The sequence below is a fragment of the Magnolia sinica genome, chromosome 3, assembly GCF_029962835.1.
Source record: "Magnolia sinica isolate HGM2019 chromosome 3, MsV1, whole genome shotgun sequence".
Classification (NCBI taxonomy): Eukaryota; Viridiplantae; Streptophyta; class Magnoliopsida; order Magnoliales; family Magnoliaceae; genus Magnolia; species Magnolia sinica.
Genome location: NC_080575.1, coordinates 4530034 through 4595126, shown reverse-complemented (window position 1 = coordinate 4595126; position 65093 = coordinate 4530034). Strand labels below are relative to the sequence as shown.

Below are 65093 nucleotides of genomic sequence, written 5' to 3'. Positions count from 1 at the left end.
TTCCGTGAGAGGTAATTGCTGGAAGTGAGTTTTAAGGGGGTTTGGGCAGCAACATTAATGCTAATAAGGGTGTTGTGGGATTCATTGGTGTTGAGAATGGAGGGTGAAGAGTTAGCCATGGCTGTTCGAGATCAAAGAAAGGAGAGAAGAAAGAAAATAAAATATATTGAAATTTGTTATCTCTAGTTTTGCTCTGATACCATGATAGAATAACTAAAACTAATTATGTTATTATTGAGTAATCAATCATATAAATATACCGAGGAAATAACCAAGAATGGTTGAAGATCCTACAAGCTAAGAAGTTGTTACAAACTAAATCTTATATCTATGGAAGACAGCTAAATACATTTAAATGATACAATCTGATATGAAAGAAGAAGTCAAGCAGTTAAGTACAACTAATTAGCTCTATTAGTCTGGTCCTCCCATCTAGTCGAACAAACACCTCTCTTAAAGAAGAAAACATTTCCTCATACTAACACTTTGTTCTGGTGGGCCTCACATTTCAGCAGTCCAGTCTTTTCGTCTAGCACGACAACCACTCCTCTTAAAGCAGACAACCCTAGCCATCCTAGGATTAACCTTCAAACAGTCATTTGAAAATTAGATATAGCCAACAGTTCATTTTCAATGTTAAGAGATCCATCCACTAATCAGATAGCTAGGATTTTGGTGGATATTTTCAGTCCACTCCCATGTGCTTTATGGCCCACTAACTAGACATTCTGGATCATTACAAGATAGCCCCAACAGTGTGGAATTGTTTGCCAAATGAAAATGCTGATAATTATGACAATTATGGCTGACAGTCAGGGAAAGGTATGGATAATTGAAATAAATCACTCCTTAAACAATCCATCATTGCCTATTGGCCAGACTTGTTAGTGTTGGAATATTTAGTTGAATTAAATAGACTATTAAAAATCGAGAACCAAAAAAGGAAAATAAATTTGAGAAAGAATAACTTATTGAATTGAGTCGAGGCGTGACTGAGTCACTCGGCTTGAAATCGAATTTGCTCCCCTTGGGCAGAGCATCCCAAGTGCAACAGTTTCAGAGCAATCGACCTCCGGATACAACGACTATGACCGGTCCCAGTGACTCACTGTACACGGGCTCGAACCACTTGCAGTTTAATCCGAAAGTGCTGAGTTGACTCAGCGATGAACTCAGTAGAAAATGCTTAAAACCGAATATCAGAGAGCGTTTTATAAGAGAAGAATTTTTCGTATCTTTGAAACTGGAATCGGTTGTCTTTATATAGACTCCGAAGTGGTGCATAAGCACCCTTTTCAAAAGGTTAGGTCCGTTGGGTTTAAACCCAACAGAGGCGACCAACCGGAAGGGACGCATCTCTCTGGTTTAAAACGAAAAGGCGCAAGTGCGAGTCCTGCGAGTACCCATACACACACCCACACGAGTACACACACACCGCACCCGCACCCGCACCCGCGCCCATGCCCATGCCCAACCCAGCCCGTCCCATCCCGTCGCATCGTGTCGCGCACGCGCACACGGACACGGACTCGGACTCGGACTCGGACTCGGCTCGGCTCGGCTCGGCGCGCGCGCGCGTGTGTGGTTAATGGCATAGATTAGAGCTATTGGCATAGCCCCCCCACAGGACCAAATTCACATGCCCCCTGAAAGGGGCTCAAGCCCTAGGCAAAAAGACTATCTTATAAACAAGATAGTTTACCTTTTCAAATCCGATGTGGGACAAAACCCACAACACAAAAGTACTTCAACTTTTCAAAATTGGAGGGAAATTACCGAAAATTTGAAAATTCAAATTTTAATACTATTTTAAAACAAAATACAACAATCCCCCACATGTTTTAAAATAAAACCCTTTCGGATTAAAGCGTAATAGTTGTGCAATGGTGCCGGTGTCACCATAGACTTGAACCGACATTAGAGTAAGCAAGACAGGTCTACAGGAATTAGGTGACACCATAGTCTTGAACCTGAATCCTTTTAATGTAGATCGCAAGTACATGCCACTCACACAACTCTTCCTCTGCAAGTGATTCTGCGGTTCGGTGCGTTTCGGCCATACACCATTACCTGAATTTCATGAGTGCTCTAGAGAATTCGCCTAGATTCTCATAGGAAGCGGCCTCCACCTCCACACCCATATAGGTGAATTCCATCAAGTGTATGCAGCAACTGTATACACCACCAAATATATGGCTATGGATTCATTAAGAGTTCTAACAACTCATCCTTCTACGTTGTTGCTCGCACTGTACACCATAGAAGGGGCTCATACAACTCAGTGCAATCGTCTACCTCGTGTCTTGTTGTTTACCCATTAAACCTATCTCATGAGATCTTCACTTGTATAGGTTGGGTTGCCAACACTGGCAACTCATATATTAGGCTTAGCCCCATTCCTTTCGATGTATCATTGACTAATCTTTTAGATAATTATTTGGTTAGAGAATTTGCCAGATTCTTTTCTGACCTCACAAAGTCAATAGATATGACTCCATCGCGTAACATGTGTTTCAGTATGTTGTGTCTAAGTCTAATATGCATGCTATTTACATTATATATTTTACTCTTTGCTTTTGCTATAGCTGCTTGACAGTCACAATGAATAGATACGTCCGATACAGGCTTTGGCCACAATGGTATATCAACTAAGAGATTTCTAAGCCACTCGGCTTCTGTTCTAGCCTTTTTTAAGGCAATAAACTCGGATTCCATAGTAGACCGAGCGATACATGCCTGCTTGGTAGACTTCCAAGAGACTGCTCCTCCACTTAAAGTGAAGACATATCCACTCGTAGATTTTGTCTCATCTGAATCACTAATTCAGTTAGCATCACTGTATCCTTCTAATACAGCAGAAAAATCATTATGATGTAAACCATAGGCTATACTGCCTTTTAGGTATCTCAAAATCCTAGACAAAGCATTCCAATGCTCTTTTACAGGGTTATGTGTATATCTACTTAGCCTTCCTACTGCAAAAGCTATGTCTGGTCTAGTGCAGTTTGTTAGATACATAAGGCTACTAATTATTCTGGAATACTCCAATTGAAACACATTATTTTATGTATTCTTCATGAGAGTCACGCTATAATCATAAGGAGTATTGACAGGTAAACAGTCAAAATGGTTAAACTTTCTCAATATCTTCTCAATATAATGAGATTGAGATAATATAATAACACCATTTTTTCTGGTTACTTCAATACCCAAGATTACACTAGCCTCTACTAAGTCTTTCATGTCAAACTTAGTTGACAAGAATTTCTTAGTTGTATTAACTAATTTAATATTAGTTCCAAAAATAAGCATGTCATCAACATAAAAGCATATAATAATATATTCATTTTCAGAAATTTTACTATATACACATCTATCTACATCATTTATATGATAACCATTTGATTTTAAAACACCATCAAATTTTTCATGCCATTGTTTAGGAGCCTGTTTTAAACCATATAATGATTTAATTAGTCTACATACTTTATTTTCTTTTCCTGATATCTTATAACCCTCAGGTTGTTCCATATATATTTCTTCTTCTAAGTCTCCATTTAGGAAAGCTGTCTTAACGTCCATCTGGTGTACCACCAGTTTATATATGGAGGTTATTGCCATTAAGACCCTGATAGTTGTAATTCTAGTTACAGGAGAGTATGTATCAAAGTAATCTATTCCTTCTTTTTGTTTAAAGCCTTTTGCTACCAACCTAGCCTTAAACTTATCAATAGTCCCATCTGGTTTTAGTTTCTTTCTAAACACCCATTTACAACCTATTGGTTTATTTCCAGGTGGTAGGTCTACAATTTCCCAAGTGTTATTAGATATAATAGATTCTAACTCATCATTTATTGCTTCCTTCTAAAAGGTTGCATCTGGAGAGTTAATTGCTTCTATATAGGTTGTAGGATCATCTTCTACTAAGAAAGTGAAAAAACCATCTCCTAGGTTAGTTTCTCTTCTAACCCTAGTACTTTTTCTTGGTTGTATCTCTTCTACTACTTTCTCGTAAGCATTTTTACTAGTAGACGCAATATCTGATTCATTGACTTCCTCTATTCCTATAGATTTAGATTTCATAGGGAATACATTCTCAAAGAACTCTACATCCCTAGCTTCTATAATTGTATTAGGATCTAGAATATTATTCTTAGTTTTTAAAACTAGAAATCTGTAGGCCGCACTGTTTTGTGCGTAACCTATAAATACACAGTCGGTCGTTTTAGGACCTAAGTTTCTTTTCTTAGTTTTAGGTAATCCTACTTTAGCAAGACACCCCCACACTTTAATATATTTGTAACTAGGAACATGATTCTTCCATAGTTCATATGGTGTTTGTTCAGAAGATTTAGAAGGAATCCTATTTAGAATATAACAAGCAGATAGAATTGCTTCTCCCCACATATTTGAGGGTAAGCCTGAACTATTTAACATAGCATTCATCATCTCTTTTAGAGTTCTATTCTTACGTTCTGCTATTCCATTCTGTTCTGGTGTATAAGGAGCTGTAGTTTCGTGAACTATTCCATTCTTTTCACATAATTCTCTAAATTGAGAAGATTCATATTCACCTCCTCTATCTGTTCTAAGTCTTTTAATTTTTATATTTAACTGATTTTCAACTTCAATTTTGTATTTAGAAAAAGCATCTAAAACTTCGTCTTTGTTTCTTAATAGATAGACTCTAGTGAACCTAGAGTAATCATCTACAAAAGTTATGTAATATCTTTTTCCACCTCTAGACATGTGATTTCTAAAATCACCTAAGTCACTGTGTATTAACTCTAATAGAACAGATGATCTTTCTATTTGTTTAAAGGGTTTTCTAATGAATTTTGATTCGACACATGTTTCATATTTGTCAAATTCTTCATTAGATATATTAGGTAATAAACCTAATCTTTTCATTTTCTTCAAAGATGCTATATTCACATGACCTAATCTACTATGCCATAGATAAAAAGGTTCAACGATATAAACAGAACTGAATGTCTTTTTATTATTATCATTGGATACATTTATAATGAATAAACCATCACTACAGTATCCCTTACCATCAAAAGTTTCATTATTAGTCATTACATGCTTATTTGAATCAAATACTGACTTAACACCAACCTTATTAAGAAGCGAACCAGAGACCAAGTTTCTTTTAATATCGGGCACATATGGGACATCATTCAACAATAGAGTTTTTCTAGAAGTGAGTTTCAAAAGTACTTTTCCTTTCCCTACAACTGGAGATGTTCTAGTCTTACCCATGAACACCTGTTCATTATCTCCTGATACTTGTTAGGAGGTAAACATGCTACGATCCTTGCATACGTGCCTAGTTACACCAGTGTCTAGTACTCACTCCAAATTGTTTACAAGAAAGACTTCTGACACCACAGGTACTACCATGTCAGACTCATTGCCTGTTTATGTAAGATTAGCCTGCGGCTTATCTTTGTTTTTCTTAAGTATGCAGGTTTTAACATGATGCCCAGGCTTTCCATAGTTGCAGCAATTTCCCTTTTTCTTGAATTGATTATTTGCATTCTTCTTTTTGAGGCTGTATTCATCTGTGTAATATCCAGGTTTGCCACAGTTATAACATTTGCCTTTTTTCTTATTGTTTCCCCAACTTGATTTCACAAGATTCGCCTTTGAATCTATCTCATTTTTATTTTCTTTTTGGTCCCCGATTCTATTGGCCTCCTCTATTTGTATGTGTACGATAGTGGTTTCCAAAGAAACACCGTTCTTTTTATGTTTCATTCTATTCTTATATTCTTTCTAGGAGGGCGGTAACTTTTCTATTAGTGCTCCTGAAAGAAACACTTCATCCAACTTAATTCCTTCTATCTATAGTTCATGAACTAGACTTTGAAAATCATGAATCTGATTTGTGACAGGTATATCGTCTGTCATTTCATAATGAAGGAAATTAGCAATTGCATGTTTCTTAGCGCCTGCATCTTCTAATATGTATTTCTTTTCCAAAGCAGTCCATATGTCTTTAGCAGACACGTAAGAAGCATACACGTCATATAGTTCGTTGGATAAAGAATTTAGAATATAATTTTTACAATTATTTTCATCTGTTACTTCAGTTTGATTTGCTGGATCTATAGTAAATGATTCAGATAATATGTATGAAACTTTCAGGGTGGTCAGAGCGAACATCAGTTTCTGTTTCCACCGTTTAAATGATTGTCCAGCGAACGGTTCGATTTTGGCTAACTCAGTAGAAGCATTTACTGTTACTGTAGCCATAGTCTATGTAATTCAACAATTTCGATTTCAAGATTGTTGGAATATTTGGTTGAATTAAATAGACTATTAAAAATCGAGAACCAAAAAAGGAAAATAAATTTTGAGAAAGAAGAACTTATTGAATTGAGTCGAGGCGTGACTGAGTCACTCGGCTTGAAATTGAATTTGCTCCCCTTGGACAGCGTCCCAAGTGTAACAGGAATCAACCTCAAGGATACAACGACTATGACCCGGTCCTAGCGATGCACTCACTGTACATGGGCTCGAACCACTTGTAGTTTAATCCGAAAGTGCTGAGTTGACTCAGCGATACATTCAGTAAAATTCTTAAAACCGTATTAGAGAGAGTTTTTTAAGAGAGATAATAATTTCGTATATTTTAAAACTGGAATCGGTAGTCTTTATATGACTCTAAAGTGGTGTATAAACACCATTTACAAAAGGTTAAGTCCGTTGAGTTTAAACCCAACAGGTGCGACCAACCGGAAGAGATGCATCTCTCTGGTTTAAAACGAAAAGACGCAAGTGCGAGTACACTCTTACAAATAAAGTCCCGCGAGTACCCATACACATACACCCACGCGAGTACACCCACACCACACCCGCACCAAGCCCGTCCCGTCCCGTCGCGCACGCGAACACGGACTCAGCTCGGGCTCGGCTCTGCGCGCGCGCGCGTGTGGTTAATGGGACCAAATTCATATTCCCCCTAAAAGGGGCTCAAGCCCTTGACAAAAAGACTATCTTATATACAAGATAGTTTACTTTGTCAAATCCGATATGGGACAAAACCCACAACACAAAAGTACCAAAACTTTTTAAATGTGGAGGGAAATCACCGAACATTTGAAAATTCAAATTTTTAATATTATTTTAAGACGAAATATAACATATAGTATGATCTATGGTGGGGCCAACATGATGAATGGCATGGATCTCATGCAATTGTGCTCTATTCACACATACAACCTATTCGCTTTTGTATAAAGATTAGCAAACCTCAGTTCTGTTTAGTAGAATATATTTATTGGATCTTTTTCTTTTTCGACATAATCAACTCAGTAGTTTTCTAATTGGATTTTGTTGTATTTTATTAGTTAGATGAAGTTCCATGGATTCGCACTGCTCCTGCAAGATTGTCGGCTCCAGTCGTTTCATTGCTGCTGCCTTTACCATCCAATACAGAACTGCTGGAGGCGATGAATTCTACACCATTAAATACAGAAACACCGGGAGCCGTGATTTCTACACCATCCAATACAGAACATCCGGGAGCCACAACGTCTAAACCATCTAATATGGAACCATGGGGACCCATGATTTCTACATCACCCAATACAGAACTGCTGGTGCCGACAACTTCTACACCATTGAAGGAAACTTACAATGAAAACCAAACAGATACAAAGTAAAGAAATCTATGTTGTGTTGTTTAATGCAATGAAATCTTTTGACCATGAATAGATTTCCTCACGCGTGTAAAAGGCATGTAATGTAAACGATGCACATCTGCCAACGAAGTACATTTGTTATTTTTTCTGAGATCCAATCCATTCATTAGAGCACTACCACCATTTAGATGCTATTATCCATGAATAAGCTTTTGCTACTCTCCAAGTGGGCCATATTTTATATAAAAAAATATATATATATATATATATATATATATATATATATATATATTTTATATAAAAAAATATATATGCGGTTGAAAAGCCGTGGCTTATCTGCCAACGTACCAGTTTTTTTTCACGAAAAGACATCCACATGGTAAAGCCCACTTGATGGAGGGTCTAGATATATTACAACCATATACCGCGCTGTGACAAGTAAGGGCGTGTGCATGAGCTGCATTGCACCCGCGTGTGGGCGTGCAAATCTCTATAAGATCTGGTTGTGCCCCAGCCATAGAGGTATACCTGTGCCGGGGATGTGTAGGACCCACAGAGATGTCCGTGACAAATCCACTCCATCCATCTATTTTTAAAGACCATAATAGGATATCATGATAATAATTATGAAGATCCAAAACTCAAGTGGGCCACCAAAAATAAAACAGTAAGAATGGAAATGTCCACCGTTGAAACCTTTCCGGAGTTGAAAATGATTTTTATATGTCATCCCAATCGTTCATATTGTTATTACCACTTAAGTTAAGTTTAGTGTAGGAACAAAAATGTTAGAAAATTGGTTGATCTTTTTAATGAAACTTAAATAATTGTTTTAAAAAAATATATCAATACACAAATTTTTTTTTGGAGAAATTTACGACTGTACGACCCATTTATGGCACACACTCCATATTAGCCACCCCCACTAGGGATCGATACCAAGACCTCAAATGTTGAAAAGAGGTATCTCCACTCAGTCTGCTAGTTGAGCTATGGATCCAGGTGTATCAATACTCAATCATGAATCAAAACATAAATAAATAAAAACAAGTACACACCTATTCTAATTTTATAACCAAATTAATATAAGTATATTTAAAGTCTATTCATGTAATTTATAAATATAAAAAGACATATAAAAACACAAACTATATATTTAAAAGCAAAACAAAAATTACTGTGCCAAGTAAGGTACATATTTGATTTAATGTTTAAACATAAAAATTACTAATTAAAATATTTTAATTTTTTAAAATTTTCACAATCAAGCCAATCTCTCCCAAATCTTAAAATGGGAATACATAATCTATAATTTTTCAAGTAAAACATGAAAAGCTATAAATTTATAAAAATTTGATACTAATTTAACATGATTTATAAAAATAAAAATAAAAAATAAAAAATGTTAACTGAATCAAACATATAGGATATATCCTATTACTTATAAGTTTCATATAGTGAGAGAAACACCCGCAGCACTTAAAATACTGATCCTACGCCCATACGTTTGATCTCCACTGTTTTATATATCCTATTACTTATAAGTTTTATATATGCCTGTTTTTTTATTACATTCATATCCTGCTGTGATCTTAAAAAACAGATAGACGAATTGGATTTCTCACGCCCATCTATGTGGGCCCCACACATGCAAATCCGCTCTCCTATCAAACTTGGAAGCGGATTGGCTGGTGTACCACACACCAGCAATATAGCTAGTGTAGATAGTGTCGGGCGAAGGCGAGCGCCGACGCTCCTCGAGCTCCTGAGTTCTACAAACGGTGACAAGTAGATCAAAGTTACATGGGCACGTATTGATGTATTTATTATATCCAAACCGTTAATCCATTTTTCGAGATCATTTTAAAGCATTAGAAAAAAAATTGAATCATATTCAAAACTCAAATGGACCACACCAAAAATAGCAGCAAGGATAATGATTTTCACTGTTAAAAATTTCGTTGGGCCCACCGTAATGTTTATTTTCCATCAAATCTGTTAATAAGGTAAAAAATACATGGATGAAGAGGAAAAACAAATTTCATATTGATCCGAAACTGATGTGATCTCAAAAAGGGTTTCAATGGTAGAGGTTAAATCCTCCACTGCTTTTTGCAGTGTGGTTGACTTGATCTTTAGATATATCTTATTTTTCTGTTGAATCCTTAATACGAGCTCACTAAGTGAATGGATGGTTGGATATAACAAATACCTCATGATGGGACCCACGGAACTTGCTTACGTTAATACACCAGATATGTAGCGGTGTGTGGTACATCAGCCAATCCGCTCTCCTATCAAACTTCGGCTTGGCTGCGGGTTTTGATAAGATATGGTGCCGTCGGATCAGAGTCTCGTACTGACGAGGATTTCCACTCTCAGGTTTCAACCGTTCATTTTCTCATTAGTAGTATATAGAAGCTGTAATTCTATAATCATGTTTCATTGACGATCCTGACCTTTGATGTTGAATTTGAATATGAACCATTGAAAAAAATACTTTTCAATGTTACATATTCATCTTCATAGAGAATCATCCATTCAACGAATGTTTTTTTTATGAAGGCTCGTGGATAATAGAATTCAGAAAATGAACGGTTCACATCATCATCTGTGTAATCCATGGTGGAAATCCTCCCGGTTATGATACTGCGAGAATGGGACAATGCATCATGTCAAATTCCGATTGACGCGGATTGCCTACTACCCTGCGGTCCCGACCTCGGCATTGGCAGGAACTCCGAGTGGCCACCGTGATATATAGGTTTTATCTACACCGTCTATTCACTTTTACATGTCATTTTAGAGTATGGTACAAAAAATGAGACGTATAAGAGTCTCAAGTGGAACACACCACAGGAAGCAGTGGTGATAATGAGGTCTACCGTTGAAACCTTTCTAGGGCCCACCGGGATGTTTATTTGCCATCCAACATGTTAGTAAGGTCACGTAAACCTGGATGAGAGGAAAAAACAAATATCATTTAGGTAAAAAACTTCTGTGGCCCTTAAGAAGCTTTCAACGGTGATCATTTAATACAAAATGTGTGGTCCACTTGAATATTAGATCTGATTCATTTTTAGGATTATTTCCTAAAATGATATGGAAAAATGGATGTATGGTTTGGATGAAACCCACCAGCCGGAGAGTAACCCATCCCATCAGCGTTCATTCAACCCAACAAGAGAGCCGGAATAATGGAGCATGGTAAACCCATCTTGCTACATTACACGTGGCAGATTGACATTTGAGACCATCTATCTAGTGGGACCTACGATGGATGGAAAATTATTCAAGAGACACATATGCCGACTGATCAAAACATCTGATGAAAGGCCTGAAAATCTACCGTACAGTAGAAAGACTGTTAATGGTCAAAATTAAACCATGGAAAGTGATTTCTATGAATGTCTGATTAGTGTGATTTTTGAAAAATGGAACATCGACGTTGAGTAACGCCAGATGTACAGTCCCGATTATCACATTACAATTCCACGTGTACGGTGTAGAGATGGATCTACCATATCCAATTACTTCCGGTTTTACCGTATAAGCCGGTTAGGATGATATTACCGCCATTTTTCAAGGTAACGGACTTTTAAAACATTTCCTCAAGTAGCGCAGATTAGCTGAGACAAGGTAACAGCTTAGTGGGTTCAGGCCCTGCCCGTGGGTCCACTTCTATTTATCTTTTGTATATCCACGCCGTCCATCCGTTTTCTCGTATCATTTTATGTCATGATTCCAAAAATGAGCAGATACAAATCTCTGGTGGACCACACCACAGGAACACAGTGGTGATTGAACGCCTATCCAACCTGTTGATAAGGTCACATAGACCCGGATGAAGGGTAAACACGATTAGAAGCTTGATCTAAAACTTTTGTGGCCCCAGGAAGTTCTTAATGGTGGAAATTCAAATCCTAAAGTGTGGTCCGTCTAAGATTTGGATCTACCTCATTTTTTTGAACCATATTAGAAAATGATCTCTAAAAATGAATGGACGGCGTGGATATATAACACATAGATTGAGGTGGGCCCCATCTTCATGGCCTCATCCACTTAGCTGTTACCTCACCTAATCCTCGTCCTCTCTCAGAAGGCAGAGCAACTGAAACCAGCTCTCTCTCTCTCTCTCTCTCTCTCTCTCTCTCTCTCTCTCCAAGAATCCATGGATTGGTTTCGGAAATCTGCTATCATGTGGCCACCAAATCCCCGGAGCCTACTATCACAGGATGGCGAATTGGGGGCCATGGGACACCTTCAGCCGTCTCAACCTGCACCAGTGGCTCCACAACAGAGCCTGCCAATGACGATCGATGGTTCCAGCATCACTAGCACATCTCACCAACCATCTGTACCATTGGCGACTGGCAGTCCAAGCGGCACTGCCTCATTTCAATCAATATCCAAGAAACCAGCCAGAAAACAATATGGATTGGTGCAACAATCACCAGTGGCTCCAAAACAGACCCTGCTGACGATGACTGACAGTTCCAGCAGCTCCGGCGCATCTCACCAACCATCTGCACCATCTACGACTGGCAGTCTGAGCTGCACCACCTCATCACAATATATATCCATGGAAGCGGTAGGAAAACAAAATGGATTGGCACAACCCGCACCAATGGCTCCACAACAGACCCTGCTGATGATGACGGACAGTTACGACAGCTCTAGCACATCTCACCAACCATCTGCACCATTAGCAATTGGGGGTCCGAGTGGCACCATCTCATTTCAATCAAAATCCATGAAATTGGCCAGAAAACAATATGGATTGGTGACAGAGAGCAGTGTCACAAGAATCATTCCGTCGCCCACCTCCATTTATCTTCCTAAAGTGCAGTCGAAAGAACCCAATTCAAGCAACGCCAGCCCATCATCCATGATTCTTGAACGGGCCATGAGGATTCTTAAGAACACGAGTATCAAGATTCCCCGGAGCTCTCAGAAAAGGGCAGCCCACCACCGTCTCCGGAAGATCATGCCGCCGCTTGAAGAAGAAGACCCAGGCATTGGAGATGGTGATTTTCTCCATCTCAGAAGTGGCGTTATTCCGACAAGGCCTGCCAGTCAGCGGATCACTACACTGAGCCATTCCGATAACAGAGGTGGGGGTATGGATGGTGATAATGCATCCAGAGGTGGAGATATTCGACCGGAGCCAAATTCTTTGTGCCAATCGCAGATCATGATGCCACACCCTTCTGACAATGGTGGGGACAGCAATGGAGATGACACATTCCTTCTCACCGCCGGAGATATTCCAACGCACCTCTCACATACCACGATGCCACAACCTTCCAGCAATGAAGGTGGGGGCAGCAATGGAGATGGTACAATCCTTCTCAGCACTGGAGATGTTCCAAAAGGGCCCACCACTCCCCGCTTCTCGCTGACCACGGTGCAACACCCTTCCAGAAATGGAGGGGGCAGCATTAATGGAGATGATGCATTCCATCTTAGCATTGGAGATGTTTTGACAGGGCCCACCACTCCTCGTATCTTTCAAACCACGATGCTCCTCCATTCCGACAACGAAGGTGGGAGCAGCAATGGAGAAGACACATTCCTTCTTATGGCTGGAGATGCTTCGATGGGGCCCAACATTCTGCACCTCTCTCAGACCATGATGCCGCACCTTTCTAACAGTGAAGGTGGAGGTGGGCAAGGTGACAATACATCCCTTTATGATGGTAGAGATACGCTGACAGAGCCCTCTATTCCACTGCCCATGCAGGCCATGAAACTGCAACATTCTGACCAAGAATGCACCAACAGCAGCAACAGCAGCGACATGTTCTATTGTGGCAGTACACATTTTCTGCAAAGTCCATCTGGGATGCTGAATACAAGTTGGTTGCCTTTGGTAATTACAAAACATCGCTGCAATTTCATTGAATTTTTTGATTATATTGGGATTTGATGTTTCTTTAGCTTGTTCTTCAAGCTCTATTTAGGAATTATTAAACAAAGATTGTGATATCTTGGACTTCCCAAAATTGAATCTGATTCTTGAATTGAATTCTTGAAATGATTGGGTTTTCTGATACCCTGTTTCTCAAGTCTGTTTTGTGCTTGTTCTTCAGTCTCTATTTAGGAATTATCAAATAAAGATAGTTATATCTTGGACTTCTCAAATTTGAATCTGATTCTTGAATTGAATTCTCGAAATGATTGAGTTTTTCTGATACCCCGTTCCTCGAGTCTGTTTTGATTTGAGATTTCGTGTTGATGATTGGATGGGATCTTCATTGAATTCGATTCTACAAACACTTGAGTTAATGTTTAGGAACTTTTTCTTTCTTCTGTTGAATTCAGGTTTGCTGATTTGTGAGTTCGGCAGATGCCTGGGAACCTTTTTTTTCTTTTGTTGAATTAAAGGTTTGATGATTTGCTGTTTCTTGAGCCTATTTTTGAATTGGACTGAGAGAAGGAATTCTCCAAAAATACCGTGATATTTGGAGTTTGCCTGTTAATGTAAACTGGAACTGATTTTCTTGAGTTGAATTTTACAAAGAACCAAATTCAACAAAGGATTGGAAATCTCTCTCTCTCTCTCTCTCTCTCTCTCTCTCTCTCTCTCTCTCTCTCTCTCTCTCTCTCTCTCTCTCTCTCTCTCTCTGAATTGAGTTTTTGAAGGATTGCTTCTGTTATTTCATTTTGATGTTATTTGCATCCAATAGCTCTTAAATCAAGATCTGTCTATGAATTGAGTCAATAATGGATAGGCATTTTTTCAGACTAGCACTTTGTTCTGGTGGGCCTCAGATTTCAATGGTCTAGTCCTTCGTCTAGTCGGACAACCACCCCTCTTAAAGAAGAAAGCATTTCCTCAGACTAACACTCTTTTCTGGTGGGCCTCACATTTCAATGGTCCTGTCCTTTCGTCTAGCATGACAACCACCCCTCTTAAAGCAGACAACCCTAGCCATCCTAGTATTAACCTTCAAACAGTAATATGAAAATTAGAAATATCCAACAGTTCATTTTCAATGTTAAGAGATCCACTGATCGGATGGCTAGGATTTGGTGGATAGTGTCAGTCCACTCCCATATTCTATATGGCCCACTAACTAGACATTCTGGATTATTACAAGATAGCCCCAACAGTGTGGAATTGTTTGCCAAATGAAAATGCTGATAATTATGACAGTTATGGCTGACCATTGCTACTCATGCACAAGAGCAAATAGGGTGCATGTTTGAAAGATTCAAGCCACTTATCAGGAGGGCCCAACTATGTCTATCACTCGACTTTCGGGAAAGGCATGGATAATTGAAATAAATCACTCCTTTAACAATTCATCATTGCCTATTGGCCAGACTGTTGGATATAGGATGATCTATGGTGGGGCCAACATGATGAATGGCATGGATCTCATGCAATTGTGCTCTATTCACACATACAACCTATTCGCTCTTGTATAAATATTAGCAAACCTCAGTTCTGTTTAGTAGAATATATTTATTGGACCTTTTTCTTTTTCTTTTCCCACATAATCAACTCAGTAGTTTTCTAATTGGATTTTGTTGTATTTTATTAGTTAGATGAAGTTCCATGGATTCGCACTGCTCCTGCAAGATCATCGGCTCCAGTCGTTTCATTGCTGATGCCTTTACCATCCAATATAGAACTGCCGGAGGCGATGAATTCTACACCATTGAATACAGAAACACCAGGAGCTGTGATTTCTACACCATCCAATACAGAACATCCAGGAGCCACAACATCTAAACCATCTAATACAGAACCATGGGGGCCCATGATTTCTACATCACCCAATACAGAACTGCTAGTGGCCACGACTTCTACACCATTGAAGGAAACTTACAATGAAAACCAAACAGATACGAAGTAAAGAAATCTATGTTGTGTTGTTTAATGGATTTTCTCCTCCTCTAATGCAATGAAATCTTTCGACCATGGATAGATATCCTCACTCTCAGCGCACCAAAACAGTCACATTGAACTGCAACACTCACCAATATTATATATCTCTCTATTCATGCACCCTTTTAGATGTGTGACCGAATATCACGCATACATGTATATATATGTAGGCATCCATATGTTGGGATGTACTGATTTTATCTGTGATCAGAACACCATATTTTCTAATTTCATACCTGTAGAAAAATTTTACATTTCCCATTCATGTGTAATGATGCTCTTCAGTGGATTTGCATCCATAATTCTCTCTTTCTCCATGTGAGTGTGTTCATATCATGTGTTTGTTTCATTTGTATAATTTTTATTCTAAAGGGAATTTGCAGGTCTCAAAGACATGCGGGCCATATGGAAGATAGCCGTAAAGCTTTTCGAGAGACGGTATTTAACAACTTCCATCGATGTTTTATTTATTTTTCCTTGTCCTCTGGAAGTAAGAGAAGGTAGATGGCCATCTTATTTTAGTTGGGCTTAGAGACTCCAATACTCATTTGCCAGTAAATACTTAAATCAAGGGGACATGTGCTTGGTTGACATGGTTTAAGTGTGCTGCAATCCAGACAGTCTAAACTGTGGGCCCATTGTCATGGATCATGCCTCAAAGTTACACTGATTGGAGGTTCTAAACCTCAACTGTCTTATTGAGCTGGCGATGATCAATCAGATAGTAAGATTCATCGAAACAGCGTTGTTCTTGTTGTGCTATGCTCCATCAAAAAAGGGGGCGCATGATTTGAACTGTCTGGACCATGTAGTTTTTTAATCTTACCTGTGCTTTAACTGCAGCTTGATTGGCTACAAGAAGAGTATGAGATTGTTTCTGAGTTGGTGCGTTTTTATTTATATCTTGATGAGTCAGTGAATCCTTTTTTATCAAATACATGTGTAATGCCATGTTCAAATGTTTCGGTGCAGCTTTTATACACGGAAGAACAATGGGCGATAGCAGACGCTGTAGCTAAGAAATATGAAAATCAGGTTAGTTCTTATGTTGTGATTTGTGATGTAAGTGGAGATGCACTGCCACCCAGATGAGTTATTTTGTAGAGGCCTGGATTAGTAGTCAAAAGATTGTGGTCCTTGAGGACTATGGCCCACCATTGATTGTGGAAACAACGGACATGAATCCATCACCTTCCAGGTTGTGGGTTGATTTACTGTTTCTTGAGACTATTTTTGAATTGGATTGACAGAAGGAATCGAATTCAACAAAGGATTGGTTCTTCTTATTCTTCTTCTTCTTGCAAATAGTCATTTGAAAAGTATATATAGCCAAGTGTTCAATAGGTCTACTGATCAGATGGCTGCACTAACTAAATGATCCGGATCACTAAAAGATAACCCCAACTGTTTGGAATTATTTGCTCAAATGAAAATTCTAATAACTGCTACATGTACATAAGAGCAAATAAGGTGCATGTGTGAAAGATCCAAGCTGCTAATCACGAGGGCCCCACCATGGCTGTCACTGGACTTTAGGGAAAGGGATGGATATTTGAAAATAAACAACTCCTTTAACAATCCATCACAGCCCTCAAATCCAAAACTTAGAATTATCCCACTGGCCAGACTGTTTAATATGGTAAGATCCATGATGGAGGTCATCATGATGAGTGGCATGGTTAGCAAACCTCAGTTCTATTTAGTTGAAAATATTTACTGGACCTTTTTCTCTTTCCATAAAATCAACTTAGTTTTTCAACTAAGCTTGCTATTTGGATTTTTTTTGTGTTTTATTAGTTAGATGAAGTTTCAGGGATTTGCACCAATCGTCGAAAACTGTCAGCTCCAGTCTTTTCATTGGTGCTGCCTTCACCATCCAATACAGAATCACTGGTGCTGATGACTTTTACACCTTCCAATACAGAAACACTGGGGGCCATGATTTCTACACCATCCAACATAGAACAGCCTGGGGCCATGACTTCTAAACCATCTAATACAGAACCATGGGGGGCAATGATTTCTACAACACCTAATAAAGAACTGCCGGGGGCCACAACTTATACACCATCAAAGGAACCTTACAGTGAAAACCAAGCAGATCCAAAGTAAATAAATCTATTTCTTGTTGTTTGATGGATTTTCCCCTTCCTTAAGGCCTGTTTGGATTGCAAATTATATCAGTAATGTAATGTGAAAGTGTCATCATTATGATTTTATATCATTTGTTTATATCCGTAATTCGGCGGTCAAATATAGATGTAATAGGAGACAGGTAAAGGACTTTGCAATCATTCTAATTTTATATTGCATTGCAGTTGAAATCTCCTATCCAAACATGCACATCGGTGTATTTTTCTCTATGATTTGACATTGAAGTAATGTAATTGTATCATCATTACAATCTTACCACTCCTATCCAAACATGGAAACTGTCAGTCAAATTACTTGTTTTCAGGAGACAGGTATTCTAATTTGTAATCCTTGCCCTTTTACAATACATTACTGATGTAATTCACAATCCAAACGGGCCCAAAATGCATTGAAATATTTTGACCGTGGATAAGATTTCTTCACTCTCAGAGCAGCAAAATGGTCACATTCGATTGTAACACTCCCAAATATTACATACATATGTATGCGTGCATATTTTTAGATGGGCAACTTAGTATTGTGTGTCCATTTATATATGTAAGCACCCATATATTGTGATGTACTGATTTTATTTGTGATCAGAACACCATATTTTCTAATTTCATATCAGTAGAAAAATGATGGTTAAGGTACAGTGCCCATCATGTGTCGTGATGCTCTTCGGTGGATTTGCCTCTCTCTCTCCCTCCCTCCCTCCCTCCCCCCACCCCCCCCCCCCCCCCATGTGATTGTGTCCACATGCATGTGTTTGTTTTATTTGTACAATTTTCATTGTAAAGGGAATTTTCAGGTCTCAAGGATATGCGGGCCAAATGGTAGATGGCCGTAAAGCTCTTCGAGAGATGGTATTTAACAACTTTCATCTATTTTTATCCTCATCCTGTGAAAATAATACAAGGTAGACGAACATCTTATTTAAATTGGGCTTAGAAACTCCAATACTCATTTGCCAGTGAATACTTAAATCAAAGGTACATGTGCATGGTTCATGTGGCTTAAATGTGCCACTATCCAGACAGTCTAAAGTATGGGCCCCATTGTCGTGGATCATTGCCTGAAAGTCACACTGATCGGAGGGGTCTAAACCTCAATCTTATCATGCCAGCAATGATCCATTGGATAGTTAGATTTGTCCAAATAGTATGGTTATTCTTGGGCTATGCTCCATCAACAAAGGGGGCACATGATTTGAACTGTCTGGCCAACTTAGTTATTTAATCTTACTTGTGCTTTAACTGCAGCTTGATTGGCTACAAGAAGAGTATGAGATTGTTTGTGAGTTGGTGCGTTTTTCTTTATATCTTGATGAGTTAATGAATCTTTTTTTAATATATACATGTGTAATGCCATGTTCGAATTTTCGTGCAGCTTTATTACACGAAAGAGCAATGGGCGATAGCAGATGCTGTAGCTCAGAAATATGAAAATCAGGTTAGTTCTCATGTTGTGATTTGTGATCTAATGCACTACCACGGGATGAGTAATTTTGTAGAGGCCTGGCTTACTAGTCGTAGAATTATGTTCCATGCGGACTATCACCTACCATAGGTTGCAGAAATAGGGGACATGGGATCCATCACCTTCCACGTTGTCGGTCCTTTATTTCCGTCAATGGGGCAATGTAATGTTAACTTAGTTTTTAAAATTTTTGTATGTAAGTTTATCTTTGAAAACTTGTTTTCTAAAGTCCCACATTCGAAGTGAGGTTGGAATGTGGTTTATATAAAATCATTCCTATCTAGCTTTCAGTGGTCTAGCTTAGGTGCAAAGTACTGGTGTTCGCATGTGTTGGTACTTTCATGTTGTGGTGGGGCTGAGCCAGGCTATTGGGCCACCATCATGATCCAATTCTTTTCTAGATGGACCTATCCGTTGGGCCTCAAGCCTAATGAGGAGAAAAAGGTCATTGGTCTCTAAGCACCTAGGTAAGCTGAAGGGTCTCTTGACCTAGAAGCATCTAATAGTCACTACATTGGAACTATGCATTTGATTAATTCCATAGTTAATCTCCTTCTATGAGAAAAGATGCAGATAAGTGCTTGAATCACTTTAACTTCCATTTCCTTCTTTAATATTCGGTTTGGGCATCTAGAGCTAAGTCATGTACCATGTCTTCATCGGGTAGTGCAAGCTCACTGGAAGACTAGATTGAGTCAAGCTTAATTGAATCCAAAGGGTAGTGTGGCCAAATTCCTTGCACGATTGGGAGACTTTGACTACCTTTAAGAAGCATACATTGGTATGTGCCTTAAAGCTATTCTCGACATCCTGTAAGTGCAAAGATGCTTTCCTATTTTATTTCCTACATGTAGTCCTTGCAGGATTACCACTTGCTACCATGCCTAAGGAAAGATACAATTCTCTGTCAAACTCTACACTTGCAGCCTCATTATGGCGACCCCAAATCATTCGCTGCCCGGTTGGATGGGAGACATTGAAAAGGATCCTAATCAGATGATCCCAATTGCCTGATTTTGGTCTTTCCTTTAAATGTGAACTATTGGTTGTCACTGTCCCTCTCATCAGATGGCTGTTATAATCTAGCTATCGAGATATTATGGCCTAACCAGCCATATCAATGGCATAGGTCGCCCATGAAGTAAAAAGGGCACTCTTTCTCTCAATTGAGTATGAAGTCAGTGAATTAGACATGATTTGGTAAACTTAAAAAAATCCACATATTGGAAATTAGAACATGCCAAGGAGATATGAGATCCACTAGCCAAACATTTTGTGATTTGTTTCAGTCTACTTTTGAATCCACTGGCCAAACTAAGGATGCGAAAGATGAAGAAATCATTGCTCTTCGGGAGGAAGTTGAGGTAAATTATTCTGATATGCAATCTAGTAATTCCTACCGTGAAATGTCATTTATTGTTCTCCTCATTTCCTTTTTTTTTTTTTTCCGACTCAGTATTGGAAAGACCAGCTGGTGATTGTATTGCAACAGCTCAAAGAAAAAGAGAACGAAGCACAATCTCTTCGATCAAACATGCGTAGATTTTTCCTAAGTGAGGAAGAAATGGTTTGTGCTTTGCATACTCAGCAGTGTTAGGAGATCTATAATATTCTTGATAATCCATTTGGAGATTTATTTGTATTGCTGGGTTTGTTTTTCAGGAAGAAGTTGTTGCTAAGAGGTGTTGGCTTTCTCGTTATTGGGGTCTAGCTCTTCATTATGGTAATCTTCAATCTTCTTGGTGATGGCTCTTGCCTTTGTTTGGTTCTGAATTTTCAATTCTTGGGCTTGAACATGAATGGATTACGTGAATATGCATAGATTGTTTGGTCTATTTGTTGATTATTTATTAAAATTTGTTTCTTCCATGACATTTTGCAATCTTCCATGTATGGTATAACTGCACTTTGTCACTATTTTGCATTGATCGTACTCTTCTGTCAGTGAAAAATAAGATCACGATGATCTGCTAGGTGGGACCCCTGTTGTATGCACCACGGCCCGGCCAAAAACTCAGGGTAGGCCACACGTAGCATCTTGAATGTGGAGTGCAAGTGAAATGCCCTTTGAAAAGTATATTGTTATGCATGTGTAGTCCGACGATGACAGGACTGGCCTGATTTTCTCGCTACCAAGCAGAAACTGTGGCCCACCTGATGATTGGCCAAGATCTTGTGCAGTGGTTCATGGGGGTACAGTATGATTAGATATAATACACTCTGATAACCATCACACTGCTCATGAAATTTCATGATATTCGGTGCAACCAAACACATCCTCTTTTTTTCCTTTACAGTTGATATAACCATGTCTTTTTTCTTTTTTTTCATAGATCTCTTTCCAGGGATTGCAAAGCGGAAACATGAGCACTGGGCAGCATTGGCGCCTATTCCTCTTGAACTGGTCATTTCTATTGGAGAAAAAACTAAGGAAGATTTTGAGAACCAAGGCTAGTAATCTCAAGCTGGACTCTATGATGCGTTTGGATGCACTATCGAATTGAATTGGAAATACTAGTCTAACAAAGTGGAAATGGCTTGATTGTAATCATGTGACTTTTGAGTTGGACTCTGATAGTGACAAAAACAATTGACGGCTACTTCCTCATTATGAAATACTAGGAAACAGAACTACATTTTGCCATTCCCCAATTCAATTCACTTGTGCATCCAAATGCAGCCCTCATGCATCAATCATCTCTCTCTCTCTCTCTCTCTCTCTCTCTCTCTCTCTCTCTCTCTCTCTCTCTCTCTGTGTTTATGGATTATTTCTGTATTCACTATTCACAGGTAAAGATGATTCGAAGAGGAGTAAACTTGCACGGGATGTGATTAAAGATATAAAGGGAAAACTCAATATCGAGAGCATGCTTGCAGTTGAGAAAGGATTAAGGGAACTAACCTTTTTGAAGGTATTCTTCTATCATTGAATTTTGAAATTCTCATATTGGTTTCTACATTACTAAGGGACTGACTGATTCACACATGCCAATGTGGCACGCGGTGTGATTTTCTTGGAAAGCGCACCTGCACAATTGCACTTGGCAAGGTTTTTTTCATTGGGTATTTTTCATTTACGATTCTTAGCATATGCTCTCTCTCTCTCTCTCTCTCTCTCTCTCTCTCTCTCTCTCTCTCTCTCTCTCTCTCTCTCTCTCTCTCTCTCTCTCTCTCTCTCTCTCTCTTTTGGCTGTTATTTTCAAGGTTGAGGAAGCTGTTGTGCTGGAAATGAGTAATCACAATCGCGCAGGCAGCAATATGCGATTCATATCAGGTTATGGCCTACCAACCTTATCATTTTAGAACTTTATTCATTTGATTCCAACACAAATTCTTTCTCGAATATCCTGTGGATTTCAAAACCATAGTATGAGATGATAACCCACATTAATATATCTTTGTACTAACACTTCTCTCTTTTTTGCTTCTTGTGTATTCAGCTGCCCCATCTCTGAAACTACTTGGTAAGGCGATTCCACCTCTCTCCCTCAGTCGCTTGCAGTATGCTTTTGAATATATTGATAAGCATTTGCAACTTTCAATGGCAATTGAAAAATGAGCTCACTTTGCCTGGATTAGGCTCGTTTGGATGCATTAGTCAATCGAATTGCAAATGTAAATGATGAAAGCAAGGATGACCCAATTGCAATCACGTTTCTTATTGTTCCAATATCTGCAATTACTGTAGTGAAAGGAGATTGAGCACAAATCTGACATTGGTATTGTTCTTGTAGAATTAAGTGACGACGAAGCAGACGACGTCCATTTCAAGAGGGTCTGTTGCTGACTTCTTAAACAACTCTGTTTTGGATTGAGATTGTATTTTCATTACCATGTCTAAAAATCTAGCTGGCCTGTTGATGATCCTAACCATTGTAAGCCCTCAAATACTACAATTATAATTAATCCAAAATGCTTGATTTTGGACAGTCATTACCACCTAGAGCCCACACATCGTATGAGCCATGACCAAAACATCAGCAAAGGACAGTCCTAATCACTCAATTGGAACATGATCCACGAATCATGCGCAGCAATTCAAATGCACAACAATTACCATGTCGTTGTGTGTTAGATTATAGGATATGTATGTATAGGAGTATAGTGTATGCATGTACAACTGTATTAGAGTATAGGACATGTACAGCTGTACATACATATCCTGTAACACTGTATAAAGCTCTTGTAATTTAGCTTCCGTTTTTATAATCCTTATACCAAATATTACTGTATTGCAGGCATGGCTGATATTTTTCTGGGCAAGAGCTGTAATCCATGGTGTGGAAAATGACATTGCTGAAGATCGACTTCAATATTGGATCAGCCGCACTGGCCGGCCGACGTTGCAAGATGCTGTCACTGGTAGTTTCTCTAAACTTAATGTGGGATTTTCTTTTTAATTTTGTATTTGGAATTGTAACTGAATGTAATGCTTACTCTTAGGCCACGTTTGGGTGCACGTTCAAATTGAATTAGTTTAATCAACCATGGAAGTAAGATAAAAATAAAAATCCAACACACACATGGACCTCAATTCAATTTGATACATGCCTCCCTGTCTGTACAGACATGGCCCATGGTTTGCTGATCCATCCGTGGATGGACGACTAGGGTCTTCCAATCTGGATGACTTTTGGGTGCATCCCCCACTATGATTGATGGCTTAGGTCGCTTGGATTATTTAGTTTGATTAGACTGAGCTCAGTTTGAGTTTGAACCGAGTTTTTATTCGACTGTGCTTAGGATACTCTTGCTTGAGTAGAGGCTGAGTAATCTCAATCATGTTTTCATTGCTCTATGGTTTGTGTTCTGTTTCATCAGCCAGACAAGATATGTTGCAGCTGAGGGAGTTGGAGATAGAGCTACAGCAGTAAAAAGAATCTCAGAAATCTTTATAATAACTTACTGTTGGTTTTTAAAATAAACCATACTTCAAATCTTTCGGCATTGTTTTGCAACCTTTTTTTATAGTAATTTTCATGATCTTTTGATAGTTACTGAAAGATCATGGTTCAATCACAGGTGGTTGACAGCCCAACTTGCCTGTCTGAAAAATGGACCTTGCTCAAAGAGGGTCCTATGCAGATCAGACCTGTTGTGGTCCAAAGGATCCATCTAGAAAATTAGGTTTGGGGGCCGGTCAGGTTGGTAGTATATCGCAATTAGCCCAATCCAACCATCAGCTAGATTCCACCAATTGAACTGGTTTACATATAGGCATCTATCAGGGCTTAACCGTGGTTTGTGTAGGCCACCTAACTCATGAATCAGGTGCCGCCTGCCATCATTATGGAACGTCCCAGAGAAATCAGCTAGTCCAACCATCAGTTGGGCCCCAAGAAGGTTTGTGTTTCGATCAGCTTTACACCTGGGTTCACGTTCTAACATTTAGAGCTGACACAAATAATGAATTGAGTGGATGTCACATGCGCACCACGATGCCCCACCAGAACTTTTAAAAGAAAAATATCTCATTACTATTAAATAGCTTGACAACGAACATGTATCTCAAATTAAAAATTAATTATCTCTTATATAAAAAAATACAAAAATAAAAAAATAATAAAGCCCGTGTTTCTAAGCATTAAGGTAAAAAATCTGCAAAAAAGAAAAGCTAAAAAGAAATTTCTACGCCAAACATTTCCACTGTCCAGCGACGCTGGAAATGAGTGAACTAGCCATTTGCCCATAAGCCTCTTGGGTGAGATGAACGCCGTCCCAATGGATGTATTTTTCAGGGTTAGGGCACACCGGAACACCCTGCATACCACACATACTAACGAGATTGAAGTTGTAAGCACCACCAATTCCGCAACACGCTTTCAACAAACTATCCGACTCAAATCCTGGTCATGAACATTAAAAAGAAATCCTTAGTGATTGTTATTAAAATGAAATCATAAGAGCTAGACTGCTATCTGCTATGCGGCTAGGTTGCCAATGTTATCTACATGAGATGAGTTAGTGGGATGCGGCTTGCACTTACCTTTATCTGAAGCATCCTTAATGATCCCCATTAGTGTATTGTAGTAATCGGCGTATGCTATCAGAACGTGAGGGAATTCCTCTTTCAGCTCTTGGATGGCCTGCTGGAGTTGACGGTTGTGGGACATTGCGAAGTCGTTGAAGTATCTTAGACAATTGTTTTCATCGTACGATGATGGATCGTCGCTGTGGAATATTGTGAGGTAGATCGGTATGCAGCCGATTGGGAAATTCCCGGGGATGACAAGATGAACAGCACCGGCGTCGATGAGTTGCTGGATTCATCATCACCACAAGAAAAAAAGTAAATCATAACTATAATCAGATATGATTTAGTGGTCAATCTGTCCTCATACATACTTCAAAGGTCGGTTTCAAAGTTTTTTGGGCACAAAAATGCATGATGGGGATTGTTCATCTGGTGGGCCCATGATAGCATGGGGACGTAGACCTTTTTCAGCCAATTAATCTAGATGGTGGGTCCCATGCAATACACGGCTATGATGTTCTACATGTTTGAACATTGGTACCGAGATAGAGAAAAAGAGAACTTACACTAGCAACATCCTTGATCTTGTGGACCACATTAGGCACAAAGGTTGTAACCTCTTCAATGGATTTTCCTTGTATGAAAGCATAGTTGTAGTCGTTTCCACCAATCTCTCCCACCAAAAACAGTGCTTTCTCCAGCAGCTCATTTTCACATACTGCGGGCCCACCAAAAAAAAAGTGTTAGAATGCTAATTGATCAGATACAAGATGGGCCACACCATGATCACCTGGTACGAAAACCAAGTTATTCATTGAGTGGGCCACACCAGTACACTTAAACCAATGTCCATTGTTGCAATATGAGAAATAATCTAGTGCTCTTGGAATTCCTGCCCATCGTTTGATTCTTACATCTAATCAATCATCTATAAAATGGACGGTTGAAATTGTTTAAGGAAAAATTGACCCAATCTGCAATTTTAGCCATTTAGTTGTTGGGGCTCGTCTTTTTCTTTTGAAGATGAACCTATATTAGAGAATCGTAACCATCCTATCCACGGGTTTGAAACATGGTTATACAATGGCAATTAAAATGAATTTAAAGTGAAACCATGGATCGTCATTGATCTTACCAATTTGCGAGAAACAGACAGAGTGGAGGTAGGCCTTAAACCAGTTGAGCTGAACTTCAAGGGAACTGTTTGTATTAAGCGTCTGGACGCCATGGTTCAACCAAAAGGATGGCTGGAGTGCTGTCGCTCCTGCTACTGCAAAATTAACTCCATTACCGAATGATGCGTCGCTCTGAAGATTTGGGTTGATAAATGGAAGCTCTAACCACCTTGCTGTAAAAAAGAAAAATATAATTTGAATGAGCATGAGAAAATGTGAAAAAAATATGTGATTGGTGGGCCAGTCCATAGCATGCATTCATGGCCGTTTATTAAACTGTGGCCATTCATTGGTGGGTCCAAGGGGGCCCACCTCTGATCCAGGCATGAATTCTTCTATGCACATCGGTGGATCCAAGTGGCCCCACATTTAATCCAGACATGAATTCCACAGGTTGGATTCTACACACATTGGTGGGTCCCACGCGCAACCCTTGGGGGCTTTAGTTAACGGTTCTGATCACCTTACATAAACCCCACTTATCAAAGACCTAACTATTCTAAACAATGCACCGCAGCTTCCCTTATGAGTCCACTAGATGAAGAGTCCAGATCACACGGTTCATAGGTCGGTCTCATCTACGGTAGAGATTCGGTGGACCACACTAGTTGGCCGTACATCCTCTTTTTTTCAATGGTTGGGCTGGCTACCTAAACCTGGTCTAGTGTTTGAAAATCCCACGAAAAAACATATATCATATCCAAGAGTCAAAACCAACACTATCTGCAAGTGGAGCCCACAGTTTAATGTTCTTGAAAGTTTATATGATGGGACCCACTGTGGATGGACAAGTCTCCTAGATTGGAAAATTCTAGCCATCAAATCTTTTGACTCTTTCAAGTTGGGTTGCCTACACTACATTCCATCATATAATTCCTCCTAAAACCTGATAGAAAATCCAATTTATTGGATAGAGCTCATATACCAAAGAGAATTTTGAGAAGTTATATGATCCTCATCCTAAGAGTCTACTAAATGATTCAGATTCTTTATTTAATGGGCCCCAAAGTGGATGGACCATGGCTACAAATCTACTAAGTGGGATAACCCCAACCCTTCAATCGACCTGTTAATAAGAGGAATACAACAACAACAAAAACAAAAATAAAATATTGGACGGTTATGATCTTCCCATCAAAAAATTTTCTAATTGCCATATGCGGTGCCTATCAGAACAACAATCTAGACCAGTAAACCATGGACCCAGCTCATTAAAAAAAAAAAAAAAAAAACAATGGAAGATATTTTTCAATACCGAAGAAGTCGACCATGAGCAGCCCATTTGAGCATCGGCCGGTGGGTTGGTGGAAGTATGTTTCGCCATACGGAAGTTTAGTAATGGGCTCAAAGGTGCCGAGATTGTCTTCACGGATAAGGTTTCCCGTATCTGAGATCGAGTCGCCGAAATTATATATGGCTTGAAAGTTACAATCCAGGGCTTGAGCAGCAGCACATGGAAGATTTAGAAGAAAAATAACGCTGAATGTGAATAGAATCAATGAGAGGAATTGGTTGCTAGGTGCAGCCATCGTAGGAGAAGAGAAGTAACAGGTGTTTCTACGGAAGAGGAGAAGATATGAGTACGTTGTTGAAAGAGTACTGTATTTATACAGGAGAGAGGATTTGTTGTTTGGGTTGGAACATGAGTCTTTTTAGGAAACGAAGGACGCGGATTTCCTGCGAAAGCCTTTCGCAGGAAGTTCCTGCGCGGGGAACACAGGTGGGGCCGACTGTGATGTTTTGAGAAATCATCCCCCTCCATCCGTTTTTTTAATTCATTTTAGGACATGATGCCAAAAATGAACAGCATCCAATGCACAAGTGGACCGAAAACGTGATAATTGAACGTACACAGTTGAAATATTCGTTGGGCCGTGGAAATTTTGAATCATGCTAATATTTTTGTTTTCAGTTAATCTCAGTTGTAATGACGTTATTAACGGTATAGATGGCGTATAAACATTACTGTCGAACCCAGGGAGGTTTCAACGGTAGTAATTTCTCTAACCATCTTTTCCTTTTATTACGGCCCACTTAAGCATTGGATACGGTTCATTTTAACATCATATCCTCTACAAAAATTTAAAAAATAAAAATAATAATAATATTAAAAATTAAAAAAGAAAACCTGATGGATGAGGATGATTTCTCAGAAACATCACAGTGGGCCCACCTGAGTTCCGCAGGAACTTCCCGCTAAAAGGCTTTCGCAGAAAATCCGCTTCCGGAAAGGAATGGGCTACTCCCCTGCGACCGGCCAATGGATGACGGTTGGTGTTCTGAGGGCCCATCATGATGTATGTGTTTCATCCATGCCGTCCATCGATTTTTATAGATTATTTTATGGCATGAGACCAAAATTTAGCTATATATCAATCTCAAGTGGACTACATTACCAGAAATTGTCTTGAATGAATGTTGACCCTTAAAAACTTTTTGGGGGCCATTATGGATCAAACTGATCTTTGTTTTTTCCCTTCATCTTGGTCTGTATGACCTAAGAAACAGATTGGATATCAAATAAAAAGTACGTCGGGCCTTAGGAGGATTTTATTGGTGGATATCCTATCAGTATTGTTTACCTGTGCTGTGGTCCAAATGATATTTATATCCCTCTAATTTATGGTATCAAACCCTAAAATGATCTATAAAAATGGATGAACGGAATGGATTAAACATATACATCATTGTGAGGCCCGCAGATCACCGAGTAGCCGATCCGTTCTCTCCTAGTTTTGGAGGCGAATTGCGTTATACCTCCGGACGGATTAGCAGGGCTCTGTGGGGCCCACCGTGATTTAATTTATTTTATCCATTCCGTTCATCACTCTTATCAGATCATTTTAATCCATAATCTTAAAAATGAAGCAGCTCCACAGCTCCATTGAACAATACCTTAGGAAGCTGCGGGGATAATGACACTCACGGTTGAAACCATTCTAAGGGCCACCGTGATGTTTTCCTACCATCCAACCTATTCATAAGGAAATGTAGGCGTTGATTAAATGAAAACAAAAATATCAGCCTGATCTGAAACTTCTCCAGATCCCAATAAATTTTTAATGGTGAAAATTCAATCCACACTTTGTGGTCCACTTAACAACCGTAACTACATTAAGTTTTAGCTTACTCCTTAAAATGATTTGAAAAAAATGATAAACGGTGTGGATAAAATACTGACATCATGGTGGGCCCCACATAACCCTCGCCGGATGGATTACCGTCCGGGCAGGAAATCGGATTGCGTACTGAGTTACTCGGTAGGCTTCCATCGTACTGAATAAACTCGGTTGGGCCCACTGTGAATGTATGTGGTTTATCCGAGGTCCATACATTTTTTCACCTAATTTTAGGGGTTAAGCCCAAAATGAAAGTATATCCAAAGCTTAAGTGGACCATACCACATGAAACAGTATGGAATAATGATTTCCACCATTGAAACCTTCATGTTTATTTGTCATCCATACTGTTAATAAGATCACAAAGACATCGATGAAGAGAAAACACAAACATCAGCTTGATCCAAAACTTTTATGGCCTCCAATAAATTTTCAATGGCAGAGGTTCAATCACACTGTTTCCTGTGGTGTGGTCCACTTGAGCTTTGGGTATGCTTCTATTTCGAGCTCAAGCCCTAAAATTATCCTATAAAATGGATTAACAGAGTGGATAAAATAAATAAATAAGGGTGAACCCCACAGAGTTTACTCAGTACGCTAGGGGGACTGAGTTACTCAGTACGCAATCCGCTTCCTCCGGGCGGGGGTAGGACGCAATCCGCGTCCGTTTTTACAACGACATGGTCACATGGACTCATGTTAGGACGCGGATTTCCTGCGAAGTATTTCACGGGAAGTTCCTGCACAAGGATGAAGGGTGGGATCCGCCGAGATGTTTTTGAGAAATCTTCCCCGTTCATATGCTTTTTGAGCTTATTTTAGGACATGTGACCAGAACTTATGTGTATCCAAAACTTAAGTGGGCCACACGAGAGGAAACAGCGGGTATTCTGTGTGAATCGTTGAAACATTCTTGGGGTAAAAAAAAATTGAGTTAGTATATATATATATATATATAGAGTCATGCTCTCCAGCGCACCTACGCTCGTGTGCACCTTTGCACACGTGTCATGGGTGTCTAATCTGAACGGTCCATGTGATGCGGAATCCCATGAAAACCCCCGTGACAAATTTTCACCCTGATCTAAAATTCTGGTGGGCCATAGCAAAGAGAAATGCAAATCAAGGGAGGAAACTGTTTTCATTTTTCATCGCCCATCAAAGTTTTAGATCAAAGTAAAACTTGGTCCCGGGGGGTTTCACGAGGTGCTGCTTCACATGAACGGTTCAGATTTTGGATCCACATCACGCATGATGGGTTCTCAAAAAAGTTCGTATGTAGTATGTACGAACTGGTTCACAGGTGAGCATTTCCATGTGTGTGTGTGTATTTGATATTTTCGCTTAATCCCAGTGGTAACGACCTTATAAACGGTTTAGATGGCATATAAACATCAAGGTGGAGCGGTAGGAATTTCTTTCCCTAATTTTTCCTCACGTGTGACAAAACTTAGTTTTAGATCACCTCATGTTTTGTTTCATTTCCTAAGATGAACATTCAAAATAGATGGACGGGGTGGATTTCCTATAAACATCTCTGTGGGCCCCATCCGGGATCCTTGTGGAGGAACTTTCGGATGGCTGAGAAAGCCCTTTGGCAAGAAGTTAGGTGGGGCCCACTATGATGTTTGCTAGAAATCCACACAGTTCATCCATTTTTCTATATAATATTAGGACATGGGCAAAAATGAAGTATATCAAAAACTCAAGTGGGCTGCATGATACGAAAAAGATTAAACTTTTACTGTTGAAACATTTGTGCCGCCACCAAAGCTCTGAATCATGCTAATATTTTTGTGTTTTTAGTTCATCCGAGTAGGAATGACCTTATGAACGGTATGGATGGAATGTGAACATGACGGTGGACCACAGGAAGGCTTCAATGGTAGGCATTTCCCTGCCCACTTTTTCTTGTCGTGCGGGCCACTTGAGTTTTGGATCTAAATTACTTTTTGTCCCATGTCCTCACATGATATGGAAAAACGTATGAATGGAATGGATTTCCCACAAAGATCACGATGGGCCCTAGCTAGCTTCCCCTTGCAGGATTCGCAGGCAGTCGGTGTCAGGAGTGTAGTGATCACGCGTGTTTGGATGGCATAGTTGTTTCTGTACAATTGGGATATGTTGGCCCACCCATGATGTTTATTTGGAATCTTAACTGTGCATCTTGTGAAACTACTTATTTTCACCGTAGAATCATCCAGATCCACAACTCAGGTAGGACACACTATAGGGAGCAATGTGTAATCATGCCCAAAACCTATATATTGACGTGGTGTAGCCCACATGAGTTCTTTAATTGGATGTGTAACGCTCTGAATTTTGAGGGTCGAGCAAGGCTCTACTCCCAAGATCCAGCACATCACTTATGCAACATGGATAATGATGTTCAAATTTCGTCCATATTAATGAGTTAAACATGAGTGAGATTATAGCAAAACAACATATCATACTCCAGATATAATTAAATCAAGCAAATGGAAGTCTGAAGCTTATGTATTTAAATATGAAAGCGTTTCACAACCTCCGGAGTATGAATATGTAATTGGGTTGAATATATATGTGTTGTTTCAAAATATACAAAATGTGGAAAGTAAATGTGTTCAGCTAAGCCAAAAATCCTTGTAGTCCCTGCGCATCGATACGAGATCTACATAGACCCGCCCAAGAGCTGAGCGTAGGAGAACTCTTCCTCCTCATCCATGAAGTCCTACTCCGGCACATAAACTTCATCAACACTTACATTTAAACCAGAGTCTGGTTGGTGTTTTAAAACACTGTCCTAGTGTGGGAGTGAGTGATCAACTTAGTGGTACTATAAGACAAAGGTTAACATGTTATCAAGTCAATTAAGCAGTAATGATAAAGCAATACAAAAATCACTTCCTAACTACTCTTGTTAATGTAGGAATTGAGTGCAAGGAATGATGTATGCCCTCGCACAAAGTTCCCTCAAAAAGCAACTCCGACAACCAATTTCTTATATGACAGCACTCCCTAAAGTGCAACTTCCTCACCAAAAGCACATTTTAACTAATGCAATGTGATGCATGGTCGTGTTAGCCGAGTACTTAATTAAGCTTATTCATACAGCAAGTTTTGGAAGCTAAAGTACCTCCCTTTATATCATTAACCCGAACCGAAGGATCTATCTAAGGTCGTCAATCCTAGTTAATCATATACGATAGGCAAGTTGTAAGGCATCACTCCTAATGAAAAGCAGTCAATAGGTAAGTTCAAAGTTTATACTCGCGGTCACTACGGGGTTGCTAATCACCTCCGCGTAGGCTGACAGCTCGAACACGGTGTCCCATACCACCATATCTGGTTCACGAGTCTGAGTTGCTCACTGGTCACTACGGAGAGGCTCGTCACCCCAGCGTAGGCTGACAACTCGAACATGGTGTCCCATACCACCATACCCAGCTCATGAGTCTTAGCGGATCGTTGTACCATGGTTAAAGTGAGCCTTCACATTGGTAGGGGATACCTTAGATTTAAGCAATAGTGTCTATACATGGTAAACATACAATATGTCAATCGGTTTATTAGACAAGTTCGATTGGTACGAGCACACGCTAACTTAATCGACATGTAGCGCGTAAGCACCCCTCGTGGCCTAACCACTGTCGACAATCGTCATGTGACCCGGATTCATCGAATATATCCAATGTGGCGTGACTAATTCGGCCACCTAAACGGGGACTGTTACCGATTGTCTGGGCTACATTGTAATCCTAATTTTACTCATATGCAGTAAGCAAGCACATGTAATAATAATCTCAGCATTTAACAAACAATCCAAATAAATTCCTCATTTAAGCATTTCATCATACACATTGGTCATATTACTTAACACGTGCATTTTATCCATAAATTGCGTTGACGCAATTAAGATTTCATGAAGGAAACTATACATATGAACAAGGTAATTAAGAATCCTATCTCAATATCCTTAATAACTATAAATCATCAACAATTTCTCATTCAAACAATTTATCAAACACTTAAGTTACACTTCACCAAAATTCATAGACTAGGTTAGTTACTACATATATTATGGCAAATCCTTACACAAAGAGGTCATCATGCATATGCCAAACATGTATCTTAGATTAGTAGTCATGGCAGGCACAAATCTCGTTTACACGTTCATTTAAACATTTCAACAAACACATAGGATGCATATTTTGTTCAATATAGTTCATACATGTAAAATATATTAAAATCAGCGTGTCTAAAATGATGTGGTAGCAATCAAGTCAGACATAAATCATTAGCTAACGTTTATAGTCCGCACCTTCCGTCAGAATACTTGATTCGGACTCGGTTTGAATTCTACGTTCCCGAAAACAGAACGTCGGATACGTAAATGGTGAATTCGGTTAGTTAGGTTGACAAACAACCATTTTGGATCTCAACTACGGTATTAGGGTTATGATTTCTTACCCAAATTGTAACCGAAACAAATCGTGTAGTGTAACGGGAAGATGATTTGGTGCGTGGAGTCGTGGGAGAGAATCACGGCAACAATCTCTCAAGATTTCTCTTCTCTTCCTACTCTTTTCTCTTCTTTTCTCTCTTCTCTCTCCTAGGGTTTGGAGAAATTCGTATGAGATAGAGGTGGGTGAAATAAGGGCTATTTATAAGCCCATAAGTGATGCAAATGGCCCTAGGGCCACTATATACATGGGTTATATCCTTTGGGCAGCTGTTTTTGACAAACAGGGCTCACAGGGAGGCCCACTACTCACCTACATCGTAGAGTAAGTTTCCTGACAATAGATTTATGCCAGGATGTGATTTTGGTACGATCGGATAAGCTGATTGACCGTGGAGGATCCGTGTCAGATCAACAGTCATACTTACTCGATCGGGGCCACGGTTATATGGATATGTGCAGAAAAATTTTCTTTTTCCATGGGTGAAGTTTGGTCAGAAACTGACGGTCCGAAATCCCCAATCTCGCATGTGAGTGAATAACCCAATTCACTTAAGTTTCAATACATTTTCTAAAGATATTCGCGTTTCTCACACACTTCATTTAGGGCTCAAGTTGTACGTTTCTGGACACTATCTGGGCTTGATTCCCGCGTGGTTATCAAGCCCAGTAGGACGGACATAACCATATAGTTTCGCGGTCATCGGACTCTCGACGTGCGGTATAGGTCCAATACGAGGTTTTAATATACTCCCAAGAGCAACAGGCTCTTGGGATTTTTTCTAAATCTTTATGTAGTGTTGAGTCAGCGGTATCGATGGTTTTAGGTCTTCTCATTTGTGGAAATGGTGGTCCAAGCTAAATCCCCCGATTATTCAATTTAATACTTAACTAAATTTCGCCTAAGTTATACGACAAGATGCGGTTCTCGAGTTGTTCTACCTGAGGTTGTACTCGGGTCTTTGTACGAATTTTTCTGAGACGTTACAGGATGATTTATGGTGGGGGCTTGATCCTAGTGGAGATCATTTAATGGCTGGAATGGATTGGATATACATAACTTGGCGGACTATACATTCCATTTGGAAGTTTATATGATGGTAGTCCCTTTCCCAATGTCTTCCATTGTCATCTTTGGTGTAGCCCAACTGACCTAAGGATATAGCTGGATTTGGGATCAGGGCCTAACATGGGGGACACATGTGATGGATGGTTTGTATGGAACTCACGAGGGACGCAGATTGCATCCTACCCCCTTCGGTCTCTGGATGGGAACCAGGGTGTAGGAGCTTTGACTGGCCACCATGATGTATAGGTCTCATCGACATGGTCCACACATTTTTTTGTATCATTTTAGGGTATAAGCCTAAAAATGAAGTAGATCTAAGGCTCAAGTGGACTACAAAATGGGATTCAAATTTTACTGTTGATAACTTCTTGGGGCTGCAAAAGTTTTAGATGGTGTTGATATTTGTGTTTTCTCTTCATCCAGGTCTATGTAACTTTATGAATAAGTTGGATGGCAAATAAACATCGCGGTAGGCCCTAAAAAAGTTTCAACGGTGAGAATCATTATCACTGCTACTTCCTGTGGTGTGGTCCACTTGACCTCATTTTTGGGCTCATACCCTAAAATAATACGGAAAAATGAATGGATGGTGTGAATAAGATCCATACATCACGGTGGCCACTCAAAGCTCAGGCCAGTCTCCAGTGAGACTCGCAAAGCTCCAACCTATGGTAATGATTATTCCCCCGCTTACTTATGGACGGACTCAAGAGGTGTTGGAAGATGGGTGGGGCCTATTGTGATGTTTGTTAGAAATCCATATCATCCATCCATTTTTCCAGCTCATGTTAGGAAATCAACCCAAAACTAAGAGTGATTTAAAACTCAAGTGGGCCACATGATAGGAAAAGTTGGGGAGAAAAATTACTTCCGTTGAAATCTTCCTTCAGCCCAATGTGATGTTTTTATATGTTCATAAGGTCATTGTCACTGAAATGAATTTAAAAAGCAAAAGTATTAGTCTGATCCAAAACTTTTGTGGCCTCACAAATGTTTCAACCGTAGGCGTTCAATTCCCACTATTTCCTGTCATGTGGCCCACTTGAGTTTTGGATACGCTGCATTTTTAGGGCTAATTTTCTAACATGAGCTGGCAAAACCAATGGACGTGGTGGATTTCTCACAAACAAACAACACGGTGGTGGGCCCCATTGAGTGTTGCAAGCAATCCTGATCCGGCCAAGTGACCTTGTAGGTTCATATGTGATCACGTGGACCATCCATCGGAAAGCATGGGTCTACCGTGGATATTTTCATGCCCTTTTTATTGTATGGCCATGATTATCATGGTTATTATGTGGCTCGCGTGCAATTTCTACCGCTGACCACTATTGTCCAAAGGTCTATGTTAATCAATAATCACTCTCAGAAACTATAGTCAGTGTTCAAATTTCATTGTGAAACTAACTAGTTTGTACATTGGATAAGGAGACTAGGAGACAGTTACACGGCTGAGGAAAACTTTGATACTTAGGTCGACTGTGATGATGATATGTTGTATGCGTTTTGGCTGATGACCCCAGCACCAACCAACCACCTGGTGTTAAAGCACCGTAGGCGAACCATCATGTGTGTTTTTTTTGTAACACTGTATGTGTTTTGGTACCTTCACGAAAGAGCGGGGTCTATTTCACTTAAGTTTTGGATTTTTGTCTAGGGGATTTGCACATTTCAAGCGCTTTAATTTTTTGCCCAAGTTAAGTGGTTCTGGGCACTTTCTTGGTTTGCCACACGCGATGGGCCTCAAGACTAGTGAGGTAGATAATACTCTATAATTTTGGACTTAACAAAACTACGATGAGCAGTCTAGATCTATTTTGATACGTCAGGGTGATTCTTGGGAGAGCCAACCCCCAAGGTTTGCTTTGGGTTCTGATCTTACTTAGGTTTAGCTATGTTTACAGTGAGGAGTTTACAGTGTCATTACCTCACGTTTTGTGAAAGTTGTCATTCAACCCTGTTGGTCTTTCCTTAGTTTATGGGGCTTCGCAAGCTTGCCCCACGTAGTCTGCCTGGCACGGTCCTGTGGCAGCTCTACTGGTGGACGCCCTAGGATCATGCACCATTTAGCCTAGGGGTTACAGTTTTATCCACCCTGTCCATCCATTTTGCCGGCTCCTTTTAGGGCCTAAGCAAGCTAGCCGGTGTCAAAGCATTGTGGGCCGCATGTTGATGTGTGTTTTATCCATGCTGTCTGTCCATTTTGCTGGCTCCTTTCAGGGCATAATCCCAAAATTCAATCATATCCAAAGCTCCAATGGACCACACCACCAATCAAGCCCACACTTCCGGTTGGATGACAAACAAACAATGCAAACTACTGCCAATAATGTTGTTTCTCGTCCATTTCGAACATGGGTTTGGCCAGTCCATCAGGTCTGTCCTTTTATGGAACTGTCTTAGATTGGAGTTGGATTACTAGGCCCTTTGGGTCTTGAAGTGGGCCTTGATTGGTAATCGGGTGATGGGCCAAGCATGGGCATAATGGACTTTCTGACACGTTGATCAATGTGGAACTTGACCAATGGATATCCATGTTGGAGTTGAGCACAGTACAGCAGAGAAGGAAATTATCATGTTGTGATGTGGATATGTTTATATAAAGAATGACTGATAATTATCTAATGGAGATGAAGAAAGAGAATTGAAGTCTGAAGCTCATCCTATTTCTTTTGTTCTGATGTTCAGGCCAACCATGGGTGGGGTTGCTCCGGCTGCAGCTGCTGCACCTATTCAAGAACTTGCGAAAGTGTAGTAGCTTTGCCTGATCTCAAGCAAATGGCCATTGTATGTTGAACCTATGGAAGGGTAAAAAGAAGACTACAATAGGTATTGCTGACATTGCTTTGCTTCATTGCCAAGTGGGGATTGTATTCTTTTTTGAAACATGGTATCCTTTTCAACCTTTCTTTTTTTGAATTTTAGGAAGGATGGTTTTGATCTCACCCTTCCGACCTCAATGGAACTTGGACAAATAGGATGTTATGACATTAGAAATGAAACTGAAATAAAGACTGATTGGGAGTACGATCTGTCTCAAATAGAGTTTGCATTCAATAACATGGTGAACTAATGTAACGTCTCAAAAAAATCCGTACAAAGACCCGAATACCACCTCAGGCAGAAATCACTAAGGATCAAATCCTTTAGAAATTAGATGAAAATTAATTAAGTATTAAACTGAATTACTCGGTGAATTAGCTCGAATCACTTTCTATACGAACCGCAAGACCCAAAACCTGTAGAATCGCTAACTCTACATTACCTAAAAACCTAGGATCAATCTCAAAACACAGTTGCTCTCGAGAGCATCCTGAAACTCCATATCGGACTTGGACCATGCGTTGAAAGTCTGATTACCACGAAATTATACGGTTATGACTACCTTACTGGGCTTAACAATCATCTCGGGAATCGAGTCCAAATAGTATCCAGAAACGCACAACTTGAGCTCGGAGCAAAGTGTGTAAGAAACGTAAATATCTTTAGAAAATGAACTCAAACTTAAGTAAATTGGGCCGTTTGCTTACAGGCTAAATTTAAGGTTTCGGACCGTTAGATTCTGACCCAACTACACCCTTGGATCAGAGAAATTTTTCTACACATGTCAGTGTACTTGTGGCCCTGATCGAGTGGTGATGACCGTTGAACTGAAACTGGTCCTCCGCGGTCGATCCACTAATCCGATCGGACCGAAACTTTAACCTGGCATAGATCCATTGCTAGGAAACTTTCTCTGGACCGTATGCAGAAAATGGACCTCCGGATGAGCTCCGTTGGCCCGAAACGGACGACTTTTGGCTATAACCTAAGTATACCTGGCCCTAGGGCCATTGACTTCACTTCTAGGCCTATATAAGGTCCTTAACCCACCCATCTCTCATTCCATACGAATTTTCTAAACCCTAGGAGAGAGAAGAGAGAAAAGAGAAGGAGAAAGTGAGGAGAAGTGAGAGAGAGTTGTGGTTTGTTGCTGGGATTCATTCCCGCCACTCCATGTGCTGAATCCCCTCTTCCGTGTTGCTATACCGGCGATTTCGACTCCATTTTTGGGTAAAAAAATCCTAACCCTAATCTGTTTTAGGTATCCAAATAGGTAAATCGGTGAAATAGCTAACCTATTTCATACTATAGGTAGTTGTTGTGCCGTAGACAAAGACGTAGTGTTCGAACTGAATTCGATACGAGTGTACCAACTAAAGGTGCTGACTATAAACGTTTAGGTTATGGTTTTCAAGGCTTTCAATGTCAGTTAATGATTTATAACTGACTCGATTGCTGCCACATGTACTTAGGTGCCATGTTTTCCGTACTTTACACACATATATGAACTATGTTGAATATAATGCATTCTATGTGTTTGTTGAAATGTTTGAATGAATATAAAATTATGATTTGTGCTTGCCATGATTATTTAATGAGAATACATGATTGTTGTATGTGTGACAACTCCCTTGTGAAAGGATATGCTATAATATACGTTATAACTAATTTATTACATATACATTGATATGGGTAGTCTAAGTGTTTGATAAAATGCCTGAATGAGAAAATGCTTGTTAAAGTGTATTTAATGAGGGTGTTAAGATAGGATTCTCAATTACCTTATCTATCATTACAGTTTCCTTCATGTAACATATATCGCTGCTACGTGCCTTATGGGTGAAATGCCTATTCATGTTAACATGTGCACTATGTGTTTGTTAAAATGCTCGAATGAGATTTATGTTTAAATTGGTTGTCGCATGCTGTTTTTGGCTAGCACATATGAATGCCTATTGTATTTAAGTATGATTGGGACTGATACGTAGTCCAGGCAATCGGTAACGGTTTACGACAAGTGGTCAAACTAGTTTCGCCACGACAAATACGTCCGATAAATTCGAGTTGTACGGTGATTATCGACAGTGGTTAGGTCACGAGGAGTGCGTATATGCTTCATGTTGATTAATTCAACGTGCGCTCGTACCAGTCGAGCTTGTCAAGTAACCCAATTGGCCTAATATATGTTCACCATGTATAGATGCAACTGCTTAAATTTAAGGTACCACTTACCATTGAAAAGCCCGTTTAACCTTGGTACCACGATCTGCTAAGATTTATGAGCTGGGCATAGTGGTATGGGACACCGTATTCGAGCTGTCGGCCTACACTGGAGTGACGAGCCTCCCCGTAGTGTCCAATAAGCAAACTAAACTCGTGAGCTGAATATGGTGGTATGGGACACTATATTCGAGCTGTCGACCTACGCGAAGGTGACGAGCCTTTCCCTTAGTGACCTTATGCCGAGGTGATGAGCCTCCCGTAGCGACCTGAACTTGCATGTCTACTGTTTTCAAATCAGGGGTGACGTTGCCCTATAACTTGCCTATCGTATGAGATTAACTAGGATTAACGACCCTACATGGATCATAGTTTGGGTAAATGATATAAAAGGAGGTACCTTAATTTCTCAAATCTGCTGTATGAATAAGTCCAATTAAGAACTTGGCTAACACGACCATGCACCACATTGCATATGCCTTTGGCGTAGGAGTTGAGTACAGTGGGAGTTTAGCATGCGTGATCGTGAGATGATGTCGCAGAGGGAGTACAGGCGAGGGCATGCATCATTAATATATATCATCTTTGCATTAATCAGAGTACTTAGGAATGCTTGTTATATTGCTTTATCATTACTACTTGACTGAATTGATAACATGTTAACCTTTGCCTTATAGCTCCACTGAGTTGATCAGTCACTCCCACTCTGGGACGGTGTTTTAAAACACAAACCAGACTCTATTATAGTTTCAGATGATGGCGAGGCTTATGAGTTGGAGCCGGCCTTCTACGACGTCGAGGAGGAGTTCTCCTACCTGCAACTCTCTGGCGGTTCTATGTAGACCTGGAGTTGCGTCACCGGGGCTATAGGGATACGGACTAGTTAAACATTACACCTTATCATTTTATAAATTTTGGAATTATACATGTAATTATTTAACCTGGTAACACATTCATACTCTGGGGATTTACAACCATTTATATGCCTTATATCTATCACGGTCTTCCGCTTGCTAAATTTAATCATCTCTGGAGTATAATATGCTAATTTGAAATAATCTCACTCATGTTTAATGTACAAATATGGACAACATTTAATCATCATTATCTATGTTGCATAAGTGATGCGTTGGAACTCGAGAGTTGAACGTCTGCTCGACCCTCGATTTTCGGGGCATTACAACTACTCGACAAAGAAGCCCCCGTTCCAAATTATTTACGGCCGAGTGTCTTACCACACACTTGATTTGATCCCTGTAACACCTTAAAAATTGGGGGTCGTGCGTACACTCGACTCCCAAGTTCCCGAGTATCACTTATAATCGATTTTTGTTAATTTGCGTTTAATCAGGTTTAAATGCGCAATATGGAATTACTAGAAACATGAAGCACAACCACAACTAGTCTACTGAAATGAAAGAGGCTAAATGTTTACAAGTCCAAAAATTATAACTATGGGTCGCACAAGGCGTTGCCCAACGAAATCACAAAATATGTCCAAAAGAATGGTGAGCTGAGTCCAACACCCAGCGATCCAAGCTCCGTCTACTGGGCCGATGGAGAACAGCCCATCAGCTGGAAGTAGGATAGCTCGTCCTCCTCATTAAGACTCGCGCCGCCAAGCTACTCGTACTCTGTGTCACCTGTAACTATAGGAGAGTCCAGTTGGTGTTTGAAAACACCGTCCCAAAGTGGGAGTGAGTGATCAACTCAGTGAGTACTATTAATCTTAAATTACATCACGCATCAATCATATTATGAATTTAATAAAAGGCAAACATTCATAAATCCTTATAATCTTGTTAATGCATATGCATGATAGATGATATGATGCATGACCTCGCCACAACACTCCCTCGAGCGACTCCGTCTAACGATCGCACATGACCAGCATCCCTCATTGCGACCTCAACTGCCGAGTCACCAAAACCTAGCTAATGCAATGCATGAATAATGTTAACAGAGTATTTAGTTAGTTCCGTTCATTCAGCAGATTGGGAAAACCAGTATACCCCACGTATCAATACCCTCAACTAGTTGCGAAGCCAAGGCCCCTTAACATGCGAGGCCAGGACCTCACGATTCTTGATCCCGTCGGGTTCCCCTTCCCCGACTTCAAGCACATGGGGAGTGTTGGGAAAAGGGATCGCTCGCAGTCACTACGGAGAGGCTCATCACCCCAGCATAGGCCGACATCTCGAACACAGTGTCCTATTCCACCATACCTGGCTCACGAGTTGGTAGATCGGTTTCAGTTTGGTTATCAATGGGTTACAATGGTTAAAGGGTGTTCCAGATTTCATATATATGTGAGCAAACAGGGTTAACAAATAAGGTTGGTCAATAAGTAGACAAGACCGTGCAGGTTCAGGCGAGTACGTGATAGACGACATCGGGTACAAGCGACCTATATAGTCTAACTACTGTCGCCCATACGCACCCGCCCAAATTCACGGGTTTAGCCTCAGGGTAGTCCTACCAACGGGACCACCGTCTCTCTCCTCAGATTCCTGACCAACCCAAGGGTTTTGATGGTAATCCATAACACTTCAACAATCAAGGTTATCAACTAATATAAGCGATATCATGCATTCATATTTCCTAACATAAAATTTAGATTTTTCTACGACGCAAATGCTAACATTTTTGTGAAATAAAGGTGCATATGTGATGTGTGGGTTAGTGAGGAAACCAAGCATTTCATATATTTTCTAATACCAAAAATATACATAAGGGTTAGTACATCAAACATGTTATGGAGAATCATCATACAAGAATTGAGTAAGGATTATACAAGCAATCATCAATTTCATACTCAATTATGTTGAGAAACATCAAACATTTCATCATCATTCCATATTGATTTGGAGGAGGATCTAAAGTGTAATGATTTGTATAGGTTTTTCTAAATTTTTCAAATACATCACCCAACAAGCAAAATCATTAGATTCATATTAAAATTAGTGCTGGGCCACCTAAGAACAATAGTCCGCACCTATGAGTCGTTAAGAGCTCTAGGAAACGATCTAGGGTTGCCAAGCTCGTGAGTGGATTCGTAGAGATCCTGAGTCACATGAACTTTACATGTTAAGGTTGCATGCAAATCCCAGCTCAACACAAAAAATTACAAAAATATGGGTGCTTACCTCCCCAATTGGTTGGAAATGGAGCTTGGAGTTGTGGATGTGGGAGAAAGGAAGGAGATTTGCTAAGGTTCTAAGTTTCCTTGGCTCCTCCACCAACAACACTCTCCTTCACTCTCTTCTTCCTCTCTTCCTTCTCATTTATCTCTCCTCTCTCCCTTTGTTCCACCTAAGACAAATTCGTATGAGGAGAGAGGGTACCCAAATAGGGCCTTTATATAGTGTCAGGTTTGGTGTAAATGGCCCTAAGGGATGAGTTTTTACTATACTAGCCCTAGGAGAGTATTTTTTACCATTTGGGGGCCACTACGGGGCGTAGGAGTCGACACCCACCTTTGGATACTTGGCCCTAATGATGATCTACGTACGGATATGATTGGCCCGCCATTTAGATGCATCGATCGACAGATATGATTAGAAGTCTGTTCAACGGCTACCGATGGTCGATCGGGGTCGCGGCTATACGGATATGAGCAGAAAAATATCCTTACTCCACGTGTGAAGTTTGGTCATAAACCGACGGTCTGAAATCCTCAACTTTGCATAAGAGTGGACGACCCAATTCACATAAGTTTCAACTTCTTCCCTTAGGGTATTTGTACTTCTCATGCACTCGTCCTTTGGATCAAGTTGAGCGGTTCTGGACGGTACCCAGGTCCGACTCCCGCGATGGACGTCAAGCCCAGTAAGACGGACATTATTCTATAATTTTGGTACTAGTGGCCCACTAACGAGCGGTATAGAGCTTGTTCAGAAAATCGGGGCATTTCTGGAATGAATTTGGTAGAGATATTTCTTATGGGCAATGATTAGGGTTTGGATTAACTATGTTCATGATGTGGCCTATTTATAACTAGTGAAAGTGAAGATTTGGTCATGATTACTCTAAACCGTCGTTTTTAGGCTAAAAGAGTAACAGGGTTGATTTAATCTATTAGTCAAAATCTGGGCCTTATCTAACTCGGCCTTGAAGTAGATCTTTAATTTAGTTATGATTATCTTGATCAGTTAGCGATGGGTTGGTTAGATTTTGGGCCCTATGTGAGTAAATCATGGGGCTAAAGTTGATGTTCAAGTGATCGGGCGGATTCGTTGACTTCTTACGGTTGATTAATCGGAGTTGTGCAGTTCTTTACTGGTTCTACCCCTATATAAACTAACATTGATTGCTAATGGTTATTAAGTGATATTATACGTTAATTAAAAAAAAATTCAAAGATTTTTGAAAATCCAAAACAACGAAAATCCAGGACGTTACAGTCCCTTTGCCCAAGCTCCCAGGTATGAGCGTTGCAGCAAAACATATGGCAGACGGGATCATAGGCATTGATCATGCTAAGGTGCAAGACAAGTTACACACCTCGAATGACAAGTACAAAAAGCAAGACGACAAGCATCAGCAATAAAATTAAGTATTTGAGGTGGGCGACCAAGTTATGGTCCATCTACACAAGGAGAGATTTTCGATCGGAACATACAACAAGTTGAAGAGCAAGAAGATTGGATCGGTGTCAATTATCCGAAAGATCAATGACAACGCTTACGTTGTTGATCTTCCAGACGACATAGAGATCTTGTAGACTTTTAATGTCGCGGACCTGACTGAGTATCACGAACCAAAGTAGGGCGAGAACTTGGGAAGAAGTTCTGTTAAAGTGGAGGGGATTGGTGTAGAGTGAGTCGCAGATAGTTTCATGGCTAAGATGAATCAGAAAAGGCCCGATCGACGACAAAAGTGATCTGAACCATCAGAACTTAAAATGGATGTATCTCGCAAATCGGAATGAGCTATCAGACGAGATTTTGGGGTAGGACGAGCTACTTTAGCCACCCAACCCATCTACGTTGGGTTGCTCACACTGAATTTGCGAAATACCATCAACTTGACGGTCGAATTCCTGTTTTATTTCCATTTTAACTATTTATAGTAAGTTTTTATTTGGTTATAACTCTTCATCCGTGGGGTTTTAGGAGTTGCGTCCAACATGAAAAGTGCTTAAAATAATTAGGTGAACCATATGATTTGGCCAAATGGGACACTTACTATTTTTTGTCGAAAACCATACGCACTAGTAGAGATCATGACCGTCTATAAATGGTGAGTTTACTATTATAGTAAGTGGCGATTTCTATGAATTTTAGTTGTAGTTTGATTCCGAAACATCTCCCACGGGTTCATAGCCTTATTTAAAGAGTTGTAATCTCATTTTTTTCATCATTAATAAAATTATTTCAAATATTTTAGAATTATTTCAATTTTCTTTTACCTGTGGATCAAAGTTTCTCTGTGAGGAGTCCAGGAAAGTTCTATGGATTCGGAATAGTTATCCCCTTGAGGAAGACAGTGCTCAACCTCACGTCCTTCCCTGCGTCAGGGGCCTACTGTGATGTTTGTGAGAAATCCATACCGTCCATCCGTTTTTCCAGCTCATGTTGTTTCTCGTCCATTTTGAATATGGGTAGCTAGCAATGGTTTTGGCCAGTCCATCAGGTCTGTCCTTTTATGGAACTGTCTCAGATTGGGCCTGGACTCGTAGGCCCTTTGGGTCTTGAAGTGTGGGCTTGATTGGTAACCGGGTGATGGGCCAAGCATGGGCTTAATGAACTTTCTGACATGTTGATCAATGGGGAACTGACCAATATTGGATATCCATGTTGGAGTTGATCACAGTACAACAGAGAAGGAAATTGTCATGATGTGATGTGGATATGTTTATATAAAGAATGACTGATAATTATCCAATGGGGATGAAGAAAGAGAATTGAAGTCTGAAGCTCATCCTATTTCTTTTGTTATGATGTTCAGGCCAACCATGGGTGGGGTTGCTCCTGCTGCAGCTGCTCAAGAACTTGCGAAAGTGTAATAGCTTTGCATGATCTCAGGCAAATGGCCATTGTATGTTGAACCTGTGGAGGGGAAAAAGAAGACTCGGAACCATGGGTAATAAACAATAGGCATTGCTGACACTGCTTACTTCAATGCCAAGTGGGGATTGTATTCTTTTTTTGAAACATATTATTCTTTTCAACCTTTCTTTTTTTGAATTTTAGAAGGGTGGTTTTGATCTCACCCTTCCGACCTCGACGGAACTTGGACACACAGTAGGATGTTGTGGCATTAGAAATGAAACCGAAATAATGACAGATTGGGAGTAGGATCTGTCTGTTTGTACTTGAATCATTATATTTCTTTAAAAAAATAAAAATAAATCTTTTTGGGTATGCCATTACCATTTTATCCTTCACTTGCAAGTAAGATAGAAGCAGAAACTCCGTTAAAGATTTTACTTATCTACCCTATGCTGGTGTGTACTTTGCAAGTGCTTACCCATTCGACTTATTTTGGCTATTTATTATTGCTATTGAGCTCCTATTCCAAACAATCTGATTAAGATTGGATAGATGGTATGGTAATGAGATTTGAAGTGTCATTTCCTTTTCTAACTATCAGAACAATTAGCCGGGCATCTCTTCACCAGTCTACCAACATGCTGATGCTCGGTCCCCCAGCATGAGACTAGATCAAGCCTTTGCTGAAGCCTCTGTTTGGGTAGGCAGACTAGATCAAGCAACAACGTTCCAGATCATGTCTTATTATTTTCCTCTTTCACCTTTGATAGATAGTTGAGAAACGATCACCTACAGCAGTTTGAATGTAAACTTTGAACTCTCTCAAATAATTTTATTTAAAAAAAAAAAAAAACCAAAAAAGAAAAAAGAAAAATGAAGTTTCGTCCATCCATTTCTCTCATGCCTTGTCACATGCAAGAACAAACGACCCAAGTTAGTGCATGCACGAATTAGCTAGTTATAATTGACAAAGAGACGGTTTTATAATTCCCAATTTCGCCTAACCTTAATAGTAATTAACTACTATCCAAGGTCTAGGTTGGGTCTATTTCAAGATAGTTGGAATTGCAACCTTTACTTGGATCTCCTCCTCAGTGGATCTGACCGGGGATGGTGTAGTCCCAGATCTTGAACTGCTTGGTCTGGGTCTGCTGCCTGGATCAGGCCCCTCCCATTGCTAGCTCTAGAGCTAAGCCCAATTACAAACATGGCTGTGGGGCTTTGCTTGACTGGGTAGCCTACTAGTTTTGTGGTGCATGCCAAATCCATTTCTTGAATAGGCCCGGCCCATTAGGCCGCTGCGCCAATTAATCCCAACCCCAAGCCCACCCAAAGTCACGTAACTAGTAGTTTTGAAGCTGGGTCAGGTCTGGTTGTTATCAGCAGGTGTTGTTTTGGCGTGCTTATATGTTTTTCAGCTGGCTTCAAAGCTTATTACTAAGGTAAAACGTGATAGCACACATAGTCGTTTTGAAGCTGGCATTCCTAATCGCCCGTGAATGGAAAATACAAATATCAGCCTGATCCAAAACTTGTGGCCCACAAGAAGTATTCAATGGTAAGCATTCAATCCCTACTGTTTCCTGTGGTGTGGCCCACTTGAGCTTTCGGTTAGCCTCATTTTTGGGATCATGCCTACAACATGGATAAAACACATACATCAGGGTGGGGTCTATAGAGCTTTGATGCCAGCTTGCTGGCTGGTGTGGGGTTACCAGTCAATATTCAGAGTAGGGATTGAAGGGTTGCGATATTCCAATATGATAAGATTGCTAACAAAAATATATTTATTACTGAGAACGTAGAGAGGCTAAACTTAAAATTTATAATAAATTGAAAACAAGAAAAGGTGAAAAGGACGTCTTCAAACTCCGCAAAAATGAGAGACAAGAAGAGTAGGGACTTAAACCTTGTTCATAAATAAATAGTGATGACCAAAGGACACTCGTCAATGATAATGAGTTTAGTGAAGTGTTGAGAAGCTATTTTTTAAACTTGTTAAATATTAATTAGTCTAAGAACAGAAGGATAGGTGGAACCATAAACTCACATAACATTAGAGTCAATGAATACTTCTATAGGATTAGAATATCTAAAGTGAAAGAAGCTTTGAGAAAGATGAAACTAATAAAGACCCGTAGACTAAATGGTATATCAACAGACGTTTGAAAACGTATATGATACACTAAGTTATTTTAATTGACAAAGTTGTTTAACAAGATTATCAGATCCAAGAAATATCGGATAAATAGAAGAAAAGTACAATAATATTGATTTATAAGAATGAATGGGACATATATAGTTGCGGTAATTACTATTGTAGGATTAAATTTACAAGACATACTATAAAATTTTGAAAAATTAATTCAACAAATACTAAGGCACAAGATGAATGTATTAGAAAATTAATTTGATTTATGTGAGATATATTACTCAAACTATTTTCTTACTTAGATAGTTGATAAAAAAAGAAAAGGAGAAAAGATATTCATATAATTTTTATTTACTTTGAGAAAACTTATGATACAACTAATTTATAGTTAATCTGATAAACGTTGGGAAAGATAAAGAGTTTCGAAAGAATACATTGACATAAGAAAATGGTAACAGATGTTAGGACCATTAACGGAGAGAAAAGTGAGTTTTCAATTATTATAAGCTTTACCTGGGTAAAAGGCAAATTTTATTTTTTTTTGTTAGCTTGTTAGTACACCCTACTGCCAGTTGACACTTCACTATTAGCCACCCCCATTAGGGATCGATGCCAAGACCTAGTGTTGAAACGAGGTATCTTTCACTCAGTCTACCACTTGAGATATGGATCCGGCTGTTCCCGTGTAAAAGGCATATCATGCATGTGCCACACATTTGTAGATGCTACCCGAGGCTCATGTTGCTCTTCTCACCTGATGGGCTAGAATTTAAAAAAACTCGGCAGTGGTAAATTTTAACCATACCCTATTTTAGGAAGTTCATATGCTTAGACTCTAAGTGGGTCCCAGGGTGTTTGTGAGAAATCCACCCTGTTCATTTATTTTTCTATATCAGCCTAAGGCATGAGCTAAAAAGTGAGGCAAATCAAAAAATAAAGTAGGCTGCATGACATGAAAAATTGGGTAAAGACATGCCTACCATTGAAACCTCCTTGAGGTCTAACATGATGTTTATATGCCATCCAAACCGTTCACAAGTTCACTCTTGCTGGGATGAACTGAAATCTCAACATATTAGCCCGATCCAAAACTTTTGAGGCCCCGCGGATGTTTAAACCGTTGTTGCTTGTTCATTGCCATAGGGATGCAAGAGCATCTCAGTTGAGGGATGACTTGGATGCTACAACTATATAGGACACTGAGAAACGTTGTTACATGTTCATTAGTTGAATTGTAGTCGCATGTGTTATTAGAGTGATGATTTTTTACTTGCCATAGACAGAAATTTATTAATTGTTATAATGTGATTGGGCCACGTTATCACTAACTGCATTTAATGCAGCAGTGCTGAAAATGTCAATAATAATGTGTATCAATCACATTACAACAAGCAGAAAATCGCTACTCCGTGTGCTTAGCAAAATTCATCTCCTCAACTTCTCTCCTTCAAAGTCAATGCGGGATTCGATAGGACACGGTTCCTCCTATCAAGGATTTTAGAGTGTGCTCCATCCTCAGGTGGACCCTTAGAATTTGGATGGTATGAATAATTGTAAATCACTGCCAAATATGAGTGACCATCATTTATTTTAGTGGCAAATTAGTAATTCATGTCAGGACTTAGGGGCAATTGTACATTGATTATTTAACCCACGTAAAAATAAAAAGCCACAAGGTATTTTGTAATCAAAAGCTATTGGGCTTTCTCTCCAACAATTTAAAAAAAAACGGTACCATAGTTTAAGAAAAAGGAGAAAATGGAAATTTTAAATAATAATTTTTTTAATTTTTTTTTTTTAAAAAAAAGAAAGAAAGAAAGAAAAGAGAAAAGTGGACCTTTGCTTCCTTCACAAGACATGAAAAGAGCACGTGAGTCTTCCCACGTGTCCCGACTATCATGACAACCACCTTAATAAAAATATTCAAAAAAAAAGTTGATATCTACACCCAACATGGTTGATTTGCACGCACCCATTTTTCATTTTGTGAGGCAGATCTAAACCTCAAGTGTGGAAGAGGTAAGAGAACATGCTTGGTACCAGTCAATTTCCATTTCTTAAATGGTGGTGAATCATCCATTATGCTCATGGTGGGATCTATATTGATCCTGACCATACAGTTTTTGCATTCATTTTTTTTATGGGATATAAGCTACAAATCGTTCCCATCAAGTAATCTTAAATATCCAATTAGTGGATAGCAAATGGCCAGTTAAGATAAAACCAGGTAGCGTAGATTGTCTGATCAATATGATTTTATGAGCTATGGCTACAACCGAAACGGGCCTGAGATTAGGACGGTCCTGATTCCTTTACACATATGCCACGTGTATGATGGATGTAACAATGGTGGTAAACTATTACTGTTGAAAAATGCTTAGTATCAAATAAGGAAAGGGAAAGACACAAGTTTCGTTGAAGTGGGCCCCACCCATGGAAACTCCCAGCGGATATGGAGACAAAAGAGAATGTTTGGGTAAAATGGTATTCCGCTTTTTTTAGGGAAGATGACCAAAGGTACCGTACCTGCCACGTGTTTTCTATCTATTGGTTGTTTTTATCTTTCCTCATATAAGGTGATGATGATCTGGTCCGTAAACGGCCATAGGAAAGATTCTCTTCTGGTGATTTTGATCAGTTTCTGATCATGATGGGATGGACATGGAGCGTGGACCCCACCAATACCACTACAGAGTCAATCAAATAGGTGGAGAAGATGCACGTCACGTGTATGGTAATTACGCGCTACTCGTGTAGTACACCGGTTTCAAGGGAACGCGGATTTCCTGCGAAAGCCTTTTGCAGGAATTACCTGCGCTGGAAACCTAGGAGGGGCTACTGTGATGTTTGTGAGAAATCTAGTCCGTCCTCCGTTCTCTGAGCTCATTTGTAAGACTTAAAAAAAAAATAATGAGCAGTATCCAAGACTAAGTGGGCTGCACTAAAGGAAAAGGTGGGTATGGAAATTCATGCCGTTGAAAACTCACTGGGGTCTACGGTGATGTTTAAAAGCTATTTATGTTGTTGGTAACGTCATTCCTACTAAGATAAACTTAAAACATAAATATTAGCCTGATTCAAAACTTCTCTAGCCCCTCGAATTTTTCAACTGTGGATGTTAAATCCTCACGTTTTCATTCCACTTGAGCACTGGATCCGGCTCATTTTTGTCCCCGTATCCTAAAATTATCTCAAAAAGTGGATGAACGGAGTGGATTTCTTACAAACATCACGGTGGGCCTCACCTAGGTTTCTAGGGCAGGAAATCAGCGTCTATTTCAAGGTTTTAATTAAAATGGTTGGTGATGTAAGTGGGCCACACAAATCCCACTGCTCCAAATCCAAAAAAATCGAAAAATCTTCAAGACACCCACACCTCATCCAACAGTTTAAAACTATTGCCATATGAGCGACATGTGATAATCATGTCACAGTTATACTCAATAAACACTAAGGTTAATAATACTTCAGGGTATTCAAGTTGCATCATTGCCCAAAAAGTTTGAACCACGTGCTAAAAAGACTAAGGCTCTATGTAATGATGCGAATGTGCACATGCGAAGTGTGCCTAATAAAGTGCCAAAAAGCGCCCAAGTTGTCCTACAACCCATGCGCAAGTGTCGACAGTACAAATTGAAGAGATTTGAACTTTGATTGCAAAAACAAAAATCCATTCTCTTACCAACTAGCACACTATTTATACAAAGTTTAAATGATTAATATATTTTTTTACTTTCTAAAAATAAAATTTATTTTTATTATAAAAACACAACACATCGTACATTAGGTAGGACCATCTTTGATGTTTGCCATCTATTTTGCGAGGCCCATCATCAATGTTATAGTCTTTCATGTGGGGTCCTTCTTCAATAGCCACTACCCATCATGTGGAGCCCAACTTTGATATGGACCATCCAACATGTGGGCCCACCTATGATATGGGACATCCATTACATAAGGCTTGCCTTGGATATGAGCCACTCATCATTAGCCCAACTTTTGCTTTCGATTGTACATCATGTGGGCCCCACCTTAATGTGGATCATTCATCATGTGGGGCTACCATTCTTAATTGCCCATTATGTGTAGCCCACCTTTGATATGGACTATCCATTATGTGGGCCGCACCTTCAATGCGGATTGCTCATTACACAGGGCTAGTCTTGGATGTAGGCCATTAGTCATTAGGGCCTGTTTGGCCGGGTAAATCCCATGGGATTAGGAGGGATGGGATGGATTTTAAGGTAATGATGGTGGTGTCAGTGGATTGCTTTAAGATCCATGGGATTGCTATATCCCGAGACAAGTTTACTAGGTCTGTTTGGCCCGCCCGGCATATCTTGGGATTTTACCTTCCAATCCGTCCAACCAAGGGATGGGATCAATTTTAAGGTAATGATGGTGATGTCAGTGGATTGTTTTAAGATCCATTGGATTGCTTATATCCCGGGACAAGTTCACCGGGTCTATTTGGCTCGTCATGCATATTCCAGGATATCGCGATCTCATCCCTCCTAATACCGTGGGATCGGTCTGGCCAAATAGGCCCTTAGGGGCTTACCTTTGATGTGGATTGTCCATCATGTGGAGCCACCTCACTATGGGCCATCATCATATGGGGCCCAACTTCAATGTCAATTGCCCATCATGTGGAGCCCACTTTTAATGTGGATCGTCCATCATGTAAACCCTACCTTTGAAGTGGGTCGTCCATGACACTTGCCTATTTTGAATGTGAGCTATTTATCATTGTGGGACAACCTTTGATGTGGACCACCATATGGGTCTCCATTAATATGAGGTCATTTATCAATTGGGCCCCACCTTTGATGTGGACCATCCATCGTGTGAGCCTCACCTTCAATGTGGATGGTCCATCATGTGGGGCCTCCTTTGATATGAATCCTGAGAGAGAGATTCCTATTCCTCTTGATCATGGACCATGAGAGAGATAGGTAAAAAAGTACCAAGTCAAAAGTGTTGAAAAAAAGTTATTTAGGTATGTAGCTTTTAGTATATAAATTATTTTTACAACAATACTTACCAAACTAATTTAAGTGAAAAAAATAATTGACTTAATCGTAGGTTAAAAATAACTTATTTGGCAGTATCCAATCATGCCTTAAGTTCATCTCTTTAGTAGTTTGCTTTGGAAACCAAGTGAATGCCTTGAGAGCTTCTTCTCATGCACAGTTAGAGACAGGTCTTAGTGGATCTTTTTGTATTGTATTGTATGACGTCCCACATATGCATAAAACTATCACACGTGCACAAAAACTGATATAACCCACCACACGTGCAAACATGCCAACTGGGTCAAAGTCTTAGTGCAGTGCAGTGACGATACGGTGAGGTACCTTTATCTCGATCATCTTTTTTGGTTTGGATGACATTACACACGTGTATAAAGTTGTCACACGTGTGTTGAAAGTTGTTGGGATTTGCCACACATGCATCACCACACAAGTGTTAACATGTAAATGTCTGGCATGTGTGCCACGTGTTCAAAGTTATCTCTTTGGTGTCCACTTTAAAATGATTTGTGTTTTACCATTTCAAAAAATATAGCAATAGAAATCTCCTCTTTCTACTCTTCAAGCATTCTCAAGTCAAATACTTAACTCAAGCTTCTAGTGATTTTGACTATGTGTATACTTGATCCAAGCCATCTATTATTGAGGAGAGCTATTGTATGTTATAAACAAAGTAAAGCGCTAAAATTTTGAAAGGGATATATATATCTTTAAGACAATGATACTAAAATGGCTCAACCTTCCTCGCTTTATTTCTATTTTAATCTCTATCTCTGAATTTTTTATTTTTTATTTAAAAAAAAAAAAAAAAAAAATCTTCTTTCTCTATTATTAGAGCTACCAGAGCATGCGTTGTTAGTACACCTTTTCACACCGGCAACGCATCATTTTTTTTTAAATCTTTTTTGCCATAGCATGAGAAATCATATTTCGGAAACCGTCAAGTAACGGGGCCCACAATGAATTGAGCATAAGCCAAATGTCACATTGATTGGACAATCCTAATCAGTGGAGATTCTTGCTGAATTTGAGCCATTCACTGCATTTCCTTTTAACCATCCATCCATTCCATGGCCACCAAACAAATGGCTAGGATGGTCCGGTTAGTGCCTTGTACTAGACGGATCAGGTAGAGTTATCTGTATCAGTATGCCACGAAGAGACAGGCAGCATGCATGCGCATGATGGGCCATTGCTTTTTTTACAGGACAAGGTATCATATGTGTGGGTATGCGTGCCAGAGTCAGAGTCAGATTTTTTTAAGGAGAGTAGTGTGAGAGAAAAGGGACCAATGCCTTCTCATAATCAGAGGAATTTCTACAGTAGGGGAAGCAAATGAGCAACTGGCATTTGCCTTTACAGGTCCTGTGCTTTCCAAAGCTACAAACCCAAGGTGGGGAAAAACAAAACCAGGGGAAGGGGATGTAGACTAGAGAAGAGAGAGAGAGAAGGAGAGAGAGATTATTACTTTTACAAGAGCCCATGCTTTTGAATTACAAGGCCAAGGTGGTGAAGAGAAAAGCCAAGGATGTAGGCTGGTGGTCTCATTAGATAGAGAGAGAAGGGTCAAACAAAAAAAAAAACAATCCATAAAAGGCCAATTTCTACACAAAAGTGAGAGCACCTGCCCTGACAAAAGAAGTTGCCTTGGTGGATGTGCTGCCTCTGCCTTATAGAGTAGTCTCCTATGCTAGTTTACCACCACCTTTAAAATGATGGTGACTCACCATGCACTTATGTAAAGCTATCTAGACCATTCAAATTGTGGGAAGCGGATTAGTTGTTACTAAGGTGGGTGGGCCCACCTTGGTGAATTTGTTGTATATACATGCTGTACATCCATTGTTTTAGCTCATTTTAGGATTATCTCAAAAATTAAGCATCCATTGTTTCAGTTCATTTTGAAATTTATCTAAAAATTTAAGTAAATCCAAATGCTCAATGGATGATACCGTTAGAAAAAGTGGTGAATAACTGTTAAAAACCTTTTTATAGGCCACAAAAGTTTTGGATTAAGCTGATATTTGTATTTTCCCTTCATTGAGGTCTGGTTGACCTTATCAACTAGTTAGATGGCAAATAAACATTGTAGTTTTTCTCATAGTTGGCCTTGGGAAGCTTTTAATGGCCATTGATTCATTGGTATGGTCCACATGAGATTTGGATTTGCTTAAGTTTTGAGACCACAAACTAAAATGGGCTGAATGTATAGCATGAATATACAATACATCATCAAGGTGGGCCTCATGGTAAGGCTAACATCTAGTAAGGTGTTATCCAGCTAACACCTGATCCACTTCCTAAATTCTAAGCCTACAGCAATCTAGACCATCCAAATTATGAGCCACATTGTGGATGAATAATATCTCTTAAATAATAAATTTGTTAGCTATATTATCAATGGTTATCAGGTGGATGGAGTTATTAAAATTCAAATGTAAATATCAGGTAATTAGTATCTTAGTCTTAGTAAAACTTTAATTAGGTCATGCTCTATAAATTGTTAGGCCAACAACTTGGACGACTTAGATTTCCATGAAATTATTCCCTGTGTATGATTTAAGAATTACTATCATTTTTTTTTAAAACGCAAAACAAACATTCGAGTCTAGAACCTACCATTGAATTAAGTGATCAAGGACCACACTTTATTAAAGACTTTTATACTCTCGAACTTTTTAGAAGGTACATTTGTTCATTTACATGTATAAAAGTACAGTCGAACATATGATACCACGTAGAAATAACTAAAAATAAATAAACCCGTATAATTTATGGTCCATGCATTGAATGATATCCAACATATCATCTCTTTGTAACATCTAACCCTTCATAGGTTTTGCCCCACCATAATTACACTGTGTAAAAATAATCCCTATCCACTCATGATCCAATGGGCCACACCATAGAAAATGATTTCTAGCTATTGATAAACAACAAAATACAAGTATGGCCCACGCCATGAGTGCATGTAGCTGATTTTTTTCTCAAGATGATTCTCATGATGCAGACTACTGTTGGACAGGTTGGATTTCGCACTCATATGAAACCTTGGAAGTTGTCTAATAGGTGGACGGTAACTCATAGTCCAACCGGTTGGACTAGTGACTTCCTGGCCAAAGATACATGGAATATTTCTCCTAGTTTCCTTGGACAAATGGAAAATCCAGACTGTCCATAAGTTGCAGCACATCATTTATCTGTTTTCAAGAAAAATTCATACTGATCTGACCATTCAACCCATGTGCAACTTGGCCTTAATCTTCTATGACTATTCACTTTCCGAGCAATGGTGGGGATATTTAGAATAGTCCGATAGAATTGATTATTTGGAACAATAAATGATTCTTGATCAGCTTTAACATAAGGTTCAAATTATTGAATAGTCTTATTATTATTTTTTATATATAAACAATCATGACCGGCCATTTTATAAGTTATGATGGTCTTTGGAATCATAAACAACCGATGATGGACTCCAAAAAATAGATAAATCTAATTTTTGACTGGACCCATTTTGTGTGAATGATCTTGACCTTCCATGCTAATGACTAATGATAAGATGGTTAAGATTGTCAAATTGGTACAGTATCTACATGGTAGACCATGAATACGTGGTGATCCTAATAGACGGTCTAGATCAATCAATCAAAATGACTAAGTGTTCAGAAGTACTATAACCTAAAGTGCTCTAAGAGCACCTGTTACTCCCAATTGTACTTATTAAGGGAGTTATTTGATACACAGGCAGAGTATGATGCTTGATACACAGGCACACAAAAATGTACATGTGGTGTGCATTTAATCAAATTAAACTAAATTGTGGAATCTACTGTCACTAAGTTGTGGTCCCAAAATAAGATTGGTTGAACAATCCTACCTTTCATTCCTGAAACTTGTTTGTCTAAACAGGATCATTGGATAATTTTCATTTTCAACTGTCTAATACAATAGTTAATAAGGAAATAAGTGTAAGTTTTCGCTCATGATTCATCTAAATTGAGAGCCGTGATTTGGACAGTTTAATTTGAATTACTTGCAAACTACTTACTAATTTTTAAGTAATATCCAAATGGCTGCATATCATCCATCACTGTCTGCCAGAGTATCCGGTGGCCTTTTAAACAGACGGTTAAGAAAAAAACATAAAAATAAAAAATTAGAGCAATGGTAAATAAATAAATAAATAAATAAACCAAAGATAGGATGCCTATAATCTTGTTCCTCATCATTATCAACTTGAATAGGGTATCATAAGATCATAGGTCCATCTCACCTCATCATTGTCAGTTCGAATAGGTATCATAATATCATAGGTCCATCTCATCAACCTAAGAGGCCCACTTCGGACGCGGATTGGCTAGTGACCTTGCCACTAGCCGATGTCTAGTGGTCGATGCGCTGTGGCCCCCACCATGAGATATGTGTTTATCCATGACGTCCGTTCACTTTTCCAAGTCATTTTACGGTGTGAGCCCAAAAATTAAATAGATCAAAATCTTAAGTGGACAACATCGCTAGAAACAGTGTTGATTGAACACTCACCATTAAAATTTTATTGGGGGTCACAAAAGTTTTGGATTTAGCTAATATTTGTTTTTCCCTTCGTCTAGGTCTGTATGACGTATTCAACGGGTTGGACGTCAAATAAACATTACAATGGGCTCTAGGAGGGTTTTAACCATGGACATTCAACTACTACAATTTTCCCGTGGTGTGGTCCACCTGAGATTTACATCTGCCTAATTTTTTGGATCAAGCCCTAAAATGATCTGAAAAATGAATGGAAAGTATGGATAAAACACATACATCATGGTGGGGCCCATAGAGCACAAACCTCAATGTCACTAGCCAAACCACATCCACCCACTTCTAGGAAATGGGTGCATCATCTCAGTCTCTTCCCCCATCTTTGGTCTTTTATTCATGATTTTTTTAATACTTTTTAAATTAAAAATAAATATTTAATTAATTAAAATAATTATAATCCTTAAATTTCGTTTTTATTGTAAGCTTTTATTGTTCCAAAGACACTTTAGACTTACTTATTCTTATTATCTCATATGCTAGGCTATTTTTCTATGATATAGACTGCTCAGTCGTCCATTTTCAAGCATGGTTAGTATATCACAATCAACCCTATGCCACCATATATTGTCAAGTGTTGCATATGTGCTACATGAACCATTGTACAATTTCAAGTACCCTTGTACTACATATGCCACATATATTTTCAAATGTCACATGTGCTAAAATTTTAATCTATATGCAGCACATGTGCCAAATAACCCACCCTTAGTCCAGTGCTTGAAAACTAACTTATAAATTATTAAGTGGAGGACAACATGATGACATGGATAAGATAGAAAGAAACCTGACATAAGCTGCATGCATGATTAATCTTTTGCTCCTACCAAGCAAGCCTAATTTTTAATTATTTGTAATGACTAGTGACGAGATGAGCCTTATACGGTGGAACTGATAATTACAATGGACAATGATATACATTTGGGGAATAAGAAAGGATGATCATTGTCCTTATGAACCTGATTCAAAAGCTACGATCAGTTGGTGTAAGAGACACTGAGAGGATGGTCGTCCATTGTATTTGTAGTGAGTATGAGGTTGTATTTAGGCCGTGGTGTGGAGAGCACTTGTTCTTCATCATTGGATCATATGGTAAAATGAATTTTCACATACCCATCTTACTTACATATGTATACCATTGGGTAATCTGGTTTCCGAATAACCTGGATGACAATCCAAAACTGCTCGTGAAAAAAATTTAATTACCTTAAGAATTCTTATTCCCAGAGTACATTTTGTTGTCCCCAATAATTGTTAGTTCCACCACATATACCAAGAAAATGGTACTATGAACTTCTCATGAGGTCAAGCTGTGTAAGCCTCACTATAATGTGTACCAGACATCCACCTCATCAGTCAAATGCACCCTTATATGGTCAGCGACAAGCATAAAAATCAGGCTAATCCATGACTTAAGTGGGTGTAATATTACCGACAATACTTGAGAGTGGATACCCCCCATTAAAATCTTCATGATCATTTATGAGGCCCAATGAGATGTGGTTCACGGATCTAGGCTATCCATTGTATGTATCCCACTTGGATGATGGGTCACACTAAGTTTCAGCCATATCCAAAACTCAAGTGGGGCCCACCAAGTGATTTTAAATGTTTTAGGCATGATTTCACACTATTTCAGATGGTGTGGTCTACCTTAATTTCAAATATGACTAACTTTTGGAATAGCTTATCTGGGAATGTTTCGGCTTACATTCCTATTAATGTGATTTCCATTACGGATGGACAAATATTCTTATCTGGCGATCTATTCAATGCTGGAATCCATCCTGCTATTAATGTGGGTATTGAAGAACTGTGAACGTAGTAGCTAAATATCCTAACATGTTACGTAAGGTAGATACTGAATAATTGTTTAGTTTTCCACAATTTTTTCCATCCCTCTATGTAAATAAGTGGGTTCAAGTGCTTGAAGAGCATATCTACCAAAACAAATATGATTGCCTCGATAAGATATTCCCTTCATTCTTTCTTTATATTGTTTACGGAATCTGGTTCTTTTGGACTCCATATTTTGGACCTTAGCTCCATGGGACAATATGCTATTGCTGAAACATGGAAGAATTGTAATCTTAGATCAAAACACTATGTATGGATGGTTTGAACTGCCTAAACAAGAATTCTTGAACAGCAAACAACCAGAGCCTTTACTCTAATTGTCTGGCTCCAGGCCTCTTACTCTAATTGCCTGGCTCCAGGAATGGTCGAAGCCATACCTAATCAAAAAAGGATGTTATCTAAACGCATCTCAAGTAACTGTAGTAAAACCCGCCCTGTTGACCCTTTGGCTTTTCCAGCTATACAAACATATCTAAGCTCCGCACTTGGCTACCCAACGTTTACCATGGGCACAATAACTGGTACACCAGAGGTGCGTCCTTCCCGATCCCCTCTCGTACTAGGGAAAGGTCCTCTCAATGCTCTAACGCCCACACCGGATATGGACCGAACTGGTCAGAAATATAGCGAAATCATCTTTCCCATTCTTTCCCCGGACCCTGCTATACTAAGAAAGACGTTTACTTCTTAAAGTATCCCATATATGTAGGTGGGCAATAACCTAGAGAGGACCCACCAAATGCAAAGCGTGGATTTTTTATACACAGCACGGTGGGCCCACACATTCCCATGAGGTCGACCTCGTATTACCATTATATATATATATATATAATATTATGAAAATTAACCATGCTAATTACATTTGTCATCTAAAATGTAACTTTTTGATTCTCTTAAAAAACCAATTCACTAGCATGTCTATAATTATATAAGAGTCCTCTTACTTTGGTTTGTTTACATGAAAATATCTTTAAAAACAAATGATATACAATGACCAATGTTTTTTCAACATTTTAAGTAGAGGTGGACATCGAGTTGAGTCAGACCAGATTAGGTCCAACTTGACTCGATCTGGTTTTTGCAAGTACCGAACCTGAACTCGATTCAATTTGGGACTGAGTTCAGCAGGGCTAACTCGATCCGAACCGATTCCTTACTGGCTTGACCCGAACTGAGTCCGACTCGGTCAAGGAAACCGAGTCGGATCAAGTTGAGTATGTCCGGTCGATTCAGACTAGGCTGAGTCAAGCCGAGCCAAAGACTTTGGTGTTAGAAAGGAAACATGAGAGAAATCGGAAGAAAAAAAAGGAGAGAACGACGGGAATGAAAGGAAGTCGGCTTGGGTTGCGGTGCCACGCCAGGCCAGGCCTTCCGCGAATCCGAGTCAGCAACCTAAACTCTCCTCTCATAGTGGGTAGACCTCAAAACCAGGTCAGGCCATGTTCATTGGTCGTGCTTTAACTAGCAAAACGAAAAGGCTAGTATGGTTATAGTTGCTACACGCCACTAAGGTTCATCTGGCGGAGCTTGCTCAGGTAGGGTCAGGGTTCAAGTAAAAGAAGGGTAAATGTAATTTTTAAAAAAAAAAAAAAAATTTAAAGAGTAAAATCTAACTTTATACTACCCGATTCCGGTCCGGAACATATCAAATCGAGTTGCTACATGATCCAAACTCAATTCGGTTTGACATCGAATCTGAGTGGGTCTACTCAATCTAACCCGAACCTGACTTTTGGTTCGAGTCAAATCGGATCCAACCAGTTCAGTCAAGTCAGATCCTGCCCACCTCTAGTTTAAGGCGAGCATATTGGTATTACCAATGGTTGTTATCCTTACTATGTGGGGGCCCACCTTGATGAACTTGTTGTATATCCATGCCATCCATCCATTTTTAGGAGGTTATCCCTACAGTTAGGGAGATACAAATCTCTCTAGTGGACCACACCATTGAAAAAAAAAGTGGTGAATGACCAATAAAAGCTTTCTGTAAGCCACAAAAATTTTGGACCAAGCTCATTTTTGTATTTTCCCTTCATCTAGGTTTGTTTGATCTTATCGACGGATTGGATGGCAAATAAACGTTACGGATTTACCTATGATGGGTCCTAAGAAGTTTTCAATGTTGAGCGCTCAAACAACACTTTCCTCTGGTGTGGTCCACCTGAGATTTGGATTTGCTTAATTTTTTAGAACAATGTCTTAAAATGAGATGGAAAAACATATGCACAGTGTGGATATACAACGCATCATCAAGGTGGGCCCCACAGTAAGGGTAATTAACACCCGGTGAGGTGTCACCGGGGTAACACTTAATCCACTCTCAATTTTTAGGGATGATTTTTTATAACCAGGTCCAGATAAATACAAGCTTATCATGAAAAGAAAGGAATCCGAGGAAAAGAAAGGAGTCCACAGTTGAAAAATGTATAAATTGTAACGATTGATTATTTCGATCTATTCTACTGAAAATGAACTCTGTTTTTAGTAGTACTTTTGTTTTATTTGATTTATTGGACAATTGTCACCTTATGTCTGTTAAGAAAATTACAACAGCAAAAGACATTAATGATCATTTCATGAAATCTGTAGTTTTCTTTGCCTACATAAAAGGTGAGACCGTGTTATCAGTGGACATCTATTTATGGAAATGGGCCTCACCTGTTGTCCACGGAAATCAGCCTGTTTAAACAGGCACAGTAAAAGGGACGCGGATTTCCTGAAAAAAGCCTTCTCCACATTTCTCCAGCGTTGGTAAGTTAGGGAAGCGGATTGGCTGGTGTACCTCACACCAGCTGTATAGCTGCTGTATTTAGGTCAGCCTGTGGGTCTGATAATGAGGTATGTGTTATATCCAAACCGTCCATCCATTCTTAAGGCTTGACAAGAAAAATAAGACAGATATAACTATCAAGTGGACCACACTGCAAAAAGCAGTGGGGGATTGAATGTCTACCATTGAAACCTTTTTTGGGATCACATAAGCTTTGGATCAATATGAAATTTTGTTTTAACTCTTCGTTCGGGTCTTTGTGACCTTATGAACAGATTGGATGGAAAATAAACGTTATGGTGGCCCTACGAATTATTTAACAGTAAAAATCATCATCTCCGCTGTTATTTGTGGTGTGGTCTAGATGATCTTTGGATATGATTCATTTTTTGGATAATGATCTAAACTGATCTCTAAAAATAAATGAAGTGTAGATATAATAAATACATCACTGTGAGCCCCATGTAACGTCGATCTCCTTTGAACCATTGTAAGGACTAGGAGCGTCAGTGTTCGCACGACACGTACTTACAGCAGCTATATAGCTGGTGAGTCTGGATCTTATCTGGCCAACAGGGATTTCTGGCTACCCTAATGGTTTGGCGTCCAAAGCTTTATTTTATTTTATTTTATTTTAAGTGAGTGGTGACGTCGACCAATGAGGATTAGGGTAACAGGAAATCCCTGTTGACCAGATAACAGAGGATCCCGACTTATAGCTGGTGTGTGGTACACTGACTATGGAGCCACCGTGTTACAGGTGCCTTACATATGGGGAGGGGCGATTAGGTGAGGCCCCTGTCTCACCCAAGATGGTGCGGCCCTTATATTGGGGCCCACATATATATATATATATGTGTGTGTGTGTGTGTGTGTTTTGGGGGGGGGACCTCACGATAAGCTCCCGTGAGGTTGGGCCGTGTGGGCCTTATGGGATATCCCAAAAATCAGCTGTATACGGAACTCAGTGGGCCATACCATCTAAAATCATGTGAAGACATGCCAAAAACATATAAAAGCACTTGGTGGGGCCCACCTGAGTTTTGAATGCTGCTGAAACTTAGTCCGAACCCTCATCCAAGTGGGACACACATAATGGATGGGCTGGATTTGCAAACCACATCTCGTTGGGCCCAAAAAATGATTATGAATGTTTTAATGGTGCACGGCCCCTCCCCACTTCTGTATGTGGTGTGGCCCACACAAGTCACGCTTGCGACCTATGGAATGGTGCATGATGTAGATGTTCCGCATCACATCCCATTCATCTTAGTACCTTTTCCATGCCATCCATCTTTTTTTCTAGATCATTTTAGTACTTGATCCAAAAAATGAAACAGGTGGACCAAATGATAGAAACAGTAGTGATTAGCATTAATAGGCCACAAAAGTTTTGGATCAAGCTGAAATTTATTTATTTTTTTCTCTTAGTCGAGGCTTATGTAACCTTATCAATGGATTGGATGGCAAGTAAAAACTATGAAAAAAGTAAAGTGCACCCTAAGAATTTTTTAATGGTAGTGTTCAAACTCAAGTTTCCTAGAATATGACCCATCTGAGATTTAGACCTTCATTTTTTGAATCATGCTGTAAAGTAATGTAAAATAATATGAAAAAAATTGAATGAACGGTGTGGATACATAATAGATATATCAAGGTGTACCCCGTGATAAGACTACTATTTTTATTTCACAACAAGCGAAGCATATCTAAGTCTGGGGTGGACAACACGTTACAAACAACAGTGATTAACAATACGAACTTCTTGTAGGAATATTTATGGACGCGGATTAGCTACTGTCAGGTTGAGTAGCGACGCTGGCTACTGAAGTGACGTCACCAAGATATCTGGGTCCACCACGACGTATGTTCTCACCACAGAAAACAGTGGAGAAAGTGACAACCATGGTTAAAATCTTTTAATAGCTACGAAAGTTTTAGATCGATCCAATATTTGTGTTTTCCCTTCTTTAATATCTGTGTTAACGTACGGATAGGTTGGATCTCAAATAAACATTATTGTGGACCTTAGCATGGTTTCAACGATGAGCATCACTCTCTCCACTGTTTTCTTTGGCTCGGTTCACTCCAGATTGGATTTGTCTCATTCTTTGGCTCATGCCTTCAAATAATCTCTTCAAATGGATAGACAGTGTGGATGTAACATATACATCATTGTGGGTCCCATAAATCTTAAACACGCCACTTCAAGCTAATCTCGCTACTCAACCTGTCAGCAGCAAACCCCCTTCCAATATTTGGACAGTTCAATTTGAATTACTTTCACACCATTTACTAATTTTTAAGTAATATCCAAGTGGGTGCATATCATCCATCACTGCCTGCCAGATTATCCAGTGGCCTTTTCAACAGACGGTTAAGAAAATTTAAAAAAATAAAATAAAAATAGAGCAATGGTATAAAAAAAAAAAAAAAAAATTAAAAAATTAAAAAAAATTAAAAAACAAAGATGGGATGCCTATAATGTTGTTCCTCATCATTATCAATTTGAATAGGTATCATAAGATCATAGGTCCATCTCACCGCATCATTGTCGGTTTGAATAGGCAATCATAATATCATGCATAGGTCCATCCCATCAACCTAAGTAGCACACTTCGGACGCGGATTGGCTAGTGACCTCGCCACTAGCCAATGTCAAGTGGCCGATGTGTTGTGGCCCCCACCATGATATATGTGTTTATCTATGCTGTTT

The 65093-nt window shown here is 39.4% G+C and overlaps 2 protein-coding genes and 1 long non-coding RNA gene across 3 annotated transcripts; 2 read left to right on the top strand and 1 right to left on the bottom strand.

Annotated features, from left to right (window-relative positions):
• Positions 1 to 18889: 18889 nt before the first annotated feature.
• Positions 18890 to 20884, top strand: LOC131241396 (uncharacterized). The gene is made up of 5 exons (XR_009169004.1): positions 18890 to 18986; positions 19072 to 19134; positions 20451 to 20525; positions 20618 to 20728; positions 20824 to 20884. It is a non-coding gene; the product is annotated as an uncharacterized LOC131241396 (long non-coding RNA).
• A 1464-nt stretch (positions 20885 to 22348) lies between these two features.
• Positions 22349 to 24035, top strand: LOC131241490 (coiled-coil domain-containing protein SCD2-like). The gene is made up of 5 exons (XM_058240273.1): positions 22349 to 22435; positions 22602 to 22625; positions 22896 to 22936; positions 23400 to 23523; positions 23983 to 24035. Exons 1-5 carry the CDS (start codon positions 22390 to 22392, stop codon positions 24033 to 24035), a joined length of 288 nt encoding a protein of 95 aa, XP_058096256.1. The 5' UTR covers positions 22349 to 22389.
• A 754-nt stretch (positions 24036 to 24789) lies between these two features.
• Positions 24790 to 27839, bottom strand: LOC131241479 (GDSL esterase/lipase At1g28650-like). Its single transcript, XM_058240270.1, has 5 exons — positions 27566 to 27839; positions 26271 to 26483; positions 25702 to 25853; positions 25148 to 25421; positions 24790 to 25007 (listed from the first exon to the last, which is right to left on the bottom strand). Exons 1-5 carry the CDS (start codon positions 27837 to 27839, stop codon positions 24790 to 24792), a joined length of 1131 nt encoding a protein of 376 aa, XP_058096253.1.
• Positions 27840 to 65093: the final 37254 nt, after the last annotated feature.

Bases quoted from the DNA above. Each gene is read 5' to 3' on its own strand.
- LOC131241490 (XM_058240273.1), top strand. From the start codon at position 22,390: ATGAGTAATCACAATCGCGCAGGCAGCAATATGCGATTCATATCAG. The intron at 22,626-22,895 runs GTAAGGCGATTC...TTGTTCTTGTAG, and splicing joins CCCATCTCTGAAACTACTTG to AATTAAGTGACGACGAAGCA. The intron at 23,524-23,982 runs GTAGTTTCTCTA...CTGTTTCATCAG, and splicing joins GTTGCAAGATGCTGTCACTG to CCAGACAAGATATGTTGCAG.
- LOC131241479 (XM_058240270.1), bottom strand. From the start codon at position 27,839: ATGGCTGCACCTAGCAACCAATTCCTCTCATTGATTCTATTCACATTC. The intron at 25,854-26,270 runs GTAAGATCAATG...GTGGGCCCGCAG, and splicing joins TGTCTGTTTCTCGCAAATTG to TATGTGAAAATGAGCTGCTG. The intron at 25,422-25,701 runs GTAAGTTCTCTT...TGATGAATCCAG, and splicing joins AGATCAAGGATGTTGCTAGT to CAACTCATCGACGCCGGTGC.